At 43.7% G+C, this 72,089-nt stretch overlaps 1 protein-coding gene across 2 annotated transcripts; it reads right to left on the bottom strand.

Moving 5' to 3' along the window:
* Positions 1-21,471: 21,471 nt before the first annotated feature.
* Positions 21,472-43,188, bottom strand: LOC134355132 (leucine-rich repeat-containing protein 52-like). Of its 2 annotated transcripts, XM_063064905.1 has the most exons (3): positions 43,095-43,188; positions 42,295-42,896; positions 21,472-22,036 (listed from the first exon to the last, which is right to left on the bottom strand). In XM_063064905.1, exons 2-3 carry the CDS (start codon positions 42,827-42,829, stop codon positions 21,741-21,743), a joined length of 831 nt encoding a protein of 276 aa, XP_062920975.1. In that variant the 5' UTR covers positions 42,830-42,896; positions 43,095-43,188; the 3' UTR covers positions 21,472-21,740. The 2 variants fall into 2 exon arrangements, with proteins under 2 accessions (XP_062920975.1, XP_062920974.1); XM_063064904.1 differs by having other exon boundaries at positions 42,295-43,153.
* Positions 43,189-72,089: the final 28,901 nt, after the last annotated feature.

Below are 72,089 nucleotides of genomic sequence, written 5' to 3'. Positions count from 1 at the left end.
CTATCTCTTGCAAAAATGCCATCCCCTTCTTGCAATTCCTCCGTCTCTGCCGCATCTGCTCTCAGGATGAGGCTTTTCGTTCCAGGACGAGGGAGATGTCCTCCTTTTTTAAAGAAAGGGGCTTCCCTTCCTCCACCATCAACTCTGCTCTCAAATGCATCTCTCCCATTTCACGCACGTCTGCTCTCACCCCATCCTCCCGCCACCCCACTAGGAATAGGGTTCCCCTTGTCCTCACCTACCACCCCACCAGCCTCCAGGTCCAACATATAATTCTCTGTAACTTCCGCCACCTCCGACGGGATTCCACCACTAAGCACATCTTTCCCTTCCCCCCCCCCCGCTTTCCACAGGGATCGCTCCCTACGCGACTTCTTTGTCCATTCATTCCCCCCATCCCTTCCCACCGATCTCCCTCTCGGCACTTACCCTTGTAAGCGGAACAAGTGCTACACATGCCCTTACACTTCCTCCCTCACCACCATTCAGGGCCCCAGACAGTCCTTCCAGGTGAGGCGACACTTCACCTGTGAGTCGGCTGGGGTGATATACTGCATCCGGTGTTCCTGATGCGGCCTTCTATATGTTGGCGAGAACCAACGCAGACTGGGAGATCGTTTCGCTGAACACCTACGCTCTGTCTGCCAGAGAAAGCAGGATCTCCCAGTGGCCACACATTTTAATTCCACGTCCCATTACCATTCTGATATATCTATCCACGGCCTCCTCTACTGTCAAGATGAAGCCACACTCAGGTTGGAGGAACAACACCTTATATTCCGTCTGGGTAGCCTCCAACCTGATAGCATGAACATTAACTTCTCTAACTTCCGTTAATGCCCCACCTCCCCTACGTACCCCATCCGTTTGTTTATTTATTTAGTTATTATTAATTTTTTTCTCTCTCTCTCTCCTTTTTCTCCCTCTGTCCTTCTCACTATACTCCTTGCCCATCCTCCGGGCATTCCCTCTCCCTCTTTCTTTCTCCCTAGGCCTCCCGTCCCATGATCCTCTCATATCCCCTTTGCCAATCACCTGTCCAGCTCTTGGCTCCATCCCTCCCCCTCCTGTCTTCTCCTATCATTTCGGATCTCCCCCTCCCCCTCCCACTTTCAAATCTTTTACTCACTCTTCTTTCAGTTAGTCCTGACGAAGGGTCTCGGCCTGAAACATCGACTGTACCTCTTCCTAGAGATGCTGCCTGGCCTGCTGTGTTCACCATCAATTTTTATGTGTGTTGCTTGAAATTCTAGCACCTGCAGATTTCCTCATGTTTAGTTGTTCAGTGCTCAGTTGAGTCCTGACTTCAATCCTCACATGAATGCCTAAGTCTTTAATCACTGGACTGCTTTTCAGTAGCAGGTGCCAAGTTGCTGACCTTTAATAATTATCTTCAATTTGATGCTAAAATATCTTTTGTCTCACCAAACTCAAATGGTTTCTCAGTGATCCATAGTTCCAATTTTCAAAATGAGTTTTAAAGATTACTTTTTGAATTGTTCTCAGCATTTTACTAAACCCTTCATTAAATATTTCACTCCAATGCCATGTTGTGGATCTATTACTTTGATCTGTGATATCATTCCAAAGGGTAAACCCAGATTATGTTATTTGCACTTGTGTAATTACCTCATTACTTCCTTATGTTACCATGTGAGGACAACTCATAACTGAATAATAATCTGATTATTTAGCTCTATTTCTATCTTTAATATCTCTTTTTTTTTCCTTTTCGGGGTTCTTTTGAAAACCCTGATCTGGAGTTACACACTAACTTCGGTTCTTTGCGGAAATGGGACCTGTTCTCAGGTCTCGCAACCAGCTGATTTTCAATAAGCCAAGGATGTGGCCTGGAAGACGAGCGTGCTTTCAGGGTGCCGAATTTTCATGGCTTTGGAAGCGGGCAGATTCGAAGTCGATGCTGCCACCTGATGTATCGTGGGAGTACACGGAAGATCATAAGTAGTGAGCCGGCTGCTGGCTGTGTGCCCAGTAACCTGAGTTCTTTGGGCACAGATCTCGGAAAAACCAACGCAACAGACTTTTAACACCATAAATCGGCGAGTTGTCTTTGTTATGTCTCCCCTCTCGCCGTGAAACGGGAACACCTCTTTTTCCCTTGTTAGGGAGAGAAAGAGCCTGTGGTATGTTGAATTACCGGGTGAATGAGTAGTCTTTGGTGGACGGCAAGTCTGTGTCTTTACTGATGCTTTGCTGTATGCTTGAGTGCTCGTTGGAGGGTGCAGATGTTTTTTTGCTGGTGGGGGAGGGGGTTTGTCGCTTTTCTGCTGCTTATATGTTGGGGGGGAGCTGGGGGACCTTTGGGGTTCTAACATTTAACGGTTATTCATTCTTTGGGGTACTCCTCTGTTTTCATGGATCTTTGCAAAGAAAAAGAAATTCAGGATGTATATCATATACGTTTCTCTGACATTAAATGTACCTATTGAAACCTATATCTTATCCACCTTAACCTATCTCCACTCATTCTTTTATTGTACACCACACTCCTTTCCTCAACTTTGCTCTGACACTGTAAACCCTCCATTAATACCCCAGTCCTGATGAAGGGCCACTGACCGAAATGTTGATTTGTTTTCTTTCTGCAGATACTATTTGACTGGCTCAACTTTTACATAGAAACATAGAAAATAGGTGCAGGAGTAGGCCATTCAGCCGTTCGAGCCTGCACCACCATTCAGTATGATCATGGCTGATCATCCAATTCAGAACCCTGTACCAGCCTTCCCTCCACACCCCCTGATCCCTTTAGCCACAAGGGCCATATCTAACTCCCTCTTAAATATAGCCAATGAACTGGCCTCAACTGTTTCCTGTGGCACAGAATTCCACAGATTCACCACTCTCTGTGTGAAGAAATTTTTCCTAATTTCGGTCCTAAAAGGCTTCCCCTTTATCCTCAAACTGTGACCCCTCGTTCTGGACTTCCCCAACATCGGGAACAATCTTCCTACATCTAGCCTATCCAATCCCTTTAGGATTTTATACGTTTCAGTAAGATCCCCCCCCCCTCAATCTTCAAAATTCCAACAAATATAAGCCTAGTCTTCAACATATGAAAGTCCTGCCATCCCAGGAATCAATCTGGTGAACCTTCTTTGTACTCCCTCTATGGCAAGGATGTCTTTCCTCAGATTAGGGGACCAGAACTGCACACAATACTCCAGGTGTGGTCTCACCAAGGCCTTGTACAACTGCAGTAGTACCTCCCTGCTCCTGTACTCGAATCCTCTCGCTATGAATGCCAGCATACCATTCGCCTTTTTCACCGCCTGCTGTACCTGCACGCCCACTTTCAATGACTGGTGTATAATGACACCCAGGTCTCGTTGCACCTCCCCTTTTCCTAATCGGCCACCATTCAGATAATAACCTATTTTCCTGTTTTTGCCACTAAAGGGGATAACTTCACATTTATCCACATTAAATTGCATCTGCCATGAATTTGCCCACTCACCCAACCTATCCAAGTCACCCTGCATCCTCTTAGCATCCTCCTCACTGCTAACACTGCTGCCCAGCTTCGTGTCATCCGCAAACTTGGAGATGCTGCATTTAATTCCCTCATCCAAGTCATTAATATATATTGTAAACAACTGGGGTCCCAGCACTGAGCCTTGCCAATCTGAAAAGGTCCCGTTTATTCCCACTCTTTGCTTCCTGTCTGCCAACCAATTCTCTATCCACATCAATACCTTACCCCCAATACCGTGTGCTTTAAGTTTGCACACTATTCTCCTGTGTGGGACCTTGTCTAAAGCCTTTTGAAGATCCAAATATACCACATCCACTGGTTCTCCCCTATCCACTCTACTAGTTACATCCTCAAAAAATTCTATGAGATTCGTCATACATGATTTTCCTTCCACAAATCCATGCTGACTTTGTCCAATGGTTTCACCTCTTTCCAAATGTGCTGTTATCACATCTTTGATAACTGACTCTAGCATTTTCCCCACCACCGATGTTAGGCTAACCGGTCTATAATTCCCTGGTTTCTCTCTCCCTCCTTTTTTAAAAAGTGGGGTTACATTCGCCACCCTCCAATCCTCAGGAACTAGTCCAGAATCTAAAGAGTTTTGAAAAATTATCACTAATGCATCCATTATTTCTTGGGCTACTTCCTTAAGCACTCTGGGATGCAGACCATCTGGCCCTGGGGATTTATCTGCCTTTAATCCCTTCAATTTACCTAACACCACTTCCCTACTAACATGTATTTCCCTCAGTTCCTCCATCTCACTGGATCCTCTGTCCCCTACTATTTCCGGAAGATTATTTATGTCCTCCTTAGTGAAGACAGAACCAAAGTAGTTATTCAATTGGTCTGCCATGTCCTTGCTCTCCATAATCAATTCACCTCTTTCTGTCTGTAGGGGACCTACATTTGTCTTAACCAATCTTTTTTCTTTTCACTTATCTATAAAAGCTTTTACAGTCAGTTTTTATGTTCCTGCCAGTTTTCTCTCATAATCTTTTTTCTCTTTCCTAATTAAGCCCTTTGCCCTTCTCTGCTGAACTCTGAATTTCTCCCAGTCCTCAGGTGAGCCACTTTTTCTGGATAATTTGTATGCTTCTTTTTTGGAATTGATACTATCCTTAATTTCCCTTGTCAGCCACGGTGCACTACCTTCCTTGATTTTTTTCTTTTGCCAAACTGGGATGTACAATTGTTGTAGTTTATCCATGCGATCTCTAAATGCTTGCCATTGCATGTCCACCGTCAATCCTTTAAGTGTCACTTGCCAGTCTGTCTTAGCTAATTCACGTCTCATACCTTCAAAGTTACCCTTCTTTAAGTTCAGAACCTTTGTTTCTGAATTAACTATGTCACTCTCCATCTTAATGAAGAATTCCACCATATTATGGTCACTCTTACCTAAGGGGCCTCTCAGGACAAGATTGCTAATTAACCCTTCCTCATTGCTCAATACCCAGTCTAGAATAACCTGCTCTCTAGTTGGTTCCTCGACATGTTGGTCCAAAAACCCATCCCGCATACATTCCAAGAAATCCTCTTTCTCAGCACCTTTACCAATTTGGTTCACTCAATCTATATGTAGATTGAAGTCACCCATTATAACTGCTGTTCCTTTATTGCACGCATTTCTAATTTCCTGTTTAATACCATCCCCAACCTCACTACTACCGTTAGGTGGCCTGTACACACCTCGCACCAGCGTTTTCTGCCCCTTAGTGTTATGCAGCTCGACCCATATCAATTCCACATCCTCCCGGCTAATGTCCTTCCTTTCTATTGCGTTAATCTCCTCTCTAACCAGCAATGCTACCCCATGTCCTTTTCTTTCATGTCTATCTCTCCTGAATATTGAATATCCCTGAATGTTGAGCTCCCATCCTGTTTCTGTATCAGCACCAAAAATTTGGTTTTAGGTTCTAAAAGTTTCTACTGTACATTTTACGAAAAAAAAGAATTACACTATTTTTAAAAATTCAGGCCAAGTTTGTATTCAGATCCTGTTTTTAAATAGAGAACTATAACTGTATGAAGAAGGAGAAACTCAAGAGGCTATGTGAAAATTATATTTCTTATAATTTTCCAGAACTAGAGTGCATTCTCATCATTTTTCTACTAGGCAGCCTCCTGTATTCCCTTATGTATTTTGTTGAAGAAGAAAAATAAAACCATTCCAATTAATACTGTGATAATGGAGAGAAAAAATGCACACTGATAAATGAATCTACAAAGAGAACCACAAAGTCAGCAAGTTTTCTATTCTGATTGAGTTGTCTTTTTGTTAGAAAATTAAAGTAACTAATCTGAATTCAAAAACATACAGACTCCCTCTCGGACGGAAATGAATTGGAAAGAGTAAGGAAGGATTGAAATATGTTTAGCGCAAAGAACAATCCAGTGTGATGAAGGTATGAATAGATTGATGATCGTCAAAACAGGAAAGGCAAAAGTACACCACAAGTCAGGCAGCAGGTGTGGAGAGAGAATCAGAGTTTACATTTCAGGTTAATGTCTTTTCATTAGAACTAGTTTCTCAATTTCTCTCTCCACAGATTCTGTCCAACCTGCTCAGTGCTTCCAGCAATTTTTGCTTTCATTTCTTTTCCGAAATGATTTCCACCTGCAAAAAATAGTAAAATTCAAAATGTTTGTATAAATGACAGTTGATGTTACATCAGTTGTTTAATTTTTAATTCAAAACAGTTAGATATTTGTTATCCAGATATTGAAAGGGCTGGGCAAGATAGTGAATGCAGGAGCATACAGGAGTGAGCTAGCTCAGCTGGTTGATTGGTGTCACAACAACAACCTTACACTCAACATCATTAAGACCAAGAAATTGATTGTGGACTTCAGGAAGGGGAAGTTGGGAGAACACACACTATTCACCATGGAAGGGTCAGTGATGGGAAGGGTGAGCTGGGTGCCAACATTTCAGAGGATCTGTCATGGGCCCAACACATTGATGCAATCCTGAAGAAGGCACACAAGTGGCTATACTTCATTTGAACTTTAAGGAGATTTGCTATGTCAGCAAGACTCTTACAAATTTCTACAGTTGTATGGTGGAGAACATTCTGACTGGATGCATTACAGCCAGACATGGAGCCTCCAATGCACAAGGATCACAAAAACTCCAGCACCATCATGGGCACAACCCTCCCTGCCATTGAGGACATCTTCAAGAGGCAGTGCATCAAGAAGGCAGCATCCATTAAATACACTCACCGTAAGGTTCATGCTCTCTTCACATTACTACAATTGGGGTACAGTGTAGAGGAGCCTAAAGACCAACTCTCAACATTTTAAAAACAGCTGCTTCCACTATGCCACCAGATTTCTGCATTTTTCATGAGCACATGAACAACTCGCATGCCCATCCATTGAGGTGTTCCCACAACCAGTGATCTCACTTTAAGGACTCTTTATCTCATCATCTCATGTTCTCGCTATTTATTGCTACTTGTTGATATTTTCATTTGCACAGATTGTTGTGTTCTGCACTTGAGATGAGCTTTCATTGATGGTCACTATTCTACAGAATTGCTGAGTATGCACACAGGAAAATGAATATCAGGGTTGTGTATGGTGACATATATGTAATTTGATAATAAAAATTATTTTGAACTCTGAACCTCCTCATTATTCATCTTTTGCACTACCTATTTATTTTTGTAACTTATGGTAATTTCTATGTCATGCTTTAAACTGCTGCTGCAAAACAACAGATTATATGACATATGCGGCGGGAGGAGAAGATGGCGGCGTGACGCAGCTCGCTGCGGCCACTCCGGCGGTGATGTCTGTTATCTGTCAAGTAGGGTACCGTGCACAATCCTGATTTGATGGAGACAGACGTGAGAGCACGGAGGAACATCTGGTGAAAGTTCTGAAATGCCTGCTTCGCTGCTGCTGCTACTGTGTGATCCAGAATCTCCAGAGGGAAAGGCCCCGAGTCCTCAGCTTTGCTTGTTGCTCGGCGGCTGGGGAAGGGTCGAAGCGTTCGGCAGAGGATGGTGCTCGGTGCTCGGTGTCGGAGGGCTGGTCGGAGGCTCGAAGTTTTCGGACGGACTCAGAGTCCGCTGCGGTCGGTTGCTTCCAATGGTGCTGCATCGGCAAGTTTGCAGCACTTGGAGGTTCATGGCAGAGAGAGTTTCTCCCTTCTGCTGCCTGCGTGAGATGATGAGGCTATCGGGACTTTGAGACTTTTTTTTTACTGTGCCCATGGTCTGCTCTTTATCAAATTACAGTATTGCTTTACACTGTTGTAACTATATGTTATAATTATGTGGCTTTGTCAATTTTAGTCTTGATTTGTCTTGTGTTTCTTGTGATATCATTCTGGAGGAACATTGTATCATTTGTTAATGCATGCATTTCTAAATGACAATAAACGAGGACTGAGTGTCCTCATAATCTAATCTAATATGTCAGTGATAATAAACTGATTCCAATCCCAAACAATCATCGATACACACCTCAATAAACATTTAAAAAAAGGCATCTACTCCAGCCATGCACTACTGTATTGAAACCTGATGTAATCTCCTGTCTTTTGCTGGTGCTCTCCCAGCAGCGATTAAACCTCCTGTCGGCAAGCCCCCTGTGACAGCTGGGGCTGGGTGAGCTACGGGAGCAGTGTATCGACTCAGTCCTAAGATGCAGGGTTTAGAGATGCATCCTGGCTGGTGCAGTATGTGCAGATCATTGCTAAGGACCAGCAGTAGCTGCTGCAGCCACTGAAGACTGTCAGGATTCCACTAACTACCTCACTACCTCCTGTTAGATGGGGGCCACCATCTCTACTGAAAATATTTAAAAATGCGTTCCTTGTTCTCTTCTAATTCAGCAGCGAGGTATCTGCACACAAAGGAGACACTATAAACATATTAAAGGCTATAAGAACTCACTTTATTAGGGCTATATAAATCAAAATACAGACAAAAAAATAATTAATGAAGTATCAAAAGAGACAAAATAATGGTTGTCAACCAATCACTAAGGCACTCCACTCAATTTACTGCCGGAGGGAACTGCAAGTGCTGGACAGTTTTTTCAAGTCTCTCCCTCCCTCTCAATGTCCTTGTCTCTATCTCCAGCATTTAGCTCTAGACCTGACCCAGCCTAAGAGAAGATTCCCACTTGCATAAAGTAATTGTTCCTTTTATATCCTTCAAGATCCCTTCAAAAATCTATTAAAACAATTACCCCAGTACTTTTCAAGCCAAATGTGTTTTTTTTTATCATTATCTACTCACAACGCTGTAGATTGGTACTCATACTAAGTTCTCAAAACATAGTTGTGGACTGGTTCTCATGTTCACTCTCCAAACATTCTCCCCTCCCAGACCTACACCATTTCGTATTACTAGCTTCCATTTTGTGTTACACATTTTAGCATTTAACATAGAAACACAGAAACATAGAAAATAGGTGCAGGAGTAGGCCATTCGGCCCTTCGAGCCTGCACAGCCATTTATTATGATCATGGCTGATCATCCAACTCAGAACTCTGCACCAGCCTTCCCTCCATACCCCCTGATCCCCGTAGCCACAAGGGCCATATCCAACTCCCTCTTAAATATAGCCAATGAACTGGCCTCAACTGTTTCTTGTGGCAGAGAATTCCACAGATTCACCACTCTCTGTGTGAAGAAGTTTTTCCTAATCTTGGTCCTAAAAGGCTTCCCCTTTATCCTCAAACTGTGACCCCTCGTTCTGGACTTCATCAACATCGGGAACAATCTTCCTGCATCTAGCCTGTTCAATCCCTTTAGGATTTTATACGTTTCAATCAGATCCCCCCTCAATCTTCTAAATTCCAACGAGTACAAGCCCAGTTCATCCAGTCTTTCTTCATATGAAAGTCCTGCCATCCCAGGAATCAATCTGGTGAACCTTCTTTGTACTCCCTCTATGGCAAGGATGTCTTTCCTCAGATTAGGGGACCAAAACTGCACACAATACTCCAGGTGTGGTCTCACCAAGGCCTTGTACAACTGCAGAAGTACCTCCCTGCTCCTGTACTCGAATCCTCTCGCTATAAATGCCAGCATACCATTTGCCTTTTTCACCGCCTGCTGTACCTGCATGCCCACTTTAAATGACTGGTGTATAATGACACCCAGGTCTCTTTGCACCTCCCCTTTTCCGAATCGGCAACCATTCAGATAATAATCTGTTTTCCTATTTTTGCCACCAAAGGGGATAACTTCACATTTATCCACATTAAATTGCATCTGCCATGAATTTGCCCACTCACCCAACCTATCCAAGTCACCCTGCATCCTCTTAGCATCCTCCTCACAGCTAACACTGCCGCCCAGTTTCGTGTCATCCGCAAACTTGGAGATGCTGCATTTAATTCCCTCATCCAAGTCATTAATATATATCGTAAACAACTGGGGTCCCAGCACTGAGCCTTGCGGTACCCCACTAGTCACTGCCTGCCAATCTGAAAAGGTCCCGTTTATTCCCACTCTTTGCTTCCTGTCTGCTAACCAATTCTCTATCCACATCAATACCTTACCCCCAATACCATGTGCTTTAAGTTTGCACACTAATCTCCTGTGTGGGACCTTGTCAAAAGCCTTTTGAAAATCCAAATATACCACATCCACTGGTTCTCCCCTATCCACTCTACTAGTTACATCCTCAAAAAATTCTATGAGATTCGTCAGACATGATTTTCCTTTCACAAATCCATGCTGACTTTGTCCGATGATTTCACCGCTTTCCAAATGTGCTGTTATCACATCTTTGATAACTGACTCCAGCAGTTTCCCCACCACCGACATTAATCTAACCAGTCTACAATTCCCCAGTTTCTCTCTCCCTCCTTTATTAAAAAGTGGGGTTACATTAGCCACCCTCCAATCCTCAGGAACTAGTCCAGAATCTAACGAGTTTTGAAAAATTATCACTAATGCATCCACTATTTCTTGGGCTACTTCCTTAAGCACTCCGGGATGCAGACCATCTGGCCCTGGGGATTTATCTGCCTTTAATCCCTTCAATTTACCCAACACCACTTCCCTACTAACATGTATTTCGCTCAGTTCCTCCATCTCATGGACCCTCTGTCCCCTACTATTTCTGGAAGATTATTTATGTCCTCCTTAGTGAAGACAGAACCAAAGTAATTATTCAATTGGTCTGCCATGTCCTTGCTCCCCATAATCAATTCACCTGTTTCTGTCTGTAGGGGACCTACATTTGTCTTTACCAGTCTTTTCCTGTTTACATATCTATAAAAGCTTTTACAGTCAGTTTTTATGTTCCCTGCCAGTTTTCTCTCATAATCTTTTCTCCCCTTCCTAATTAAGCCCTTTGCCCTCCTCTGCTGAACTCTGAATTTCTCCCAGTCCTCAGGTGAGCCACTTTCTCTGGCTAATTTGTATGCTTCTTCTTTGGAATTGATACTATCCCTAATTTCTCTTGTCAGCCACGGGTGCACTACCTTCCTTGATTTATTCTTTTGCCAAACTGGGATGAACAATTGTTGTAGTTCATCCATGCAATCCTTAAATGCTTGCCATTGCATATCCACCGTCAATCCTTTAAGTGTCATTTGCCAGTCTATCTTAGCTAATTCACGTCTCATACCTTCAAAGTTACCCCTCTTTAAGTTCAGAACCTTTGTTTCTGAATTAACTATGTCACTTTCCATCTTAATGAAGAATTCCACCATATTATGGTCACTCTTACCCAAGGGGCCTCTCACGACAAGATTGCTAATTAACCCTTCCTCATTGCTCAAAACCCAGTCTAGAATAGCCTGCTCTCTAGTTGGCTCCCCGACATGTTAGTTCAAAAAACCATCCCACATACATTCCAAGAAATCCTCTTCCTCAGCACCTTTACCAATTTGGTTCACCCAATCTACATGTAGATTGAAGTCACCCATTATAACTGCTGTTCCTTTATTGCACACATTTCTAATTTCCTGTTTAATACCATCTCCGACCTCACTACTACTGTTAGGTGGCCTGTACACAACTCCCACCAGCGTTTTCTGCCCCTTAGTGTTACGCAGCTCTACCCATATCGATTCCACATCTTCCCGGCTTATGTCCTTCCTTTCTATTGCGTTAATCTCTTCTTTAACCAGCAACGCTACCCCACCTCCCCTTCCTTCATGTCTATCCCTCCTGAATATTGAATATCCCTGAACGTTGAGCTCCCATCCTTGGTCACCCTGGAGCCATGTCTCTGTGTTCCCAACTATATCATAATCATTAATAACAATCTGCACTTTCAATTCATCCACCTTGTTACGAATGCTCCTTGCATTGACACACAAAGCCTTCAGGTGCTCTTTTACAACTCTCTTAGCCCTTATACAATTATGTTGAAAAGTGGCCCTTTTTGATGCTTGCCCTGGATTTGTCGGCCTGCCACTTTTACTTTTCTCCTTACTACTTTTTGCTTCTAACAATGAGGAATCAAATATAACTCTTTCCTTACACCATCTCAGTTGATCATATAGAAATCACTAGGATAGAATGAGACATGGAAATAGCAGCTCAGCAGAATGGAATCAGCTTGATCAACCATGGGCGAAGGGAAGGTCAATGCTGCAGCAGTCCGCAAGCATTTCCACTAATCCAGCAAGGCACTGGCTGTAATCATTAAGTTACTGAAATCAGTGAAGAGCAGGTAAATACTGGGGTTGTAGCAGAGACAGCCAAACCATCCTACCCCAAGATTTGGACTTTCTGAAATCAATGCCAGCACTTGTTCAAATAGCAAAACTCTCTCACCTTTAAGTCACAAGGTTATGATTTAAATAATTGAATGCAAAAATCAAATCTAATGTGAAGTCAATTTTATTATCGTTGCATAAGTGCATATGAAAACCTTACTTGCAACAGCATTACAAGCACGTAGCTTCATATAAGTGGCATTCAGAAGAAAAACATTCATGCATAATTTTTACAAGAAAAAAAGCATAATTAGAACAACAGAAAAGTCAGTCTTTGTGCAAAATGATCAAAAGGTTAACGTTACTATACTGAGCTAGTGACTAGGGTTGGAACGGTTGCTTCAAGAACCAAACAACTGAATGGAAGTAGCTGTTCTTGAACATGGTGGTGTGCCACTTCAGGCTTCTGTTCCTTCTGCTTGATGGTGGCATGGCATGGCATGGCATGGCATGGCCTGGAGATCTTTGATGATGGATGTTGCCTCCTTGAGGAAACACCTCTTGTAGATACTATCACTGTCAGAGTAGAACTAAGAAAACAGTGCATTGCTGGAGATTCGGATGTCGGAACATGAGGTTAAACTGTGGCCTCATCTCCCTCCATCCTAAATGGTCACATAAGATCACAAGGTGCTGTCTCAAATGGCAGGGTATGGTATTTCCTGAGATCATGGAATGCACTATTTAAGTGCAAGTTCTCCTTTCTAAATAAAGGTTGTGATATAATAGGAATCTTATGACTTTGAATTATTTACAACCTTCACGATTATCTTGTAAGCTAATCTGTTTATGTGTATTTATCTGCAATTTGAACACACTGACCTACATCTTGTGAGATTGCTTTTTAGAAATAAGTCCAGGAATTTTGTGGTAGTGTTTGCTTCAGGTAATGACGTTAAATCAAGCTGGATATGATTTCAGTCATGGGATTGCTCTATAGAGAACTTAGAGAGAATTGAACTATTTGGTGGACAACTAATATGGTTCAACCTGTTAGTAATCGCCATAATCGTCTGTGGAATCGACCAAAATTGATATTTAAAACACCCAGTCCTTTGATTCTTCTCCCTTCTATCAATAGGAACAGTTTCCTTTCATCTAGCTTTTGTACAACCTTCATAATTTTAAATACCTCTCTTAGATCTCCTCTCTGATGAAGTGCTTATTCCAAAATGTCATTTGCCTCCTCCATAAATGTTGCCTGACCCACAAAGTTCCTCCAATATTTTGTTTTTGTTCCCTCTCAACCTCCTCTGTTCCAAAGAAAACAGCAGTAGCTTTTTATCCCGAGTCACTCCACAACTTTAACCTCCCTTTTTCCTTGAATCATCTCTTCTACAAAGCCTTCACATCTTTTCTAAAGAGTAATGCCCAGATGTAGGACCCAATTTCTATTTGTTTCCAGACCAGGATTATAAAGGTTTATCATGATTTTCTTTCTCAGGTATTCCATGTTTTTATTTGTAAAGCCCAGGATCCCACACATGTTTGAGCTGCTTTCTCAGACTGTGCTACTTCAATCAACAATCGATGCAGTTATAACTGTTCCTAGACACCTTTTAGCATTGTGATATCTAATTCACATTGCCTCTCCCTGCTAGTCCTACATAAGTGCAACACTTAATATCTGCCTGTGTTTAATTTTATCTGTCATGTTCCACCAATTCCACCAGTCTCATGCCATCCTCCTGCTCTTCTCATGGAGGCCGGTGACCAGTGGTGTGCCTCAGGGATCTGTTCTGGGATGCCTGCTCTTTGTAGTTTTTATAAAAGACCTGGATGAGGAAGTGGAGGGATGGGTTAGTAAATTTGCTGATGACACAAAGGTTGGTGGTGTTGTGGATAGTGTGGAGGGCTGTCAGAGGTTACAGCAGGACATTGATAGGATGCAAAACTGGGCTGAGAAGTGGCAGATGGAGTTCAACCCAGATAAGTGTGAGGTGGTTCATTTTGGTAGGTCAAGTATGATGGCAGAATATAGTATTAATGGTAAGACTCTTGGCAGTGTGGAGGATCAGAGGGATCTTGGGGTCCGAGTCCATGGGACAGTCAAAGCTTCTCCGCAGGTTGACTCTGTGGTTAAGAAGGCATACAGTGCATTAGCCTTCATCAATCGTGAGATTGAGTTTAAGAGCTGAGAGGTAAAGTTGTAGCTATATAGGACCCTGGTCAGACCCCACTTGGAGTACTGTGCTCAGTTCTGGTCACCTCACTACAGAAGGACGTGGAAACCATAGAAAGGGTGCAGAGGCGATTTACAAGGGTGTTGCCTGGATTGGGGAGCACGCCTTATGAGAATAGGTTGAATGAACTCAGCCTTTTCCCCTTGAAGCAACGGAGGTTGAGAGGTGACCTGATAAAGGTGTACAAGATAATGAGAGGCATTGATTGTGTGGATAGTCAGAGGCTTTTTCCCAGGGCTGAAGTGGCTAGCATGAGAGGGCATTGTTTTAAGGTGCTTGGAAGTAGGTATAGAGGAGATGTCAGGGGTAAGATTTTTATGCAGAGAGGGGTGAGTGCGTAGAATGGGTTGCCGGTGGCAGTGGTGGAGGTGGAAATGATAGGGTCTTTTAAGAGACTCCTGGATGGGTACATAGAGCTTACAGAGGGCTATGGGTAAAGCCTAGGTAGTTCTAAGGTAAGGACATGTTCGGCACAGCTTTGTGGGCCGAAGGGCCTGTGTTGTGCTGTAGGTTTTCTATGTTTCTGTGTTTCCTCACATTTCACTACACTTCCAAATTTTGGTTCATCTACAGATTTGTAAATTGTGTGCTGCACAAACCAATCTATGTCATTAATACAGGCTAAGAGAATTGCTAGACCTCAATGGAATCCCAGGGTATATCTTCCTCCAGTTTGAAAAGTAAGTGCTGGCTACTACTCCATTTTCTCTCACCTAGCCAATATTTATTTTTGCATAGTAGGGGAATTAAGTGTTATGATGAAAAGGCAGGTAGGTGGAGGTGAGTCCATGGCCAGATCAGCCGTGATCGTATTGAATGGCGGAGCAGGCTCGACGGGCCAGATGGCCTACTCCTGCTCCTATTTCTCGTGCTGTTATGTTCTCTTCTTATTTACTGCTGCTGTCCCTTTTACCCCATGGGCCTCAATCTTGATAACTAATATATTCATAGCAAACTTCTTAACAACTTTTGGAAGTCGGTGCACAGTACATCACATCAGTCATATTTCTCGCACTGGCCCTCGCGATCCCCTCATCGCAAAACTTGATCGGGTGAGTTAAACATGAGCTGCCTTTAACAAACCACATCATCTTCCCCTAATCAATCCATTATTGATTATGTCACTGCAACCAGTCTCAGTAAATGGGAGAGGAATGGGCAGATGGAATATAATGTGGAAAAATATGAAGTCACCCACTTATGTAGAAAATAGAAATAAGGACCTACTTTTATATCACGGAGATTAAGGAGTGTTGCTACTCAGTGGGACCCGGGTGTCCTTGGTAGAACATAAAACATAGAAAACCTACAGCACAATACAGGCACTTTGGCCCACAAAGCTGTGCCGAACATGTCCTTACCATAGAAATTACCTAGGGTTACCCATGGCCCTCTATTTTTCTAAGCTCCATGTACCTATCCAGGAGTCTCTTAAAAGATCCTATTGTATCTGCCTCCACCACCGTCGCCGGCAGCCCATTCCACGCACTCACCACTTTCTGCATAAAAAACTTACCTCTGACATCTCCTCTGTATCTACTTCCAAGCACCTTAAAACTGTGTCTTCTTGTACTAGCCATTTCAGCTCTGGGAAAAAGTCTCTGACTATCCATAGGATCAATGCCTCTCATCATCTTATACACCTCTATCAGGTCACCTCTCCTCCTCCATCGCTCCAAGGAGAAAAGGCCAAGTTCACTCAACCTATTCTCATAAGGCATGCTCCCCAATCCTGGCAGCATCCTTGTAAATCTCCTCTGCATCCTTTCTATGGTTTCCACATCCTTTCTGTAGTGAGGCGTCCAGAACTGAGCACAGTACTTCAAGTGGGGTCTGACCAGGATCCTTATAGCTGCAACATTACCTCTTGGCTCCTAAACTAATTCCACCATTGATGAAGGTTAACCACAGAGTCAACCTGTGCAGCAGCTTTGAGTGTCCTATGGACTCGGACCCAAGATCCCTCTGATACTCTACAATGCCAGGAGTCTTACCATTAATACTATATTCTGCCATCATATTTGACCTACCAGAATGAACCACTTCACACTTATCTGGGTTGAACTCCATCTGCCACTTCTCAGCCCAGTCTACTTCCTCATCCAGGTCATTTATAAATATGGTACTCAAATCATTAGAAATTAACATGCAGTTGCAGCAAATAATTAGGAAGGCAAATAATTGTTTTGGCCTTTGTTGCAAAGGATTTAAATATAGACGTAAAGATTTCTTACTGAAACAATGTAACTCCATGGTAGATGACATTTGGGCTACTACAGTTATGGTCTCTCTAGCTAATTGCAATTGACTGGGTCAAAATAAGTGGCCAGCCATTCCAGACAAAGATAAAAAGAAATTTCTTCAGCCAGAGAGCAGTGAATCTTTGAAATTTTCTACCAAGGAGGATGAAGGAAGCTCAGTTGCCAAGTACATTCAAGACAGAGATTGGTAGCTTTCTTGATAGGAGGGGGATCTTCGTGCAGGAAAGTGGTGCTGGTACAGAAGATCAACAATGATGAACAGGCACAGGGACGCAAATGTTTTCCTCCAATGGTCTTATTTCCAATATTCACCCTGACTATCCCACTTAAATATTTCTGCAACCACAAAGTTTAAACTTAAGGGGGCCTGCACTAATTGAGATTATCCTAAAATAGTTTTTAATAAGGATTTACTATTTATTATCACAGGTCTTCCTCTCCCTGGACAAGAGGGCAGAGTGGTGCAGCCAGTCGAGCTACCTTCTGACCACTCCAGTGACGCAGATTCAGTACCGATGTCCAATGCCGGCTGTACGTATTTACCTCTGGGCATTTCAATTACCTCCCATACGCCAGTGATGTTAACTGGCCACTGTAAATTGCCCCTAATATGCTGATAAGTGGGGAGAAAATGGAATTGGTGTAGGATTAGTACAAATGGCTGTTTGATGATTCGTGCAGTGTTGGTGGGCTGAGGTGCCTGTCCTCTGCTGTATCCAAGATAGTACTAATAGAAGGCAGCGATGAGTAACTAATGGATGACAGGTTACAGGGGCATCAATGCCCCTCATGGAGGGGAGGGTGCTCATTGTTACTTAAGCAGAAATAGGGTACAGTCCATGGATGACTGACCTGATCTCCTGTGTCACATTCCGTATTTTCTTGCGAGCTGATGTTTGTGTGCAACTGTTCCTTCATCCCCACCCCATCACCGGGGTACGAAGCTACACATGCACTCTACTACAGATAATTCGGTGTAAGCTAGACCATCCTGCAGAGAGAGGCTGATGGCTATGCACAGTGCAGTACATGGTGCATGTGGCATTGCTAGACTTGGATAGGCCGTGCCAAGTCCCAGCATGAACGCTGCACGGCCCATCCTTTCCAGGATGGAAGCTCTGAGCTGCACCTTGATCCCACATCAATATGCGGTATCTGCTGGCTGATTACTCAGCATCTATTGGCGCACAACCAGATGTTACTCAACATCTGGGATGATGATTAGCAGAAAGTCACATTTCTGTGGCGCCCACGCAGACTGCTGCTGCAATGGACGCCAGACTCTTACAGACTTACAGGGCGTCTCAGCCCTCCAACGGTCCCGAGTCCCAACAGACACTATTTCAGTTGTGGTGAGAGTGATATTGTGTGGAATGTTGGATAGTGGTGATTGCAAGGAATGACCATCATGAACACATCAGAACCACTTCAGCAACACCCTTGCTGATGTCCATCTCTGCAGTAAGCTCACGTTCAAGCTAATATAATAGTTCAAAATCTAGCCTAGGGCAACTTGGAGTTTCTCTAAGGTCACATGGAGTTTTCACTACTGAAAGACAGCAGCCTTCCAAAGTCATTGAACATAGAACATAGAATAGTACAGCACATTACAGGCCCTTCGGCCCACAATGTTGTGCCGACCCTCAAACCCTGCCTCCCGTATAACCCCCCACCTTAAATTCCTCCATATACCTGTCTAGTAGTCTCTTAAACGTCACTAGTGTATCTGCCTCCACCACTGACTCAGGCAGTGCATTCCATGCACCAACAACTCTCTGAGTAAAAAACCTTCCTCTAGTATCCCCCTTGAACTTCCCACCCCTTACCTTAAAGCCATGTCCTCTTGTATTGAGCAGTGATGTCCTGGGGAAGAGGTGCTGGCTATCCACTCTATCTATTCCTCTTAATATCTTGTACACCTCTATCATGTCTCCTCTCATCCTCCTTCTCTCCAAAGAGTAAAGCCCTAGCTCCCTTAATCCCTGATCATAATCCATACTCTCTAAACCAGGCTGCATCCTGGTAAATCTCCTCTGTACCCTTTCCAGTGCTTCCACATCCTTCCTATAGTGAGGCTAGATCAATCCAAGAGCACTAAAAAAGACATGAATCCATGAAAGGCAGGCACCTAGACACTGAATATAAGTCACTGGCAGAGATTTGTCTATAGTTTTGTTTAGTATGTAGACACTTAGGTGATATGTTGCAACTTTTTAAGACTCTGGTTAGGCCACATCTGCACTATTGCCCCACTGTAAGAAGGATGTTGAGGCTTTCGAGAGAGAGCAGACAAGCTTTACCGGGATCCTGCCCGGTTTAAAGCGCATTTACTATCAAGAAAAGATGGATAAAAGAATTGGTTGTTTTCTCTGGAACTGCAGAGGCTGAGGGGAGACCTGACAGGGTTTATAAGATTACGAGAGGCTTAGACAGAGTAGACAGGGAATGTCTTTTTTCCCAGGATTGAAATGACTAATAGCAGAAGGTATATACTGAAGGTGAGAGGGGGTAGGTTCAAGGGAGATGTGAGGGGTAAGGTTTTACTCAGAGTGGTGGATGTTTGGAATGCACTGCCTGGTATGGTAGTACAGGCAAGTACATCAGAGACTTTTAGGAGACATTTGGATAGGCACATGAATGTAAAGAAGATGGAAGGATATGGACATTGGGGACATAGGATGGATTAGTGTTGGGCATTTTTGAGTTACTTTTTAGCTGGTTCAGCACAGCATTGTAAGCTGAATGGCCTGCTCCTGTGCTGTACTGTTCCAAGTTCTAACAATTTAGAATCTTTATTTGGTGGTGATCTTTGTTCTGGTAGCTTGCCCAGAGTGGATCTTGTGATGGTCAGCAATGGAGGGAAGGGAAGATGTGGGCAGTTGTATTTACAATTGTAATTTTATTTTACCGACCATGCAGTGAGATGCGTTATTCATGGATGTTATACCAATAAATGAGTTTTCAATATCGTTCCTCTATTCCTCTTCTTCTGCTGTTCACCATGTACTTGGAGCAAGTGTAAATCCTGATGACAGAGTTCTTAGTAAACCATATTGCTGAGCACTGCTAGGCTGCTCCAGAGTGGTCCAGACTGCAAAGATGTTACTTAAGTCTAAGCTTGGTCTATATGTTTCATGTAGCAACATATCATCCTATGTCCACACATTTGCAAAATAAGCAGGAGAGTCTAGTGTTATTGTTATGGTGGAAAACACTTGTTAATCTGAATCCATCCTTTTTCATTGTGTCTGTTCAAATGTATATTGCACTTCAGACCATTGCCGAAAGGGGCATTGTTGCTACTGCCAAGATTCTGGAGATTGACCTCATTCAACTTTGTTTATTATCACTTACCACTGAGCATATAGGAAGTGGAAATCCTTTCATTTGCAATAAATCTCGGAGTTGCCACTTGGCATTCCAAAATTCAACACATGGTATTCACAGTCCCCCAAAAATCTGCACACAGAAAAGCCTTACCATGGAATTTCTCCATGGAATTCCTACGTTCGGTGTCTCATTGGTGTTGAGCTAAATGATTTTCATTCTGGTGACAATCGTATTAGCTGCTTCTAGCTTGCACAGAATGAGGGTTTCCACTTCAGAATCAGAATCAGAATTGGGTTTAATATCACTGGCATATGTTGTGAAATTTGTTGTTTTGTGGTAGCAGTATATTACAATACATGATAATAACTATATCACAATAAGAAATATACGTATATATATTTTAATAAATAGTACAAAAAGAGAGCAAAAATAGAAAATACTGAGGTAGTGTTCATAAGTTCATTGTCCATTCAGAAATCTGATGGCAGAGGGGAAGAAGCTGTTCCTGAAACATTGAGTGTGTGTCTTCAGGCTCCTGAACCATCTTCCTGATGGTGGCAGTGAGAAGAGGGCATGTCCTTAATGATGGACGTTGCCTTTTCGAGGCACCGCCTTTCGAAGATGTCCTCAATGCTTGGGACACTAGTGCCCATGATGGAGCTGGCTGGGTTGGGTTTACATCCTTCTGCAGTTTTTTTCAATCCTATGCAGTGGCCCCTCCACACCAGACAGTTAAGCAAACAGTTAGAATGTCCTCCACGGTACATCCATAGAAACTTGAGAGAGTCTTCAGTAACGTAACCAGTCTCCTCAAACTCATAATGAAATATAAGTGCTGTCGTGACTTCTTTGTAATCACATCAATATGTTGGGCCCAGGATAGATCTTCAGAGATATTGACACCCAGAAACTTGAAACTGCTCACCCTTTCCACTGCAGATCCCTTGATGAGGACCGGTGTATGTTCACTCGACTTCCCCTTCCTGACATCTTATCCAATATGCATGTAAGTTTACTGGTAATGATAGAATTAGGTTCGTCTGTACAGATAGGATGTAATCCAGGCAGCATCATGGTAAATCTCCTCTGCATTCTCTGTAAAGTTTCACATTCTTTTTATAATGAGGCGTTAAGAACTGAACACAATACTCCATATGTGGTCTGACCAGAGTCTTACAAGGCTGCAGCATTACCTCATGGCTCTTGAACACCATCTCCATTATTCAAATAGCAACCTTCACTTGCTAACTAGACCCAGGAGTGAGCAATATCCAATGGGGATCAGTGCTTGCTAGGCCCCCGCCATTCATGCAGCTGTATCCAGCTACTTTCTATCTCTGAGAAAATTGTATGGAAAAATAAGATCAGAAATGCCTTGATGTGCTGAACCATATCAGGTGTCAATCTGACTATATCTGTATATCAGCAGGGCAAAGGGGACTTTTGTTCTCAACACACAATACACATTATTCATTCATAAATCAGTAGTCTTGGAAATGTATAATAAATTTTATTGGCATATAGCTTACAAAATAAATGAGTGCTTCCGAAAATATATAAATTGCAAAGAAAGTACTACATAATTGAACCATGATAATTTTGCTGAGAGATGCCCTTGAGTTTTCTACATAGTTCATTATATTGATCCATTGGTTAGCAAATAATTCATTTTAATTTAACTCATAACATGAACCATCCTACCAATGACCTTACTGATAAAATAAAGAGTTCCTTGTGACAGGATATTCCTGAAAAGACCTTTATCATGTTTCGATATTGTTAAATCTCACTGTAGACCCTTCTGCTTGATACAGAGCTATTTCTATCTCATCTTCTTTTTCTGTATTCCTCCGGTGACGCTCCAAGCAGACCATGATTGCACCTGTGATTGAGGCTACAATGATGCCACTGATAAATATTGCAAAACCAACCATTACGAAAAATATATAGTCGAAGTAATCCAGAGGCGTGAGACAGATCTGCAATAACTTGTATAAGGCTCCAGAGACTGGGATCCCAACCATTGATTTTGGACTACGGCAGACAGTGTCTTTATGATCTGTGAATCAAAAGCAAATTATTTCCTTGTGTTTACTTGTTCAAAGAATCACATTGAATCACAACCAACAATAAGAGCATTAGATTAGAACAGGAGTTGGCCATCTGGTCCATTAAGCCTGCTCCACCATTTAATAAGAACATAGTCAATCTGACCAAGGATTTGACTCCACCTACCTGCCTTTTCCTTGTAATCCTTAATTCCCCTGCTATGCAAACATCTATCAACCTGTGTCTTAAATATATTTAATGAAGTAACCTCCACTGCTTCCCTAGGCAGAGAATTCCACAAATTCACAACCCTCTGGGAAAAGCAGTTTCTCCTCATCTCCAATTTAAATCTGTTCTCGCAAATCTTGAGGCTATGTCCTCTAATTCTAGTCTCACTTACCACTGTAAACAATACAAGTAAGAAAAGAAAGTAATTTGCATGCATCTACAATTAGAACTTAAAATTGCACACTTTAGTGTTTCTTGGCAAAATCTTCTGCATAAATGCTGGTGGTTCCACGATAACTTTTAGACAGAAGTTTGGAACTCCTAAAGGTACACAGATGACTCAAACTTCACTGGTGCCCTCCCATCAATCCCTTCACAGAGTCCAACAAGGAGAGCAAACTTCACAGATTTGCCAGCAGTTAGGCTGAAAATTCTGCCCACAAGTTGGCCTCAGACAAGAAGCAGTACTGTGAACAAAAGGATGAATTACAAGATAAATTCCTTTTTCAATTTCATTAAGTTCACTTAAATGTATTTCATTATATTCTTGCCTTTTCAATATATTGATTTTTTATTTCACTGCTACAATAATATTTTAATTACTTTGCTTTTAAATGTTTGTTGAAGTCAGGACATGTGAGAGAGGAATTTGAGCTTATACATGTGAAAGTACAAAACAGGCACAGAATCAGCCTCTCAGCCCATTGAGCACCTCCTACATTCAACAAGATCAAAGCTGATCTGATTGTAACTTCAACTCTGTCTACCCACGTACCCTTTCATTCACACCCGCACCAAACCTTTGAGTGTGTCAAGAAATAACAACTGTTACTTTAAAAATATTCGAAGACTCTGTTTTCGCATGTCTTTGAAGAATAGACTTCTAAGACTCATATACGAAGAGATTCTGCAGATGCTGGTAATCCAGAGCAACACACACAAAATACTCAGTAGGTCAGGCAGCATCTATGGAGATGAATAAATTGCTGATGTTCTGGGCTGAGACTCTTCATCAGTCTTGATAAAGTGCCTCATGGTCCTCTGGGAGAGGGAAAAAATCTCAACTCTGTCCTCAATGGCAATCCTTCATTTTCAGTGTCGTCTCCTCTTCCCCTGTCCCTTGTTCTCTCAAGTGGAGATCTTCTCCATATCTGGGCTATCAAGACCCTTCAGGATTTTATACACTTCCAAAGGCAACTAGTGAGCTTGGGCAGCTCACAGATGGATGCAGGCCATGGATTCTGACCATAGAAAGACTTTCTAATTCTTACAGAAATGGTGCAATGGTGGCACAGCTTCACACATTCAGCTACCTGACTGCAATTCTGCCAGCTGATGCCACATGTGTGCTGCACATCTTGCCCAGATTTCACACATTTTCCTTGTGATCAGACTCCTGCCTGATCCAAGCTTTCCAACTTCTTCCCACATCCCAAAGACATAAGACCAGGAGACACGGAAGCAGCATTAGGCCACTTGGCCATTCAAGTCTGCTCCGCCATTCCATCATGGCTGATTTAAGACAACAAGACCATAGGATATAGGAGAAGAATTAGGCCATTTGGCCCATCAAGTCTGCTCCACAATTTCATCAGACTGTTCCATTTCCCTTTCAGTACCAATCTCCTGCCTTCTCCCTTCATGCCCTGACTAAACAAAAATCGATTAACCATGCCTTAAATATACCCAATGACTTGGCCTCCACAGCAGCCTGTAGCAACGAATTCCATAGATTCGCCACTCTCTGGCTAAAGAAATTCCCCATCTCCATTCTAAAAGGACATCCCTCTATTCTGAGGCTGTACCCCCTGGTCCTAGACTTCCCCCCACCAAACACAGGAAACAGCCTCTCCACATCCACTTTATCAGAGCCTTTCGACATTTGAAAGGCTTCAATGAGATCCCCCTTCATTCTTCTAAACTCCAGAGAGTACAGGCAAGAGCCAGCAATTTGTCTTCCTATGGTAATCCTTTCATTTCCAGAATCATGCTTGTTAACCTCTTCTGAACTCTCTCCAATGTTGACACATCTTTTCTTACATAAGAGGCCCAAAACTGCTCACAATACTCCAAGTGAGGCCCTACCAGTGCCTTATAAATCCTCAAAATTACATCCTTGGTTTTAAATTCCAGTTCTCTCAAAATGAATGCTAACATTTCATTTGCCTTCCTCACCACAGAATCAACCTTCAAATGAATCATTAGGGAATCCTGCACGAGGACTCCCAAGTCCCTTTGCACCTCAGATTTTTGAATTTTCTCTCCATTTAGAAAATAGACTACACTTTTGTTTCTTCTACCAATATGGATGAAAATACACTTCTGACACTGCATTCCATCTGCCACTTCTTTGCCTATTCTCCTAATCTATCTAAGTCCTTCCGCAGCTCTTACTTCTCAAACTTACCAGCCCCTCCATCTTCTTTCATATCATTAACAAAACTTGGTCCCAAAGCCATCAATTCCATCATCCAAATCATTGACATATAACATAAAGAGAAGTGTTCCCAACACAGACCCTGTGGAATACAAGTGGTTACCAACAGCCAATCTGAAAAGGCTCCGTTTTTTCCCACTCTTTGCCTCCTGCCAACCAGCCACTGCTTAATCCATGCTAGGGTCTTTCCTATAATACCATGGACTCTAACTTGTTAAGCAGCCTCATGTGTGGCATCCTGTCAAAGGCCTTCTGAAAATCCAAGTACACAACATCCACCAAGTCTCCTTTGTCTATCCAGCTTGTTTGATCTTCAAAGAATTCCAAGAGATTTGTCAGGTAAGATTTCCCCTTAAGAAAACCATGCTGACTTTGGCCTACTTTATCAACACCTCCAAGTACCATGAAATTTCATCCTTAATAATGGACTCCAACATCTTCCCAACCACTGAAGTCAGGCTAACTGGCCTATAATTTCCTTTCTTCTGCCTCCCTCCCTTCTTAAGGGGAGCGTGTGGAATGGGCTGCCGGCGGTGGTGGAGGCGGAAACGATAGAGTCTTTTAAGAGACTCCTGGACGGCTACATGGAGCTTAGAAAAATAGAGGGCTATGGGTAAGCCTAGGTAGTTCTAAGGTAAGGACATGTTCGACACAGCTTTGTGGGCCGAAGTGCCTATATTGTGCTGTAGATTTTCTATGTTTCTATGTTTCTTAAAGAGTAGAGTGACATTTACAATTTTACAGTCCTCCAGAACTATTCCAGGATCTAGTGACTCTTTAAAAATCATTACAATATCTTCAGCTACCTCTTTGCGAACCTTGGGGAATAGAACATCTAATCCAGATTGACTTATCTACCTTGAGGCTGTTCAGCTTCTCAAGCACCTTCTCCTTCTGAATAGCAACTGGACTCACTCCTGCCCCTGACACTCTCGAATTTTTGGCATACAGCTTGTGTCTTCCACAATGCAGACTGGCACAAAATATTTATTAAGTTCGTTCACCAATTCTTTGTCGCCCAGTTCTACCTCCCCAGCTTCATTATCCAACAGTCTAATATCCACTCTTGACTCTCTTTTACACTTTATATCTGAATAAATCTTTTGGCATCCTCTTTTATATTATTGGCTAGTTTACCATCACATTTAATCTTTTCTCTCATGTTTTTTAGTTGCCTTCTGATGGTTTTTAAAAGCTTCCCAATCCTCTAACTTCCCACTAATTTTTGCTATATTATATGCCCTGTTTTCTTTTATGTTGGCTTTGACTTCCCTTGTCAACCACGGTTTGTCATCCTGCTTTTGGAATACTCCTTCTTTGGGATGTATCTATCCTGCACCTTTCTGAACTGCTCCCAGAAATTTCAGCTGTTGTTGTTCTGCTGTCATGCCTGCTATTGTCCCCTCCGATCAACTTCTCTTCTCCCATGTGTCTGTAATTCCCTTTACTCCACTGTAACACTTTATACTTTATACTTCATTGTGGCCAAACAATTGATACTAGAACGTACAATCATCATTGCGATATTTGATTCTGCGCTTCCCGCGCATCTAACTTTATCTTCTCCCTCTCAACCTGCAGGGTGAATTCTATCATATTATGATCACTCCCTCCTAGGGGTCCCTTTACTTTTAGATCTGTGATCAAATCTGTTTCTTTGCATAGTACCCAATCCAGAATTGTCTTTTCCCTAGTGGGGTCAACCACAGGCCATTCTAACAAACCATCTCCTAGACATTCTACAAATTCCCTCTCTTGGGATCCAGCACCAACCTGATTTTCCAAATCTACCTGCAAATTGAAATCCCCGAAGACCATTGTAACATTGCCTTTATTGCATGCCTTTCCTATTTCCCATTGAAACTTATATCCCACGTCCTGGCTACTATACAAGGGATCTTTATACAACTTCCACCAGGATCTTTTTTCCCTTGCAGTTTCTTAACTGCACCCACAAAGATTTCATTTTTTCCCAGCACAGCCACCCCATCCCTCTGCCTGCCCTTTTGATAAAAGGTGTATTAGATTAGATTAGATTAGATTAGATTATGAGGACACGCAGTCCTCTTTTATTGTCATTTAGTAATGCATGCATTAAGAAATGATACAATATTCCTCCAGAATGATTTCACAGAAACACAAGACAGACCAAGACTGAAAAACTGAGAAAAACCACATAATTACAACATATAGTTTCAACAGTGGAAAGCAATACCATAATTTGATAAATAACAGACCATGGGCACGGGAAAAAAAATCCATTCCTTGAATGTTAACCTCCCAACTATGACCTTCTTTCAGCCATGACTACATGATGCCCACAACATCATACCTGCCAATCTCTAACTACACTACAAGATCATCTGCCTTATTCTGTACACAGCGTACATTCAGATAAACTGGGGACTTCAGAAAGAGTAAGATAAGGGAACATACACCAGACCTCATACAGAGATCAGAAGTGGAGAGAGCGAACAATTTCTAATTCCTGGATGTCAATATTTGAGGACCTAACCTAACCTGGACCCAACAAATCAATGCAGCTATAAAGAAGGCAAGGCAGTGGCTATATTTCATTAGAAATTTGAGGAGTTTTGGTATGTCATCAAAACAACTCACAAATTTCTACAGACGTATCGTTGAGAGCACTCTAACTGGCTGCGTCGTCATTTTGTATGGTGGAGGGCTACTGCACAGGACCAAAGTAAGCTGCAGAGAGTTGTAAACTTAGTCAGCTCCGTCATGGGCACTAGCCTCCATTGTATCCAGGACATCTTCATGGAGCGGTGCCTCAGAATGCCTGCATCCATCATTAAGAACCCCCATCACCTAGGACATGCCCTCTTCTTATTGTGACCATCAGGGAAGAGGTACAGAAGCCTGAAGGTATACATTCAATGATTCAGGAACAGCTTCTTCCCTTCTACCAACTGATTTCTGAATGAACAGTTAACCTATGAACACTACCTCACTACTTTTTTTTTTAATTTTCTAGTTTTGTACTGCTAACTTAACTGATATAGTCACTATATTTCAGTTTTCTTTTTCCCTCTATTATCATGTATTACATTGTACTGCTGCCACAAAGATAACATGTGCTGGTGATATTAAACCTGATTCTGATAACACCTTTATTTCTATATTCATCATCCTTTTTGATTTTGTATTTTGCCCCATGTTACACTTCATCTCATCCCACTGACTGCAATCATCTGCCTGTCCACCCTCACATTTCCACTGCACACCGTATCAACCTGTATACCAACTTCCCCATCCTCGTTGTGTCACCCTGGTTCCCACTTCCCAGCCAAAATAATTTAAACTCTCTCCAACAGCTCTACTAAACTTGCTCATATGGATATTACATCTTGGGTTCGGGTGTAACACGCCCTTTTTGTATAGGTCCTACCTTCCCTAGAAGAGATCCCAATGATCCAAAAATCTGAAACTCTGCCCCTTACACCACTTCATCTGTACTATCATCCTATTCCTGTGCTGACTAGCACATGGCACCAGGAGTATTCCAGAGAGTTCCTCCTGGGAGGCCCTGTTTGCACCGACCTTGTCAGTCAGGAGTTGAACCCAGGTGCACTTCCACTTCCTGCAGATGTAGTTATCGTGGAGACAGTTTGGTACAAAGTTCCACACCTCAGTAGAGGAGCATTCCACTGCCTGAACTACCATTCTGCCTGCACTTGTTATGCCTTTAGCTTCTCAAACTTGAGAACATAGAACAGAATGGTACAGCACAGTACAGGCCCTTCGGCTCACAATGTTGTGCCGACCCTTAAACCCTGCCTCCCATATAACTCCCCCACCTTAAATTCCTCCATATACCTGTCCAGCAGTCTCTTAAATTTCACTAGTGTATCTGCCTCCACCACTGACTCAGGCAGTGCATTCCACACACCAACCACTCTCTGAGTAAAAAACCTTCCTCTAATATCCCCCTTGAATTTCCCACTCCTGCACAGAATGCTCTCACCTTCTCTCCAGAGAGTAAAGCCCTAGCTCCCTTAATCCCTGATCATAGTTAAATGACAACAAACTTGACTTGACTTTATTTCTGCTGTCTCTAAAACTAACCCAAACAATTACTGACACTACTAGTGTGCAAAATATGATTGGACAACTTGAGCTTCCACAGTATTTTACATCAATTTTGAGCATGTTATAAAATTATCAGCCCTATGCACAATGCCCCTACCCATAATGCTAGCTACGCCACTCACCCTCTTTGAGAGAAAAAATAACCCTAATTGTGAAAATCCTGAATCATATTCACCTTTAAACTTTGAATGAGGCATCAAACATCAAGCTGTTTCACTTGGGGGATAAATATTCTAAACATACCTTAAAGAAGATCTAAATGATTTTTTCATAAAAGTAACAAAGAAATGTTGGGACTCCCTCATTGGGAGCTGTGGGAAACAAACTTCACCACATTATCTCTTGGGAATAAAGCAAAAGTTGTTTAAAAGCAAATGAAGTGAAAAGAATATTTCAAAATGTTGTTTAATACTCAAACAACAGGAATTCTGCAGATGCTGGAAATTCAAGCAACATACGTCAAAGTTGCTGGTGAACGCAGCAGGCCAAGCAGCATCTCTAGGAAGAGGTGCAGTCGACGGGTCTCGGCCTGAAACGTCGACTGCACCTCTTCCTAGAGATGCTGCTTGGTCTGCTACGTTCACCAGCAACTTTGATGTATGTTGCTTAATACTGTTGGTTTAGAGCAGTTTTAGTGTTCAGCAAGACAGAAATAAGTTTTAGCAAAAGTTTTGGGGTAAAAAAGAACTCTTCATACTAGGGAAGTAACTGGGTATGTACACAAACTGCAAACTCTCTCCCAGTGACATATCATTAAAAACAACAGGAGCATTCTGTCCCAACAGGAGATTCTTGATGCCTTTGGACAATAGTATTACATGGCTTTCTTTAATACTGACTATTGCTTGGCATTTGTGAGTCATTTGCTACTCATCGCCTCATGGCTAAATATTGTCCAGTACCTGCTGCATGTGAATGTGGACTTTTCCTATCTGAGGTCTTGTAGACCACACTAAAGGCTACACTACAAATAGTGAATGACCCCACTACTAATCTCCTGATGAGAAAAGGTTCAAATATGCAGATACTGTGTTTTCTAATGTGTGTGATTGGGACAGAAACTTTTTGAAGTAAGCCAAGCAAAACCTACTAGTGTCAAGGATTAGACAAGACCAAATATATAAAATCACTCATATTACTAGCAGGTCACCATGGTAGCAGATAGATTGAGTAGTTCAAATCTCCCACATTTCAGTGAGCTGACTAATCTGTTTCGATAGCAACTCCTCAGTGCTGATTAGTTATCCCCCAGTCTAGGAGCAGCAATGCAGTGGCAGTTTCCGCACCCCCATCACTATAATACCTGTGCTGCCCTTGTCAAAACTCATATGCTCTAGTGAAGGCTTTAGCCAGTGCTTGAAATGTTTTTGTGTGGGGAATTTGACTTGTGTTTATTGCTCTATGCAATAGTTGGTTTACCTCCACTCCAGCACTTTCAAAGGACCATCAACCAGTGCATGATCTCACCTTGAGATTAGACAACATATTTTAACGTTGACCTATTATTAAGATGAATTTGAATAATATTTGTGAATGATAAACAAAAATTTTTGACATAGTTTTTACATGTATTCTGGATTAGAGTCATAGGGCCCTTCATCTCACTTAGTCCATGCCGAACTATTATTCTGTCTTGGCCCATCGACTTACTCCTAGACAATAGACCTCCATACCCTTCCTATCCATGTACTAATCCAAACTTCTCCTTAGTATTGAAATTAAACCCGTATCCACCACTTCCACTGGCAGCTTGTTCCACACTTTCACCATACTCTGACTGAAGAAATTCCCCTTAAGCATTTCACCTTTCACTCTTAACCCATGACCTCTGTTCTAGGGTGTAAAAAAGTCTGCTTTCATTTACCATATCTATACCCCCTCGTCATTTTATATACGTCTATCAAATCTCCCCTCATTCTCCTACACTCCAGGGAATGAAGTCCTCATCTATTCAACCTTTCCCTATAACACAGGACCTCAAGAGCTGGCAACATCCTTGTAAATTGTCTCTCTATTCTTTCAATTGTATTGCTATCTTTCCTGTAGGTAGGTGACCAGAGTGCACATAATACTCCAAATTAGGCCTCACCAACACTTTATACAACTTCAACATAGCATCCCAACTCCTGTACTCAATACTTTTGATTTATGAAGGCCAATGTGCCAAAAGTTCTCTTTTTTTAAGATTAGATTATGAGGACACGCAGTCCTCTTTTATTGTCATTTAGTAATGCATGCATTAAGAAATGATACAACGTTCCTCCAGAATGATATCACAGAAACACAAGACAAACCAAGACTAAAGAAACTGACAAAAACCACATAATTATAACATATAGTTACAACAGTGCAAAGCAATACTGTAATTTGAAAAAGAACAAACCATGGGCACGGTAAAAAAAAGTCTCAAAGTCTCTTGAAAGTCCTATCATCTCACGCAAACGGAAGAAGGAAGAGAAACTCTCTTCCTGCCATGAACCTCCAGCGCCGCAAACTTGCCGATGCAGCACCCTGGAAGCACCCAACCACAGCCGACTCGAGTCCGTCCGAAAACTTCGAGCCTCCAACCAGCCCTCCGACACCGAGCACCGAGCACCATCTCTGCCGAGCGCTTCGACCCTGGCCCCGGCAACAGGCAATAGTCTTTATGACACTATCTACTTGTGATGCCATTTATAAGGAATTAGGAATCTGTATTCCCATATCGATCTGTTCTACCGCACTCCTCATTACTGTACTATTCACTTTGTAAGTCCTATTCTGATGTTGTTTTGTCAAGATGCAACAACTCACACCTGTCTACATTAAATTCCATCTGCCATTTTACCTCCCATTTTTCCAGCTAGTCCAGATCCTGCTGCAAGCTTTGATAACCTACCTGCTGTCCACTATACCCCCAACCTCAGCATCATCTGCAAATTTGCTGATCCAGTTTACCACGTTATCATCCAGATTGTTGATATAAATAACGATCTATAACAATGAACCCAGCATCGATCCTTGTGGCATATCTCTGGTCAAAGGCCTCCAGTCAGAGAGGCAACCATCTATAACCACCGTCTGGCTTTTCCCGCTAAACCAATGTTGAATCCAATTTACTACCGCATCCTGAATGCCAAGTGAATGAACCATCTTGACCAGCCTCTCACGTGGGACTTTGTCATCTTCAACATGATTGTTGCAAAGTAAAAAAGGAGTGGTTCAATATACCAAATTTATGTTTGACTCATGTCAAAATGTCAGGATTAGATACACACTAATATACAGGGTCATCAGCTATTCGGCTAATACAGAGAACTTTAAGTTGTCAACCCCTTGACAGACAGTCAGCAATCACATTTTCCATTCCTTTTATATGTTTTATTTTAATATCAAATTCCTGTAAGACCAGGCTCCAACTTAGCAACCTTTTGTTCTTATCCTTCATAGTGGCCAAAAACACTAATGGGTTGTGGTCAGTGTAAATTACCAGTGGTTTCCGTGCCGGACAAATATAAACCTCAAAATGTTGTAATGCTAGTATGATGGCCAGTAACTCCTTTTCCACAGTGGAATAATTTCTCTGATGGATATTAAATTTCTTAGAGAAATAAGCCACTGGGTGGTCAACCCCCTCTTTCTCTGTCTGCAACAGCACCGCCCTGGCTGCTTCGTCGCTAGCATCTGTTGCTAGGGAGAAGGGTTTTGAAAAGTCAGGCGCATTCAGCACAGGATCGTGACACAGAATCGCCTTCAGACTCTCGAAGGCTTGTTGACAAAGGTCGTTCCACACAAACTTCGCATTCTTTGGCAAGAGCTTAGTGAGAGGGAGAGTAATATCCACAAAGTTTTTGCAAAACTTCCGACAGTACTCCAACATCCCCAAGAATCTTCTCAGGGCTCTCTTGTCTGTCAGGGTGGGGACTTCAGAGATAGCCCGCACCTTAGCCTGCATCAGAGCTAGCTGCCCCTGTCCTACCACAAATCTCATATAAGTGACCTTCGTGTGGCCGAATTCACTTTTTGCAAGGTTCACTGTCAGGTTGGCTTCAAACAGCCATTTAAACAGTTCCACAATGTGCTCCTCCCACGTGTCACCCCAGACCACTAAATTGTCAATATACGCTTCTGCATTCTTTAGCCCTTTTGTCACTGAATTAATCATCCTGTGGGGGTGTTGCTTACTAGGCTGACCTGATGTGACAACACCACCATGTACCGGCTCTTTGCATCGCCTCGGGACATCCGGAGATACGTGTGCGTGCCGGTTAATTAGCTTTCTCAGCGGCTCGCTCTGTTCGGGGGTTAAGGGAGAGACCTTATCAGCAAAGCTGGCCAAAACAATAGAGTTCTCCCATCTGGTCGGCACCATACTTAACTGTTCAAAATGGGTTTTCCCCTTATCAGGTGGCACCCTAGCCTCATTAATTTTCGTGATAACACCGACTAGGTCTGCTCTCTTATTGTGGCAAGCTGTTAGCATATCAAGAGTCTGTAACTGTGTCGGCTCACGTCTATAATAGTCAATAGCATCCTTCCTCCTGTGCGGCCAATAAAACTCTTTCATGATTCTACCGACTGTTTTCCTCACCCCAAAATGTCCACCGAGGGGTATCTTGTGGGCCAGCTTAAAAATCTCATCCCCATAAATTTTTGGCACTACCACCTGGTGCACCACCCCCCATTCCCCATCTGCGGGCATGGTACGTGGTCTCCATTTCCTCATTAGTACTCCCTCCTTCACATAATAGCCCACTGGCTCCCTCTTTAATTCTGCTTTGGAGAGGGCTGCCTCCGTCAAAACCATTAGCTCCTCCTCTCGCTCCTGTGCCTGTATAAATTCCTTCCTTGCTAATGATAAGTCTAACTCAACTCCCTTACTTCCTTCCATTTTACTATGCTCCTTCTTTTCACTTTCTAACCCCTCCTGGTACAAGGCTGGTAAAAACATCTCAGCTAAATCTATATTTGCTTCGGCAGCCTTCCGGGACATGCGCCGAATCACTGCGCAAACGGGATAAACCTGTGAGTCCATGGACGGGTCCTCAGTCCTGGCAGGCTGGCTTGTCAATCTTACTGCTGGGTACACCTCTCCGCCGGCGAGGTCATTACCGAGCAAGACCTCCACGTTTTCCATCGGTAGTTCGGGCCTCACCTCGATCATGACTGGTCCGGAGACCAAGTCGCTTTTTAGGTGTATCTGGTGCAAAGGACCTGCTTCAGTCCCTTTCCCAATGCCTTTTATCACACTGACCTCCCCAGTCTCGGTCTCTGAACTAAAGTCTAACACACTCCTTAAGATCAGTGACTGACAAGCTCCAGTGTCTCTCCAGATCCGTACTGGAACCAGGTTTAACCCCTCCTTCACTGACACCAATCCGGCCGAGATAAACCTCGCGCCCTTCCTGAACTTTATCAGACCTCTTCTCCCCTAGCAGTTTGTTTTCCAGCTCAATACAGCCAGTCGGAACCATCGTTTTTCCTTTCCTCGTCTCCTTCTTTGGGGCAAAGCACCTGGATGCAAAGTGACCGGCTTTCCCACAATTATAGCATACGACCCCAGGAGACTTCCTACTAAACTGCTCCCGGTCTTCCTTATCCTTCTCACTAGTGCCTGGCTTACTTTCTGGCTTTTCCGGCGGACTATCTTCGCCCTCTTGACTACCCTTCTGGTATCTTTTACTCGAGGTAAACTTCACTTTGTGCGTTAACACGTATTCATCCGCTAACTTAGCAGTTGCGTCTAAGGTTTCTGCCTCTTACTCATCTAGATAGGGCCTCATACCTTCAGGGACACAACTTTTAAACTGCTCAATCAGTACTAGCTGCAGCAGTCTGTCATAATCCCCATTGACTCCTTTCCAGGCGCACCAACGCTCACAATACATCTGCATCTCATGGGCAAACTCTAAATACGTGCGGCCCCACTGCTTCCTCGCATTCCAGAACCTCTGCCGGTATGCCTCCGGGACCAACTCATAATTCCTAAGTATCGCCTCTTTCACCACATCATACCTCTGGGCATCTTCTGCGGACAATGCTGAGTAAGCTTGCAGGGCTTTTCCTTTAAATACACTCTGAAGCAAAACAGCCCACTTATCCCTCGGCCAGTCCTGACTTGCAGCGACTTTTTCAAAATGTAGAAAGTACCGATCAACATCGGCCTCCTCAAATGGGGGAACCAGCATAACCTCCTGAGTCGCCCTGAACCCTCCACCTTGGTTCGGCATGGGACCCTGCGCTAGCCTCATCCTTAACTTCTCCAGCTCAAATTCCCTTTCCATCTGTTTCTCTCTAGCTTCTCGTTCTAACTGCCTGTCCCTCTCTTCTTGTTCCAGCTGTTTACCCAGAACTCGTGCTCGAGTCTCAATTTTTCCATCTGCAGCTGTACTGCTTCTCCACCAGTTTGCCCATAGATACCACCTCCAGCTCCCCTTGGGGAAACACACCTTTAGATACATAATGCTCTATGATAGCTCTGTGCATCTCCGCTCTCCTCATAGAAACATAGAAACATAGAAAATAGGTGCAGGAGTAGGCCATTCGGCCCTTCAAGCCTGCACAGCCATTTATTATGATCATGGCTGATCATCCAACTCAGAACTCTGCACCAGCCTTCCCTCCATACCCCCTGATCCCCGTAGCCACAAGGGCCATATCCAACTCCCTCTTAAATATAGCCAATGAACTGGCCTCAACTGTTTCCTGTGGCACAGAATTCCACCGATTCACCACTCTCTGTGTGAAGAAGTTGTTCCTAATCTCGGTCCTAAAAGGCTTCCCCTTTATCCTCAAACTGTGACCCCTCGTTCTGGACTTCCCCAACATCGGGAACAATCTTCCTGCATCTAGCCTGTTCAATCCCTTTAGGATTTTATACGTTTCAATCAGATCCCCCCTCAATCTTCTAAATTCCAACGAGTACAAGCCCAGTTCATCCAGTCTTTCTTCATATGAAAGTCCTGCCATCCCAGGAATCAATCTGGTGAACCTTCTTTGTACTCCCTCTATGGCAAGGATGTCTTTCCTCAGATTAGGGGACCAAAACTGCACACAATACTCCAGGTGTGGTCTCACCAAGGCCTTGTACAACTGCAGTGGTACCTCCCTGCTCCTGTACTCGAATCCTCTCGCTATAAATGCCAGCATACAATTTGCCTTTTTCACCGCCTGCTGTACCTGCATGCCCACTTTCAATGACTGGTGTATAATGACACCCAGGTCTTGTTGCACCTCCCCTTTTCCTAATAGGATTCAGATAATTCAGATAATAATCTGTTTTCCTACTTTTGCCACCAAAGTGGATAACTTCACATTTATCTACATTAAATTGCATCTGCCATGAATTTGCCCACTCACCCAACCTATCCAAGTCACCCTGCATCCTCTTAGCATCCTCCTCACAGCTAACACTGCCACACAGCTTCGTGTCATCCGCAAACTTGGAGATGCTGCATTTAATTCCCTCATCCAAGTCATTAATATATATTGTAAACAACTGGGGTCCCAGCACTGAGCCTTGCGGTACCCCACTAGTCACTGCCTGACATTCTGAAAAGGTCCCGTTTATTCCCACTCTTTGCTTCCTGTCTGCTAACCAATTCTCTATCCACATCAATACCTTACCCCCAATACCCTGTGCTTTAAGTTTGCACACTAATCTCCTGTGTGGGACCTTGTCAAAAGCCTTTTGAAAATCCAAATATACCACATCCACTGGTTCTCCCCAATCCACTCTAGTAGTTACATCCTCAAAAAATTCTATGCGATTCGTCAGACATGATTTTCCTTTCACAAATCCATGCTGACTTTGTCCGATGATTTCACCGCTTTCCAAATGTGCTGTTATCACATCTTTGATAACTGACTCCAGCAGTTTCCCCACCACCGACGTTAGGCTAACCGATCTATAATTCCCTGGTTTCTCTCTCCCTCCTTTTTTAAAAAGTGGGGTTACATTAGCCACCCTCCAATCCTCAGGAACCAGTCCAGAATCTAACGAGTTTTGAAAAATTATCACTAATGCATCCACTATTTCTTGGGCTACTTCCTTAAGCACTCTGGGATGCAGACCATCTGGCCCTGGGGATTTATCTGCCTTTAATCCCTTCAATTTACCTAACACCACTTCCCTACTAACATGTATTTCGCTCAGTTCCTCCATCTCACTGGACCCTCTGTCCCCTACTATTTCTGGAAGATTATTTATGTCCTCCTTAGTGAAGACAGAACCAAAGTAATTATTCAACTGGTCTGCCATGTCCTTGCTCCCCATAATCAATTCACCTGTTTCTGTCTGTAGGGGACCTACATTTGTCTTTACCAGTCTTTTCCTTTTTACATATCTATAAAAGCTTTTACAGTCAGTTTTTATGTTCCCTGCCAGTTTTCTCTCATAATCTTTTTTCCCCTTCCTAATTAAGCCCTTTGTCCTCCTCTGCTGAACTCTGAATCTCTCCCAGTCCTCAGGTGAGCCAATTTTCCTGGTTAATTTGTATGCTTCTTCTTTGGAATTGATTTCTCTTGTCAGCCACGGGTGCACTACCTTTCTTGATTTATTCTTTTGCCAAACTGGGATGAACAATTGTTGTAGTTCATCCATGCAATCTTTAAATGCTTGCCATTGCATATCCACCGTCAATCCTTTAAGTGTCATTTGCCAGTCTATCTTAGCTAATTCACGACTCATACCTTCAAAGTTACCCCTCTTTAAGTTCAGAACCTTTGTTTCTGAATTAACTATGCACTCTCCATCTGAATGAAGAATTCCACCATATTATGGTCACTCTTACCCAAGGGGCCTCTCACGACAAGATTGCTAATTAACCCTTCCTCATTGCTCAAAACCCAGTCTAGAATAGCCTGCTCTCTAGTTGGTTCCCCGACATGTTGGTTCAAAAAACCATCCTGCATACATTCCAAGAAATCCTCTTCCTCAGCACCTTTACCAATTTGGTTCACCCAATCTACATGTAGATTGAAATCACCCATCATAACTGCTGTTCCTTTATTGCACACATTTCTAATTTCCTGTTTAATACCATCTCCGACCTCACTACTACTGTTAGGTGGCCTGTACACAACTCCCACCAGCGTTTTCTGCCCCTTAGTGTTACGCAGCTCTACCCATATCGATTCCACATCTTCCCGGCTTATGTCCTTCCTTTCTATTGTGTTAATCTCATCTTTAACCAGCAACGCCACCCCACCTCCTTTTCTTTCATGTCTATCCCTCCTGACTATTGAATATCCCTGAACATTGAGCTCCCATCCTTGGTCACCCTGGAGCCATGTCTCTGTGATCCCAACTATATCATAATCATTAATAACAATCTGCACTTTCAATTCATCCACCTTGTTACGAATGCTCCTTGCATTGACACACAAGCCTTCAGGCGCTCTTTTACAACTCTCTTAGCCCTTACACAATTATGTTGAAAAGTGGCCCCTTTTGATGCTTGCCCTGGATTTGTCGGCCTGCCACTTTTACTTTTCTCCTTACTACTTTTTGCTTCGACCCTCACTTTACACCCCTCTGTCTCTCTGCACTGGTTCCCATCCCCCTATTGTGAACTAACCTCCTCACGTTGATCCTCTTTAATTTGATTCCCACCCCCCAACCATTCTAGTTTAAAGTCACCTCAGTAGCCCTCACTAATCTCCCTGCCAGGATATTGGTCCCCCTAGGATTCAAGTGTAATCCGTCCTTTTTGTACAGGTCACGCCTGCGCCAAAAGAGGTCCCAATGATCCAAAAACTTGAATCCCTGCCTCCTGCTCCAATCCCTCAGCCACGCATTTATCCTCCACCTCATCGCATTCCTACTCTCACTGCCGCATGGCACAGGCAGTAATCCCGAGATTACTACCTTTGCGGTCCTTTTTCTCAACTCCCTTCCTAGCTCCCTATTTTCTCCTTTCAGGACCTCTTCCCTTTTCCTACCTATGTCATTAGTACCTATATGTACCACGACCTCTGGCTCCTCACCCTCCCACTTCAGGATATCTTGAACACGATCAGAAATATTCCGGACCCTGGCACCATTGTCGACTTCCCCTTAAAAAAATTCAACCGTTTGGCCGCAGTTGACAATTTTGATTTCCTGGCATCCTCTAATGCCTCCAAGGTTGGCGCCTTTAGAAATTCCTCAATCTCCATTTCTGCTGTTTGCCCTTTTTTTCTTTCGGGAATTTTAACCCAATCAATTTACTCAGTCCCAAATTTGGCATTCAAAATCCTGGATGAGCCCCCACTTATGTTACGTACTCCGTAACTGGGTTGCCGAACCAGCAGAAATGGACCACTAGTTGGAGTCTGGATTACTGGAAACTAATAAAGTTTTATTGAAGAAATAAGTAATACAGTACTCTAATCGTACGGATATAAATGCAACAGGTTAGCAATGATAAAACACATATGTACACAGAACTAGGGTAATAGGAATCAATCAAGCTCTATCGCAGTCTAGGGGTAAAATGATCAGTCTCAAGTGACGCAGAGTTCAGTTCAGCTTAGTACAGTTCACAGTAATCACTGTTGTGCCGTTGGAGAGAGAGAGAGAGAGAGAGAGATGATTCAGCAGACCTTTGATGTCCACAGGTGGTTTCAGGCGGACCCTTTTATGTCTTCTGTGGTACCATTCCGGATACGACCGTTCTTCCGCGGTGAACCCGGCACCCAGGCAAGGGCGGACACACACACCAGGTTCCCACCGATCGTACCCTTTTTACCCTGTGCGTCTATGGTCGGTTCCCGCGAACCAGACCTCCAACTCCCACCAATTTGTGGGGGGCACACCGCCCTTCCAGGGTCTCATTATGCCGTGATCTTGTGGTGTATGTCATGCCTTCGCGATCCTGTTCTTTTTATCCCCCTGCTGGGGTATCGCCTGTCCATCAAACTTCAAACAGTTCAGGTTCAAAGCAACCATCTGTCAATACTCTGAATTGTGTCTCTTTTCGTTATCTCTCTCCTCTCTCATTAACATTTTGAACGTTTCTCCATTGTCTCACTTATCTCTCTCTCATTAGCATCAATCTTCTGATAACTTGGTTTTTCGTCACAACACAAAGCTTTGACTTGGCACTCAGGAACAGCCGAGCCTTGGACTTGGGATGACAGGAACTTCGGAACCTTGGACTTGGGACGACAGGAACGCAGAACACAGAGCCTTGGCCTAGAGCACGGGAACACGGAGCCTTGGACTTGAGAGACAGGACCATGGAACACAGAGCCAGGACCCCTCCTTGGGAACAGGATGTAGGGCTGGAACTCATACACAGAACACAGAGAGACAGTTCCCAACACAAGGTAGCAGCAAACAGCCGGACCTACCTAGTGAAGGCATGGACACAGAGACAGTGCCAAACAATGATAGACAGTTCCTTATCTAGTCACGGCAAGGCTCCGGTCTTGTTCCGGTGGTAGAACTTGACAGCGATACAGGTGAGGACGCAGGCAGAGGCTGGAGGAGGAGGAGGAAGGGGAAGGGAAGGGAACAGTCCAGCCTCGGGGTAACAGCAAAGACGGCCTGGCTTACCCAACGGAGGCAAGGACGAGATACTGACGAGACGAACCAGCACCCACACTCGAAACCAGGGCCACTTATATTCCCAGCCCCAAGATGAGCATCAGGTGCCTATGATTAAGCCCAAATGAAACCACGGACAGCAGGAAGACCTGGAGTACGGAGTCCATGGACCGGACCGTGAACCACAACGCGGACTTCCCGGACCGGACCATGACAGGTTTACGATCTTTTACATAGGGTGATGGTTATTTTTATTAATTAACCAAGAATATTACTAAATTTTAAAATAGTCTATTTCTGTATGAAGCTTATACCAAACATATATTTGTAAAATTAAAGTTTTTGCATTAAAGTCGAGATTTGAAAATAGACATTTTAATAATTGTCACAAAATTCAATGATACGATAACATAAATCTTAACTTAAATAGAAGGAAATAAGGAAGGTTAAAGTAGAACTTAACAGTGAAGTTTACAATTAAGTTACAAGTCTACCTTTTATAAAGTAAAGCAAGACAGCAAAACTATTGAAACACATAAAAATTGGAAGCTTTTTAAAAATGCTTTTACAATGAAGCAATTCTGCTCAGGTATGCATAGGAAAAGGTTTAGGAAATATCTACATCAACAGTTCCCAAAGCCATATCTGGACCATTATTCTGCAAAGGGACAAAGATGATAAAAGGTGTGCTAATCACCTTAAATAATATTATTATAAATCTTTATAATGCACCAACCATTATTTTCACATGCTCCACCCCCTCTCCAAGCCTACACTACACCACTTTGGCTGAAGAACTTCTCAATATGAGCTATACAATTGATTAGAAATTGCACCTCAAAGTGTTATTTCCTGCCATGTATTTCTCTATACAGCTCTAAAGGTCATTCGGAGATTAGCTTTCTAAGATAGGAAGCCTAATACAGATCTGAAATTGGAAATTATATTGTTACTCTTCTCTGGATGCTTCCATAGCTTGATACAATCTCTTCTTTCTAGCTTTGCATTCAGTACGCAGAACTGGATGCAAGCTAAAACTTCCACAATGCTCTTTGAAGATTCTTTGACATTGATTTACTGTAGTTATCTTGCTTAGCATTTTATTAGCCTTGTGGTTTACTACTCAGTGCCAAAATGCCATATGATGCACCTCACAAAGCACTGGAGAAACTCAGAAGCTCAGGCAGCATCTATGGAGGAAAACGGACCTTTGATCTTAACCTCAAACATCTACTGCCCATTTCCCTCCCATTGAGTTCCTCCAGCATTTTGTGTGTTGCTGCATATTTCAGAATTGCAGTCTCTTGTGAGTCCATATTTTGCACCAGATTGCCCATGCCTATGCATTTCTTCCTAATTCATTCTAACCATTTCTGCCACATTTTTTGTAGAATGCATCTCATATTCCCCCTTCCTATCTGATGAGATCCTAATCTAGCTGAAATTCCATGCAAATTGAAACGCTCATTTATTTTTACAAACTTGTTTAAACCCAGTTTTTTTTGGGGGGGGAGTGTTTGATTTGCTCAGTTCCATTTCTTAATTGTTGTGCAAAATTGGGAAATGTGCAATATTTGCAGCATAAATGTCAGTCTGCATCTGAAAGAGAGAGTACACTTTTTTTCTAAGATTCTTCATCAGAACCAAACAAGCCCATTCTCCATTTCATTGGAAGGATAAAACTTCGGACTTTGCTGCCACTTTTTGTTTACTTCTTTCATGATGAAAACAAATCTGTCAATTCAATCAATTACACTTTGACCTGTTCTAAGGTAAAATCCAGGAAGAACCAGCTTTTTAACTACTTATTTTTACACATTTTGATTCTCTTCATAATTTTAATTCAAGTATTTAGATTTCTCAGTCTCTGCTAATTCAGTCTTGCAACTGTTAACCTTGAAGTCAGCACACAACAGATAACTTACAATCTCTCCAAAATTGTATAAACACAGATAATGATACAGATTTTGAGACTGAACCTCACCTGGAAAAGTAACTTTGCTTTCCTTTAACCACTGACTCAGCAGTTTAATCGTGCATTGACAATCCCAGGGATTACCAGACAAATACACGGATTTCAGTCCTTGAAGACCTCGTATTAACGAAACGTTAAAAAATGTCAGATTATTGTTTCTGAGATCAAGCAGCCGAAGTCCAATGTTTGTTTCAAAGGCGCCCCGCTGCACTTCGCTTATCTTGTTATTACTGACCTTCAGCACGATCAGGTTAGTTAAACTTTCCAATGTCGTCGAGCCGATTTGTTTCAAGGCATTGTAACTGAAATCTAAATAAACTAGCTTTATGCCAGAGAGGAAATCCAGTTTTGAAATCTCCGATATTGCATTGTGGCTACAATCCAGGTGCACCAGATCAACGAGCAGATTGAGTTCCAGAGAATTGATTTCGGAGATACTGTTGTCTGAGAGGTCAAGATGCCTGGTGTTTAATGGAAGGCTTTCTGGAAAAGCATTTAAACCTTTGCCTTTGCAGGTTACCTTGAAAGGTTCGCATATACACATAGATGGACAATCAGCAGCCAATGTCACTCCCACTAACAGCAATTTCCATAGCAGTCCCTGCGGCTCTCTACGATAAAGGAACATGTTGATAAGATGTTATCCAAACCGTAACTCCATTGTTAATATATATATATATATAGGTGCAATATTAAATCTGATATTTTAATATGCATATACATATGTTTAAAAAAGTTTGATTAGGCGGAGACCTCAATCCATTGCAACAATTAACTAGCCATGACTGAAGGCAGAAATTGCTTCGTACCAATATACAGCGCAAGGGCTAACCTGCTGACAGAGATCAACCTGAAAGTTAAGAAGCGTTGGCCAATGAGCCGCTAACCGCGATGAAGCCTTTGATCTAATATCAACGCAGTTGCCAGTCAACGCATTTGTGACGTCCTAAATGTAACGACCGTCTTAAAGGAGAAGTCCAGCAACTACGTCTCTCAGCAAGGTAGATGTCGCACTGACTTATACCTTGCTGCGGGCAGGCAGCAACTCTCGGACACCTCCTCTGAAGAAGACACCCCCCTCCCCGGACCATCACAAGACTGTCTCCGACATCATCAACTCTGGAGAACTCACATAGTCACCAAGCTCATAGTTCCCTTATCCCGTACTGCTCGCTTCTACTTGCAGTGCAAGATCCACAAGCCGGGCTGACCGGTAGGCCTATTATCTCTGCCAGCTCCTGCTCCATTGAACTCGTGTCCTATACCTCCATTCCATTCTATCACCCTTCGTTAAGTCCCTTCACACCTTCATCCGGGACAGGATCTCCTCAGTAACTTTCAATTCCCTGCCCCTAACCGCCTGATTTTCTTCATGGATATTCAGTCCCTATACTCTTCAATCCCTCATCAAGAAGGCCTTAAAGCGCTCCGCTTCTTTCCTAACAAAAGAACCAACCAATTCCCCTCCACCACCGCCCTCCTCTGTCTGGCAGAACTGGTTCTCGCACTCAACAGTTTTTTCTTCAGCTCCTCCCACTTTCTCCAGACTTGAGGGGTAGTCATGGCACCCGCATGGGCCCAGCTATGCCTGCCTTTTGGCTGGCTAGTAGAACAGTCCATGTTCGAAGTCCTCCCCAGGAGTACTCCCCATCTGTTTCTCTGATACTGACGACCGCATTGGGGCTGCATATGCACTCAGGCTGAGCACGGCAATTTCGTCAACTTTGCCTCTAACTTCCACCCTGCCCTTAAATTCACTTGGACAATTTCTGACATCTCCCTCCCCTTTCTTGATCGCTCTGTCTCCATCTCCAGAGGCAAACTGTGAAGCGACATCGTTCATAAACCTACCAATGCCCACGGTAATCTTGACTATACAGCACCGCTTCCCACCCTGCCTCCTGTAAAAATGCTACTTCCTTTTCTCAGTTCCTTCGTCTCCGCCGCATCATTTCCCAGAATGCGGCTTTCCCTTCCAGGATTTCAGAGTGGTCTTTCCTCTCTAACGAATGGGGTTTCCCTTCCTCCACCATTGATGCTGCCCTCGCCCACAACTCCTCAATTTCCCGAATGCCCGCAGCCGCCCACCCCCCAGCTTTCCGCGGGGATCGCTTCCTCCATAAGACCAGAAGATATTGGAGCAGAATTAGGCCTTTTGGCCCATCGAGTCTGCTCCGCTATTTCACCATGGCTGATCCAATTTTTCTCTCAGCCCCAGTCTCCTGTCTTCTCCCTGTATTCCGTCATGCCCTGACCAATCGAGAATCTGTCAAACTCTGCCTTAAATATACATAAAGTGTTGGCCTCCACAGCCGCCGGTGGTGAGGAATTCCACAGATTCACCACTCTCTGGCTAAACAAATTCCACCTCATCTCCGTTCTAAAAGGACACTCCTCTATTCTGAGGTGGGGTCCTCTGGTCTTAGACTCTCCAACCAAAGGAAATGTCCTCTCCACATCCACTCTATCAAGGACTTTCACCATTTGATAAGTTTCAATGAGGTCACACCTCATTCTTCTGAATTATGGTGAATACAGGCCTGGAGCCATCAAACGCTCTTCATATGACAAGCCATTCAATCCTGGAATCATTTTCGTGAGCCTCTTTTGAACTTTCTCTTGTTTCAGCACATCCTTTCTAAGATAAGAGTCCCAAACCCACCCACAATACTCCAAATGAGGCTTCACCAGTGCTTAATAAAGTCTCAACATCACATCAACACACACACGACCCGAAACTTCGACTGTACCTCTTCCTATAGATGCTACCTGGCCTGCTGCGTTCACCAGCATTCTGTGTGTGTGTTGCTTGAATTTCCAGCATCTGCAGAGTTCCTCGTCTCAACATTACATCCTTGCTTTTATGTTCCACTCCTCTTGAAATGAATGCTAACGTTGTACATCGTTTGTATTTACCTTCCTCACCACAGACTCAATCTGCAAATTAACCTTTAGGGAGTCCTGCACAAGGACTCCCAGGTCCCGTTGCACATTAGTTTTTTGTATTTTCTCTCCATTTAGAAAATAGTCAATCCTTTCACTTTTTTCTACCAAAGTGCATGACCATACACTTCCTGACGCTGTATTCCATCTGCCATTTCTTTGCCCATTCTCGAATTCGTCTGTCCTTCTGTAGCCTCTCTACTTCCTTAAAACTACCTGCCCCTCCACCTCTTTATATCATCTGCAAACTTTGCAACAAAGCAATCAATTCCATCGTCCAAATCATTGACATATAATGTAAAAGGAGTCATTCCCAACACAGATCCTTGTGGAACACCACTAGTCACTTACAGCCAGCCAGAAAAGGCTCCTGTTATTCCCACACTTTGCCTGCTGCCAATCAGCCACCGCTTTATCCATGCTAGAATCTTTCTTGTAATACCTTGGGCTTGTAGCTTGTTAAGCAGCCTCATGTATGGCACCTTGACAAAGGCCTTCTGAAAATACAAATATATAGCATCAACTGATTCTCCTTGGTCTATCCTGCTTGTTATTTCTTCAAAGAATTCCAACAGATTTGTCAGGCAAGATATTCCCAAAGAAACCAAGCTGACTACGGCCTATTTTATCATGTACCTCCAAGTACCAAGACCTCATCCTTAATAATTGACTCCAACATCTTCCCAACCACTGAGGTCGGACTAAATGGCCTACAGTTTCCTTTCTTTTGCCTCTCTCCCTTCTTGAAGAGTGGAGTGACATTTACAATTTTCCAGTCTTCCAGAGCCATTCCAGATTCAAGTGATGCTCGAAAATTCACTACTAATGCCTCCACAATCTCTTCAGCCACCCCCTTCAGAACTCTGAGGTGTTCACCATCTGGTCCAAGTGACCTTTCAGTTTCCCAAGAATCTTCTTTCTAGTTATGGCAACTTCACACACTTCATGGCCTCTGACACCTGGAACTTTCACCATACTTCTAGAGTCTTTCACAGTGAACACTGATGCAAAATACTTACTCAGTTTGTCCGCTGCTTCATTGTGCCCCACTATTACCTCTCCAGCAATGTTTTCCAGCAGTCCAATATCCACTCTTGCCTTTCTTTTACATTTTATGTATCTGAAGAAACTTTTGGTATCCTCTTTAATATTATCAGCTAACTTAATTTCTAATTCCATCTTTACCTTCTTAATGATTTTTGGTGCCTCCTGTTGATTTTTAAATGCTTCCCAATCCTCTAACTCCCCACTAATCTTTGCTGTATTATATGTCCTCTCTTTGGCTTTTATGTTGGCTTTGATTTTTCTTGTTAGCCATGGTTGTGTCATCTTTCCTTTAGAATACTTCTCCCTCTTTGGGATGTATATATCCTGTGCCTTCTGAATTGGTTCCAGAAATTCCAGCCATTGCTGCTCTGCCGTCATCCCTGCCAGTGTTCTTTTCCAATTAATTCTGGCCAACTCCTCTCTCATGCCTCTGTAACTCTCTTTATCCACTGTAACACTGATACATCTGACTTCAGCTTCTAAAATTTAAGGGTGAATTCGATAATATTATGATCACTTTCCCCTGAGGGCTTTTTTACCTTGAGCTCTCAAATCAATTCTGTTTAATTGCACAACACCCAATCCAGAATAGCTGATCCTCCAGTGGCTTAACCATGTGCTCCTCTAAAAAGCCATCTCATAGGCACTCTGGAACACTCCACCTCTTAGAATCTGGGACCAACCTGATTTTCCCAATCTACCTGCATATTGAAGTCCCCCGTGACTCTTGTTACGTTGCCCTTTTGACATGCATTTTCTATCTCCCATTGTAATTTGTAGGCAGCATCCTTACTTCTGCTTGGTAGCCTGTATACAACTCCCATCAGTTACCCTTGCAGTTCCTTAGCTCTCTCCACAATGATTCAACACCTTCCGACCCTATGTCATCTCTCTCTAATGATTTGATTTAATTTTTTTACCAACAGAGCAACGCCACCCCCTCTGCCTTCCTCCCTATCCTTTCAATACAATGTGCATCCTTGGACATTAAGTTCTCAGCTATAACCTTTTAGGCGTGATCCCATGATGCCTATAACATCGTACCTGCCAATCTGCAACTGTGCTGCAAATTCATCTACCTTATTCTGTATACTACGTGCATTCAGATACAGCACTTTAAGTCCTGTATTCACCCTTTTCGATTTAGTCACATCACGCTCAACCTTTTGATTCCTGACTTTGTCTGTTACCAACATCTGCCTCCACAACCTCCCTACTAACTGTTCGAGCACTCTGGTTCCCATCCCCCTGCAACTCTAGTTTAAACCCCTCTGGACAGCATTAACAAACCTTCATGCTAGGATATTAGTCTCCCTCCAGTTCAGAGGCAAGTCATCCCTTCTGTATAGGTCCCACTTTCCCTGGAAGAGAAAGCAATGATCCAAAAATGTTATGCTCTGCCTGCTACACCAGCTCCTTAGTCACATGTTAAGTGGTATAATCTTTCTAGTTCTGACCTCACTAGCATGTGGCACGTGTAGTAATCCTGAGATCACAACCCTGGAAGTCCTGTCCTTAAACTTAGCACCTAACTACCTGAACTCCTTATGCAGAACCTCGTCACTCATCCTACCCAAGTCATTGACCACGATTTCTGGCTGTTCATCCTCCCACTTAAAAATATTGAGGATTCTATTTGAGATTTCTCGGGCCCTGGTGCCCAGGAGGCAACATATCATCCGGGAATCTTGTTCTCGCCCACAGAACCTGTCCATTCCCCTAACAAATCCCATATCACTGCAGCGTGCCTTTTATTCCCCCTTCCTGTCTGAGTCACAGAGGCAGTATCAGTGCCAGAGACCCAACCACTGTGACTTCCCTCTGTTAGGTCATTCCCCCCCCCCCACCCGACAGTATCCAAACTGATATACCTGCTGCTGAGGTGGATGGTTATGAGGGTACTCTGCACTGGCTCCTTAACCCCTTTCCTCTTCCTTCCCTGTCCATTCATCCCTCCCCCAGGTACTTATACCTGCAAATAGCCAAGTCCTACACCTGCCCCTTCACCTCCTTCCTCACTTCCATTCAGAGCCTAAACTGTCCTTCCAGTGAAGGCAACACTTCAGCTGCAAATCTTTTGGGATCATCTATTGTCCGATGCTCCCGATGCAACCTCCACTACAATGGTGAGACTCATCAAAAATAGGGGAATTGCTTCATACAGCACCTCCACTCCATCCACCAAAAGTGGAACTTCCCAGCGGCCAAACGTTTCCCATTCTGGTTTCAACATGTCGGTCCACGGCCTCCTCTTGTGCCAAGATGAGGCCACCCTCAGCGTGGAGGAGCAACACCCTATATTCCATCTGGGTAGCCTCTAACCTGATGGCATGAATATTGATTTCTCCTTCAATTAAAAAAACGTCCTTCCCTCTCCCCTCTTCTTCTGTTTCTCACTCTGGCCTTTTATCTCTTCTTACCTGCCCATCAGTTACCCCTGCGTCCTCTCCTCCTTCCCTTTCTCCCATGATCCACCCTCCTCTCCTATCAGATTCCTTCATCTTCAGCTCTTTACCTTTCACACCCACCTGGTTTCACCTATCACCTTCTCAGCTATTCCCCTTTCCCCTCCTCCCACCTTTCTATTCTGGCCTTTTCCCCTTCCTTTCCAGTCCTGAAGAAGAACATCGACTGTTTATTCATTTCCGTAGATGCTGCCTGACATGCTGAGCTCCTTCAGCATTTTGTATGTGTTGCTTTGGATTTCAGACATCTGCAGACTTTCTCATGTTAATGATTTACTGCATATTGATGTTTACACTCATCAGCCAAGGATTCCAAATGAAATGTTACCAACCTTATCTCTGCTTCTTCCTCCATGTAACCATATAACCATATAACAGTTACAGCACGGAAACAGGCTATCTTGGCCCTTCTAGTCCGTGCCAAACTCTTACTCTCACCTAGTCCCACCGACCTGCACTCAGCCCCTAACCCTCCATTCCTTTCCTGTCCGTATATCTATCCAATTTAACTTTAAACAACAACATTGAACCTGCCTCAACCACTTCTGCTGGAAGCTCGTTCCACACAGCTACCACTCTCTGAGTAAAGAAGCTCCCCATCATATTACCCCTGAACTGTGCTGTATGATCTGTAGAAAATGTCCAGCATTTCTAATTTTATTTCAGATTTACATCATCTACAGTATTTTAATTTGCTTTCAGAATTATATACGTATATGTATGAATACTCATAAATATTACCTCACTACTTCTTTCTGTCTCTCTAATATAGAGAGAGAAAGGGGGGGGGAGAGAGAGAGAGAGAAATAATGAGGTAATATTCATGAATTTGTGGATTGGACTGTTCAGAAATCTGATGGCAGAGGGAAGGAAGCTGTTCCTGAAATGCTGAGTGTGTCGACAGGTTCCTGTACCTGCTCCCTAATGGTAGTAATGAGAAGAGGGTATGTCTTGGATGATGAATGCTTCTTTCTTGAGGCACTGCCTTTTGCAGATGTCCTCAATGGCGGGAAAGTTAGTGCCCACAGTGAAGCTCACTGAGTTTACAACCCTCTATTCGACCCTGTGCATTGGAGCCTCCAAACCAGATGGTGATGCAACCACTCAGAATGCTGTCCACGGTACACCTATAGAAATTTGCTGGGCTTGTTGGTGACCTACCTCCTTAATTTCCTAATGAAGTATAGTTGCTGATGTGCCGCCTTCCTGACTGCATCATGATGTTGGGCCCTGGATAGATCCCCTGAGAGGTTGATGTCCAGGAACTTGAATCGGCTCACAGTGTCCACAGCTGCCCCCCCGATGAGAAGTGGTGTGTCCCATTTCTTGTTCATGATCCTCTTTGTCCATACTTACCTGAAGATCTTTACAGCGATTTATGACCTCCTGATTTCCTACTTATACCATGATTTAGAGTCATCAAAGGTAACAATAAGGTCATCGATCAAAGATGACTGTGTGGCCTTGTGATGAGGCAGACCGTCCCCTTTTTGATCACCCCTCCTTCTGACTGACCTCCCAATATTGTTAAATTTGAGAGTCTGACCTGTGTACCTAGGTTCACTCCTTTGAATAGCAGGTCATAGGTCCTAGGTTCACTCCTATAACTAGCAGAACCAGTTTCCTCTCTCTCCCTCTCCACTGTTGGTAATTGTTTTTTTCACAAAATATCTACTTCTGATGCCATTTGCTACGATACTGTGGAGGTATAGTTACCATATTTAGAATTCTTAGAACGCTGCAAAGATTCAACATGACATCAAAACGCTTGACGAACTTCTGTAGATGTGTGGTCGAAAGTGTACTGACTGGCTGCATTTCACCCTGGTGTGGGAACACCAATGCCTTTGAACAGAAAATCCTACAAAATGTAGTGGATTTGACCCAGTATATTATGGGTAAAGCCCTCCCAATCATTGAGCACATCTACATGAAACACTGTTGTAGAAAACCAGCATCTTTCATCAAAGGTCCTCAGCACCCAGGCCATGCTCTTTTCTCAGTCCTACCATCAGGCAGAAGGTACAAGAGCCTCAGGACTTGCACCACCAGCTTCAAGAACCGTTACTACCCCTCAACCAGCAGGCTCTTGAACAAAAGAGGATAATTGCACACATCTATTGAAATGTTCCCAAAACCAATGATCTCACTTTAAGGATTCTTTATCTTGTTATTTCAAGCTCTTATTATTTATTGCTATTTATTTATAGTTGCATCTCAACAGCTTGTTGTCTTCTGTGCTCTTGCTCTTTCATTGATCCTGTTTACGGTTACTGTTCTATAGATTTGCTGAGTATGCCCTCAGGGAAAAGAGTCTCAGGGTTCTACATATTCAGTGACATGTATGTACTCTGATAATAAATTTAACTTTGAACTTTAAGCTTTGATATTGTGTTTTCTGACATATGGACAATAACAACTTTTAGACACCTGAAAACTTGGAACGTTAGAACATTAGAAAGTTTTTGACAAGAACAGGCCATTCTGCCCAACAAATCTTGCCAAAATCCTGTTCACATAGTGTGTTGACATAACTATCAGATTTAGATTTGAAAGTCTCTAAGGTACTACTCTCAGCTACATAACTAGGTAATTTGTTCCATGTGTCCACAACTCACTGTGTTAAAGAAATGCTTCATGATGTTAGTACACAATCTCCTTTAACCAGTCTCCACCTATAGCCCCATGTCCTTGAAGATAGATTAATTTTGAAGTAGCATATGGCATCCACCTTACCTATGCCCTTAATGATTTTGAACAATTCTATCATTTCTCCGCTCATCCTACGTCTGCTTAGGTTAAAATATGTAATTATTTCAATCTTTCTTCATAGCTGCAGACCTGGAATGAGTCTAGTCACCCTTCTCTGAACTCTCTCCAGTGCCTTTGCATCACTCACACAATATGGAGACCAAAATTGTACACAGTACTCAAGGTGTGGCCTCACAAGTGTGTTATACAGCTTAAGGAGAACATCTCTCGACTTAAGCTCCACTGAGCGCATTATATAGTACAACATTCTAAAGATCTTCCTAATCACTTCTGTGCATTGTCTAGATGTTGATAGTGATAAGTCTATCAGGATCCCCAAATCCTCCTCATACAGTACACTTCCTAACTCAAAACCCCCCATTGTATATTTATATCTAATATTTCTACTTCCTATATGTAATACATTACATTTACTTATATTAAATTTCATCTGCCATTTATCTGCCCACATCTGGATTTTGTTTAGAACTAACTATATTGATTCTGCTGTGTGAATGTTATCAGCTAGTCCCCCTAATATTGTATCATTGACAAACTTTACTAGTTTATTTGTTCTGTGCTTATCCAAATCATTAATGTAAATTAAGAACTGCAGCATCCCCAAAACTGATCTCTGTGGAACCCCACTTTTAGCAACTTTTGGGTGTGAAAATGCTCCTCTCAGCATAACTCGTTTTCTGTTTTTGAGTCAATTCTGCACCCATTCGCACACCCTACCCTGAATTCCTACCTCCGGTAATTTGATTATTAACTCTCGTGGGCTACCTTGTCAAAGGCCTTCTGAAAGTCCAAGTAAGTTATATCAACCGCCATATTGTTATCATAAATTTTAGTTGCCTCGTCATAGAACTCCAGCATACTAGTAAAACATGATTTCCCCTTTCTGAACTATGCTGGCTTTCTGCTAACATGCCTGTTCTTATCAACTGTTTTCCCATCTCATTCTTTATTATTGTTTCCATTATCTTGCCTAGGATACACGTTAAGCTTACTGATCTATAGTTACCAGAGTCAGTGCGGTTACCCTTCTTATAGAGCAGGACAATGTTAGCCCATTTTCAGTCCTTAGGGAATTCACCAGTCTTCAATGACTTTTGAAAAATACACATTAGGGATTTGTATATATAATCACAGACCTCTTTAAATACCCTTGGATATATGTTGTCTGGCCTTGGAGATTTATTAACTTTCAGCTGAAGCAGGACTTCACTTTCTAAGATCTCTATGACACTTAAAACAACCTTATTTTTCTCCACACTCACAGGCTTGTTGTTAACATCTTCGCAGGTGAATTCATTAGCAAAATATGAGTTAAGAGTATCCACTATGTCCTTCTCTGCATAATTTAACACCCCACTATTATTCCTAATACACTTAACTTCCTCCTTGACTTATTTTACAACTAAAGTATTGAAAAAATCTCTTGGGGTCAATCTTGGCATTAGCAGCAATATCCTTCTCAACCTGCCTTTTGGCAATCTTGACTATAGCTCTTATATTTTCGTATGTCCTATGGTTATCATCATTGCTATTTATTCTGTATTCCTTATTCTGTCTTTCTTCAACAATTTTTTATGTTTGTCTTCATTCATTCATGTTTGTTACCTAGGAGGGCCTTTAATTACAAAGCAGATGGTGATGCCTGTATTGTACAAGGTATATTTAAAGATAAGATTAGCTTAATTTGTCACACGTACTTCAGAACATACAGTGCAGTGCACCATTTGTGTCAAATCAAATTAGCTGGAATTTTGCAGAGTAGCCCACTAGTGTCGCTATGCTTCTGGCACCAACGTAGCATAACATAGGAAACTAGAGTATCTGGAGGAAACCCACACAGTCATGGGGAGAATATACAAGCTCCTTACAGACAGCTGCAGGAATTGAACCCTGATCTTATAGCTAGTGTTGTAAAGTGTTGCACTGACTGGACGCTACTGTGCCAAACCTAATGAAGGCCAATGCACTATTCATAAATACCCAACAAAAGGCAGAAAGGAATTGGTTTATTGCTGATCAACAGACCAGCAGATTGTTTGCCATCAATGAACAGAATTAAATTGATTTTAGAGAGATCCTAAAATATCTAGGATTAGATCGTGGTTCCCAATTAATGGTATGGGTCCATGGAATAAAAAAGGTTGGGATCACCTGGTTTAGACTGAAAATGCAGTGTCCTAAACTTTTTAATGGAGAGAACTCTATCTCATCCAGTCTGATCCCCACAGCTGGATGAAATTGTATAAAATCGATTACAGATTAAAGGAAGTTTAAACTCAAAAAAACAATGTGAAGAACCATGTGAATGTCAAGGGATTTAGGTAACTCTGCTGTAGTAATGAACTCATACCAGATTTGGCAATGATATTCTTTTTGCCCCCAGGAGGATACTGTGAGTGAGGTGGCAAAAGGATTGAAGGAATTTCATAATCTGATGTTTAGTAATTTTACAGATTTCTGATATGAAATGTCCAATAATAGCACGTCATTTAGTAGAGTCATTACACAAAAAATGCTTTATTATCTTAGCCATTTTCTTACCTGCATGATGATTGCCCATGTATTCTGATTTTGCTGAAGTTTATGGTGTGTTATTTTACTAAAGAGCTTCAAAAATTTAAACCACATAAGTGTGGCAGTTAGCCTAATGTTTTACAGAGTCAGCTATGAGATCAGGTTCAATTCCCACTGCTGTTTGTAAAGAGTCTGTGTCCTTGGGACTGCCTGTGTTTCCTTTGGGTGCTCCGGGACTGCCCGTGTTTCCGTTGGGTGATCCGGGACTGCCCATGTTTCCGTTGAGTGCTCCGGGACTGCCTGTGTTTCCTTTGGGTGATCCGGGACTGCCTGTGTTTCCTTTGGGTGCTCCAGGACTGCCCGTGTTTCCTTTGGGTGATCCGGGACTTCCTGTGTTTCTATTGGGTGATCCGGGACTGCCTGTGTTTCCATTGGGTGCTCCGGGACTGCCTGTGTTTCCTTTGGGTGATCCGGGACTGCCCGTGTTTCCTTTGGGTGCTCCGGACTGCCCGTGTTTCCATTGGGTGATCCGGGACTGCCCGTGTTTCTGTTGGGTGCTCAGGGACTGCCTGTGTTTCTATTGGGTGCTCCGGGACTGCCCGTGTTTCCATTGGGTGATCCGGGACTGCCCGTGTTTCTGTTGGGTGCTCCGGGACTTCCTGTGTTTCCTTTGGGTGCTCCGGGACTGCTTGTGTTTCCTTTGGGTGCTCCGGGACTGCCCGTGTTTCCTTTGGGTGCTCCGGGACTGCCCGTGTTTCCGTTGGGTGCTCAGGGACTGCCTGTGTTTCTATTGGGTGCTCCGGGACTGCCCGTGTTTCCATTGGGTGATCCGGGACTGCCCGTGTTTCCGTTGGGTGCACAGGGACTGCCTGTGTTTCTGCTGGGTGCTCCGGGACTGCCTGTGTTTCCTTTGGGTGCTCCAGGACTGCCCGTGTTTCCGTTGGGTGCTCCGGGACTGCCTGTGTTTCCTTTGGGTGCTCCGGGACTTCCTGTGTTTCCGTTGGGTGCTCAGGGACTGCCCGTGTTTCCATTGGGTGCTCAGGGACTGCCTGTGTTTCTATTGGGTGCTCCGGGACTGCCTGTGTTTCCTTTGGGTGCTCCGGGACTGCTTGTGTTTCCTTTGGGTGCTCCGGGACTGCCCATGTTTCCTTTGGGTGATCCGGGACTGCCTGTGTTTCCTTTGGGTGCTCCGGGACTGCCCGTGTTTCCATTGGGTGCTCAGGGACTGCCTGTGTTTCTATTGGGTGCTCCGGGACTGCCTGTGTTTCCTTTGGGTGCTCCGGGACTGCTTGTGTTTCCTTTGGGTGCTCCGGGACTGCCCATGTTTCCTTTGGGTGATCCGGGACTGCCTGTGTTTCCTTTGGGTGCTCCGGGACTGCCCGTGTTTCCTTTGGGTGATCCGGGACTGCCCGTGTTTCCTTTGGGTGCTCCGGGACTGCCCGTGTTTCCATTGGGTGCTCCGGGACTGCCTGTGTTTCCTTTGGGTGCTCCAGGACTGCCCGTGTTTCCGTTGGGTGCTCCAGGACTGCCTGTGTTTCCTTTGGGCGCTCCGGGACTGCTTGTGTTTCCTTTGGGTGCTCCGGGACTGCCTGTGTTTCCTTTGGGTGCTCCAGGACTGCCCGTGTTTCCTTTGGGTGATCCGGGACTGCCTGTGTTTCCTTTGGGTGATCCGGGACTGCCTGTGTTTCCTTTGGGTGCTCCAGGACTTCCTGTGTTTCCGTTGGGTGCTCCAAGACTGCCCGTGTTTCCTTTGGGTGCTCCGGGACTGCCCGTGTTTCCTTTGGGTGCTCCGGGACTGCCTGTGTTTCCTTTGGGTGATCCGGGACTGCCCGTGTTTCCGTTGGGTGCTCCGGGACTGCCCGTGTTTCCTTTGGGTGCTCCGGGACTGCCCATGTTTCCTTTAGGTGCTCCGGGACTGCCCGTGTTTCCGTTGGGTGCTCCGGGACTGCCCGTGTTTCCGTTGGGTGCTCCAGGACTGCCTGTGTTTCTATTGGGTGCTCCGGGACTGCCTGTGTTTCCTTTGGGTGCTCCAGGACTGCCCGTGTTTCCGTTGGGTGCTCCGGGACTGCCTGTGTTTCCTTTGGGTGCTCCGGGACTGCTTGTGTTTCCTTTGGGTGCTCCGGGACTGCCTGTGTTTCCTTTGGGTGCTCCGGGACTGCCCGTGTTTCCTTTGGGTGATCCGGGACTGCCTGTGTTTCCTTTGGGTGATCCGGGACTGCCTGTGTTTCCTTTGGGTGCTCCGGGACTTCCTGGGTTTCCGTTGGGTGCTCCAAGACTGCCCGTGTTTCCTTTGGGTGCTCCGGGACTGCCCGTGTTTCCTTTGGGTGCTCCGGTTTCCTCGCACTTTCCAAAGATGAACAGTTAGCGTCACTGCGTGGTGGGTATGCTATGTTGGTGCCAAGAGCTTGTCAAAACTTGTGGGCTGCTCAGTACAATCCTCACTGATTTGTTTCGACATAAACAACGCATTTCACTGTAGGTCTCGACGTACATAAGACATATAAACATACTGCTCTTGTCAGTTCTCTCAATTACTTCAGCAAAGAATGGTTAGCCAAGTGTAATTTGGCTTAAAGAAACTGCACTCTCTCGTATTTATTTCCATTCTGATTTTAAAAAAATGTCCCTCCCTCTCCCCTCAGGATGGGGCAGTTGGTAAACAAGTAGATGCAGTGTGTAGTTTACAAAGGGATAGGAATTTAACTTCTGGTAACATGGGGGCAAAATTGAAAAGGGTGATGAATACACAACTGAGGGTGTTATAGTTGAATGCACACAGCGCATAGAATAAAGTAGATGATCTAGTATAGCGCAGTTAGAGATTAGCAGGTATGATGTGAGCATCACTGGGTCGTGGCTGAAAGAAGATAACTGTTGGGAGATCTGAAAAAACTTTTGGTATCTCGTGGGCTTGCTACAAATCCCTTTTCCTGGGATTCGGCACCAACTTGATTTTCAAGTCAAGTCAACAACCAAGGGTGCACATTGTATTGAATGGACATATAGGTAGGCAGACGGGGTGAGGTGGCTCTATTAGTTAAAAAATGAAATCAAATCCTTAGAAAGAGGTGACATAGAATCAGAAGATGTAGAAACTCTGTGGGTAGAGTTAAGAAACTGCAAAGGTAGAGACACTGATAGGAGTTATATAGAGGCCTCCAACCAGTAGCCAGGATGTGGGCTACAAATAGGAGAGAAGAGGTGTGTAAAAAGGGCAATGTTACAATAGTCTTTGGGGATTTCAATATGCAGGACACTTGAGAAACTGACAAGTTGCATTTCTCTCTGGTATGGGTGAAGTCGAGCATCGGACCAGAAGTCCCTACAAAGGACTGTGAGAACAGCTGAGAGGATCATGTGGGTCTCCCTACAATCCATCAGGGACATTTATCAAGACTGCTGTGTACACAGGGCCCTTAGTATTATTAAAGACCCCACCCATCCATCCAGCATCCTCTCTGACTTTCTACCACCAGGCAGGAGACTATGATGCATAAAATCAAGAATGGTCAGGATGAGAAACAACTTCTTCCCCCAGGCCATTAGGCTCCTGAACTCCCTGCCGTATCGTATTCGAAGTGTCACTGGTTAACTTGTTCCATACCTTACAATATTTAATATTAATGCATTTTAGTTTGTTATTTATGTGTGATTCATCTGTAGATTTTATCCTTACCTTCATAAGTTATTGTGTGTTATGTGTACTAGTGTGCTTTGCACCTGGGTTTGGAGAAACATTGTCTTGTTTCTATATATATTCTGTGGTTATGTACTTTATATATGTGTATGTAGTTAAATGACAATAGACTTGACTTGAAAATCAACTTAGTGCTGGATCCCAGGAGAAGGGATTTGTAGAATGCCCATGAGATACCAGTTTTTCCCACGGATATATAAACAGTAAAACAGAGCTGAGAGTGGATATTTCACTGCTGGAAAACGATGCTGGAGAGGCTGTAATAGTGACAAAGACATGGCAGATGAATTCAGTAATCTTGCGTCAGTCTTCACTATGAGAGACACCAGCAATATGCCAGAAATTCAAGCATGTCACGGTCCAGTATTGTGTGTAGTTGCTATTACTAGGGATAAGGTGCTTGGATTGTGAGGTATTTGTAGTGAAGAATCACAAGATTCTGGTAGGCTCCAGAGGACTGGAAAATTGCAAATGTCTCTCCACTCTTTACAAAGGGAGAGAGGCAGAAGAAAAGACATTATAGGCCAGTTAGCCTGACTTCAATGGTTTGGTAGATGTTGGAGACCATTATTAGGGGTGAGATTTCGGGGTACTTGGAGACACATGATAAAATAGGCCAAAGTTAGCATGGTTTCCTTAAGGAAAAATTTTGCCTAACAATTCTGTTGGAATTCTTTGAGTGAACATCAGGCAGGATAGACAAAGGAAAGTCAGTGGAAACTCCAGGCCGGGTCTTTATGTGCTGCTATTGTGACTCCCGTCTCCCCTTCCCCCACCAATACTCTGCAATCCCGTCTCCTTCAGATCCCATCGTCAGCTCCTCGGTCCTCAGAGGCTCCATCTTCCTCTCACCCCAACCCTCCCCTCTCCATTGACACCCCCAGCCTCTCCCCTCCCCCCTCTGATCCCAGCTCTCATCCGTGCCGGGTTTTTACCATCTCCTCAGACCTTTAACTGTTGGAGGCAGAATGCTCTGTCCTCAGTAAGGGCCTCACCTTTGTCCCCCTTCGCCCACACCTCAGCGAGTTCCGTGTTTTCCACGATGCGGAACTCTTCTTCTGCCGTCTCCGTCTCCGAGCCTACTTCTTCGGCAAGGACTCTTCCACCCCCACCGATGACCCCTTCTCCCGTCTTCAACCCTCCTCTTCTTCATGGACACCCCGCTCTGGTCTTCTGCCTGCTCTGGATCTCTTTATCGCTAACTGCCAATGGGATATCAACCGTCTCAACTTCACCGCACCTTGTCCCCATTCCAACCTCACTCCTTGGAACGCTCTGCTCTCCACTCCCTCCGCACTAATCCTAACCTTATTATTAAACCCGCCGATAAGGGGGGTGCTGTTGTAGTCTGGCGTACTGACCTCTACCTTGCCGAGGCACAGCGACAACTCGTGGATACCTCCTCTTATTTACCCCTCGATCGTGACCCCACTAAGGAGCACCAGGCCATTGTCTCCCACACCATCACCGACTTTATCCGCTCAGGGGATCTCCCATCCACTGCTACCAACCTTATAGCTCCCCCACCTCGCACTTCCCGTTTCTACCTCCTACCCAAGATCCACACGCCTGCCTGTCCTGGCAGACCTATTGTCTCAGCTTGCTCCTGCCCTACCGAACTCGTTTCTGCATACCTCGACACGATTTTATCCCCCCTTGTTCAATCCCTTCCGACCTATGTTCGTGACACTTCTCACACTCTTAAACTTTTCGATGATTTTAAGTTCCCTGGCCCCCACCGCTTTATTTTCACCATGGATGTCCAGTCCCTATATACTTCCATTTCCCATCAGGAAGGTCTCAAAGCTCTCCGCTTCTTTTTGGATTCCAGACCTAATCAGTCCCCCTCTACCACCACTCTGCTCCGTCTAGCGGAATTAGTCCTTACTCTTAATAATTTCTCCTTTGGCTCCTCCCACTTCCTCCAAACTAGAGGTGTAGCTATGGGCACCCGTATGGGTCCTAGCTATGCCTGCCTTTTTGTTGGCTTTGTGGAACAATCCATGTTCCAAGCCTATTCTGGTATCTGTCCCCCACTTTTTCTTCGCTACATCGACGACTGCATTGGCGCTGCTTCCTGCACGCATGCAGAACTCGTTGACTTTATTAACTTTGCCTCCAACTTTCACCCTGCCCTCAAGTTTACCTGGTCCATTTCCGACACCTCCCTCCCCTTTCTAGATCTTTCTGTCTCTGTCTCTGGAGACAACTTATCCACTGATGTCTACTATAAGCCTACTGACTCTCACAGCTATCTGGACTATTCCTCTTCTCACCCTGTCTCTTGCAAAAATGCCATCCCCTTCTCGCAATTCCTCCGTCTCCGCCGCATCTGCTCTCAGGATGAGGCTTTTCATTCCAGGACGAGGGAAGAAAGGGGCTTCCCTTCCTCCACTATCAACTCTGCTCTCAAATGCATCTCCCCCATTTCACGTACATCTGCTCTCACTCCATCCTCCCGCCACCCCACCAGGAATAGGGTTCCCCTGATCCTCACCTACCACCCCACCAGCCTCCAGGTCCAACATATTATTCTCCGTAACTTCCGCCACCTCCAACGGGATCCCACCACTAAGCACATCTTTCCCTCCCCCCTCTCTCTGCTTTCCGCAGGGATCGCTCCCTACGCGACTCCCTTGTCCATTCGTCCCCCTCATCCCTCCCCACTGATCTCCCTCCTGGCACTTATCCTTGTAAGCGGAACAAGTGCTACACATGCCCTTACACTTCCTTCCTTACCACCATTCAGGGCCCCAAACAGTCCTTCCAGGTGAGGCGACACTTCACCTGTGAGTCGGCTGGAGTGATATACTGCGTCCGGTGCTCCCGATGTGGCCTTCTATATATTGGCGAGACCCGACGCAGACTGGGAGACTGCTTTGCTGAACACCTACACTCTGTCCGCCAGAGAAAGCAGGATCTCCCAGTGGCCACACATTTTAATTTCACATCCCATTCCCTTTCTGACATGTCTATCCACGGCCTCCTCTACTGTAAAGATGAAGCCACACTCAGGTTGGGGGAACAACACCTTATATTCCGTCTGGGTAGCCTCCAACCTGATGGCATGAACATCGACTTCTCTAACTTCCGCTAATGCCCCACCTCCCCCTCGTAACCCATCTGTTATTTATTTTTATACACACATTCTTTCTCTTACTCTCCTTTTTCTCCCTCTGTCCCTCTGACTATACCCCTTGCCCATCCTCTGGGTTCCCCCCCCCACTGTCTTTCTCCCCAGACCTCCTGTCCCATGATCCTCTCATATCCCCTTTGCCAATCACCTGTCCAGCTCTTGGCTCCATCCCTCCCCCTCCTGTCTTCTCCTATCATTTTTGATCTCCCCCTCCCCCTCCCACTTTCAAATCTCTTACTAGCTCTTCCTTCAGTTAGTCCTGACGAAGGGTCTCGGCCTGAAACGTCGACTGCACCTCTTCCTAGAGATGCTGCCTGGCCTGCTGCGTTCACCAGCAACTTTGATGTGTGTTGCTTGAATTTCCAGCATCTGCAGAATTCCTGTTGTTTTCAGTGGTTGTTGTTTACATGGATTTTCAGAAGGCTTTTGACAAGGTGCTGCAGATGAGGCTGCTAAACTAGAGCCCATGGTATTACAGAGCAGAAACTAGCATGGATAGAAGATTGGCTGACTGGCAGGTGGCAAAGAGTGAATAAAGGGGGCCTTTTCTGGTTGGCTACCAGTGACTAGTGATGTTCCTCAGGGTTTGGTGTAGGGACTGCTTGTTTTCACATCATATGTCAATTATTTGGAGGACAGAATGGATGGCTTTGTGACCAAGTTTACAGACAATATAAAGATATGTGGAGGGGCAGGTAGTGTTGAGGAAGCAGGATGTTTGCAGAAGGGCTTAGAAAGATTAGGAGAATGGGCAAAGAAGTGGTAGATGGAAAATAGTGTAGGGAAGTATATGATCATGCACTTTGATAGAAGGAGTAAAGGCATAGACTATTTTATAATTGGGCAGAAAATCCTTGAGACTAGACGTTGAAAGGGACTTGGGAGTCTTTGTGCAGGATTCTCTCAAGTTTAATTTACAGGTTACCTCGATAGTAATGAGGGCAAATGCAATGTTGACATTCATTTCAGGATGCAGAGAATGTAAAACAAGGAGTAATGCTGAGACTTTATAAGGCATTGGTCAGACCCTACTTGTAGTATTGTGAGCAATTCTGGGCCCTTTTTCTAAGAAAGGATGTGCTAGCACTGGAGAGGGTCCGGAGAGGTTCACAGGTATGATCTAGGAATGAAAAGGTTAATGTAAGAGGAGTATTTGATGGCTCTGATCCTGTACTTATTGGAGTTTAGTAGAATGAAGGAGGATCTCTTTGAAGCCTATTGAACATTGAAAGGCCTAGGTAGAGTGGACATGCAGAGGATGTTCCCTATAGTGGGGGAAGCTAGGACCAGAGGGCATAGCCTGAGAATAGAAGGATGTGTTTTAGAACAGAGATGAGAAGGAACTTCTTTAGCCAGAAGGTGATGAACCTGTGGATTCATTGCTCTGGAGACAAGTTATTAGGAATATTTAAAGTGGAGTTTAATAGGTTCTTGATTAGTAGGGCATCAAAAGCTTATGGGGCAAAGGTGGGAGAATAAGGTTGAGAGGGATAATAAATCAGACATGATTGGATGTTGGAGCAGACTTGATATACCATGTTTTGATGTTTAAACTTCTGTTTTTTTTATATAAATTACTCACATCCCCTGAGAGTGGCAATGCAGGATTTGCATGCTACCTTTTTGCTTGGTCGTTCATTCTCACATGAACAATTAATCTCCTCATTCCAGAAGCACCTCTCCCATTGCACCTCAAGAAATGTAGGCATCTCCCATTCCTCATCTCTTTATACCAATGATCTATGTTTCTGTGATTGGGCTAACTGCCTCCTGCAATGTAGGACCCAGGAAATTTTGTGTCTTTCTGGCCTGCAGTGCTCCAGCCACTCTAAATTGAAAAACCTTTTTGAGCAGCCTGCACCAAAGTGATCACAATTCTCCATGTACTTACTTTGAACTTTGAACTACAGCTCTCTGCAAAACTACACCTCTTCACGGATTCGGATTTCAAAGGCAATCTTCGACTGGAGGACAGATCGCTGAACAGATGAATTCCTGGCTCATCATCCAAAAAATAAATTGGCCAAGTGAAATCTTCTGAGGAACAAGAATATATTGGTGGCACATGATAAGTCGTTAAAAGTGTTAAAACCTTTCTATTTCAGAACTACAGGCTAGATTGATTACTAATCTGGGGTAGCACGATAGAATAGAGTTTAGTGCAATTGCTTTACAGCACCGGTGATCATTGATAAGAGTTTGATTCCCACCCCTGTCTGTAAGGAGTCTATACATACTCCCCACTATCTCATTGACATGGTCCGGTCTGTGAAGTCCGTATTCCGGTTCACGGTTCGGTCCATTGACCCTTGCTCCAGGTTTTCCTGTCTACCCTGTTTCTGTTCCTGTTTGAGCACTAATTGAGGCAGCTGCTTCTCGTTGGGGCTGGCCGCATAAAATATCTCCAGAAACCAGGGTGTGGCTGCTGAATTGTTCTTGTCCTTACTCCTTGTATCCCTTCCCCTGTCTTCTGTTTCCTCACCTGAAGCCTTGCCTTGCCTTGTCTTGCCGGTAACTCTCGCCTCACCTGAAGTTCTTGTCTCACCTTGCATTGCCTGAAGCCTTGCCTTGTCTTGCTGGTAACTCTCGCCTCGTCTCGCCTGCAGTCTTGTCCTGGAGCCACCCTGTACCCAGCTCCCTTCCTGTCCTTTGCCTCTGCCAGGTAAGCCAGGCCATCTTGCCGTTACCTACAGTTGGTTCTGTCCCTTCCTGTCCGTTGCCTCTGTCGGGTAAGCGAGGCCGTATTGCCATTACCCTGCAGTCGGTTCTGTCCCTTGCCTCCATTGGGTGGAGTACCGTGCCCTGCCCAACAGGATCTTCAAGACCCCAAGCCTCGAGTCTCTGGTCTCCAGCCTCACCTCGAGTCTCTGGTCTCCAGCCTCACCTCGAGTCTCTGGTCTCCAGCCTCGCCTCGAGTCTCTGGTCTCCAGACTCGCCTTGAGTCTCTGATCTCCAGCCTCGTCCTGCCTGCCAGCCAAGTCACGTCCTTGTCTAGTTCTGGGGTCTGAGCCAGAGGCAAGACCCAGGTTCTGGGTCCTTGTCCAGTCTCTGGCTCGGAGTCCAAGCCCGGGCTCCTAGCTCTCTTGTCCAGTCCTGTTCCGGGTTCCTGGTTTTCGTGTCCATGTCCTAACCCTCACCCTGTATCCTAGTCCTGTCCCTAGTACTTCAGTGTCTGTGTCTTGCACTTGTGTCCGTTCCCAGCCACTCCCTTATGACACTCATAGGTTTCCTCCAGGTGCTTCATTACCCTCCCACAGTCCTGAGATGTACCGATAGGGTTAGTGAGTTGTGGGCATGCTATGTTGATGCTGGAAGTGTGGTGGATCTAGCAGGCTAGGCCCAGAGTAATCGTCAGACTGTGTTCGTCATTGACACAGAACAGCCCTGTATCTTCCATTGTAAATATGTATAGGTACATATATCAGAATCAGGTCTATCATCACTGGCATGTGTCATGAAATTTGTTAACTTAGCAGCAGCAGTTCAATGCAATACATAATATAGAAGAAGAAGAAAAAGAAGACGAGGAAGAGAAAAAATATAATAATAGTAAATAAATAAGTAAATCAATTTACTGTATATGTATATTGAATAGATTAAAATCATGCAAAAAACAGAAATAAATTGTATATTAAAAAAGTGAGGTAATGTTCACGGGTTCAATGTCCATTTAGGAAACGGATGGCAGAGGGGAAGAAGCTGTTCCTGAGTCGCTGAGTGTGTGCCTTCAGGCTTCTGTACCTCCTACCTGATGATAACAGTGAGAAAAGGGCATGTCCTGGGTGCTGGAGGTCCTTAATAATGGACACTGCCTTCCTGAGACACTGCTTCCTGAAGATGTCCTGGGTAATTTGTAGGCTAGTACCCCAGATGGAGCCGATGACTAAACTTGCAACCCTCTGCAGCTTATTTCAGTCCTGTGCAGTAGCCCCTCCATACCAGACAGTAATGCAGCCTGTCAGAATGCTCTCCATGGTACATCTATAGAAATTTTTGATTATATTTGTTGACATACCAAATCTCTTCAAACTCCTAATGAATTATAGTCGCTGTCTTGCCTTTATTACTGCATCGATATATTGGGATCAGGTTAGGTCCTCAGAAATCTTGACACCTAGGAAATTGAAACTACTCACTTTCTCCACTTCTGATCCCTCTATGAGGATTGGTATGGTTCCTTCCTCTTACCCTTCCTGAAGTCCACAATCAGCTCTTTCGTCTTACTGACGTTGAGTGCCAGCTTGTTGCTGTGGCATCACTCCATCATTTGGTATATCTCGCTCCTGTACGCCCTCTCGTCTCCATCTGAGATTCTACCAACAATGGTTGCATCATCAGTAAATCTATAGATGATATTTGAACTATGCCTAGCCACACAGTCATGTGTATACAGAGAGCAGAACAGTGGGCAAAGCACACACCCGAGTTGCACCAGTGATGATCGTCAGCGAGGAGGATATGTTATCACCAATCCACACAGATTGTGTTTGTCCGGTTATGAAGTCGAGGATACAATTGCAGAGGGAGATACGGAGGCCCAGATTCTGTAACTTCTCAATCAGGATTGTGTGAATGATAGTGTTAAATGCTGAACTATAGGCGATGAACAGCATCCTGACATACAAGGGGTGATTGATAAGTTCGTGGCCTAAGGTAGAAAGAGTTAATTTTAGAAAACCTAGCACATTTATTTTTCAACATAGTCCTCTCCTACATTTACACACTTAGTCCAGCAGTCGTGGAACATACAGATCTTGGACCTCCAGAAAGTGTCCACAGATAGGTGGTTGATAAGTTTGTGGCCTATGGTAGAAGGAAATGAGTTATACAGCTCTCGTTACACGCACATGCAGTTCAACTCTTTCAGTGATTATGCAGAAAGTTTGAAGTTAATAATTCATCTCCTTCTACCTTAGGCCACGAACTTATCAATCACCGCTGTGGGCATTTTCTGGAGGTCCAAGATCCGTATGCTCCACGACCGCTGGACTAAGTGTGTTAATGTAGGAGGGGACTATGTTGAAAAATAAATGTGCTACGTTTTCTAAAATTGACTCCTTCTACCTTAGGCCACAAACTTATCAATCATCTCTCGTAAGTGTTTATGTGGTCTAAGACCATGTGAAGAGCCTTTGAGATTGCATTTGCCATCTATATGGCTTTGTGGCTAAGTTCGCTGACGTGGAATAGATGGCTTTGTGGCTAAGTTTGCTGACTATACGAAGATAGGTGGAGGGGCCGGTAGTGCTGAGGAAACAGAGAGTCTGTAGAGAGACGGATAGATTGGAAGAGTGGGCAGAGAAGTGGCAAATGAAGTACAATGTTGGAAAGTGTATGGTTATGCACTTTGGCAGAAAAAATAAATGGGCAGACTATTATTTAAATGGGGAAAGAATTCAAAGTTCTGAGATACAACGGGACTTGGGAGTCCTCGTGCAGGATACCCTTAAAGATAACTTCCAGGTTGAGTCAGTAGTGAAGAAGACGAATGCAATGTTGGCATTCATTTCTAGAGGAATAGAGTATAGAAGCAGGGATGTGATGTTGAGGCTCTATAAGGCGCTGGTGAGACCTCACTTGGAGTACTGTGGGCAGTTTTGGTCTCCTTATTTAAGAAAAGATGTGCTGACGTTGGAGAGGGTACAGAGAAGATTCACTAGAATGATTCCGGGAATGAGAGGGTTAACATATGAGGAACGTTTGTCCACTCTTGGACTGTATTCCTTGGAGTTTAGAAGAATGAGGGGAGACCTCATAGAAACATTTCGAATGTTGAAAGGCATGGACAGAGTGGATGTGGCAAAGATGTTTCCCATGATGGGGGAATTCTAGTGCGAGAGGGCATGACTTAAGGATTGAAGGGCACCCATTCAGAACAGAAATGCGAAGAAATTTTTTTTGTCAGAGGGTGGTGAATCTTTGGAATTTGTTGCCACAGGCAGCAGTGGAGGCCAAGTCATTGGGTGTATTTAAGGCAGAGATTGATAGGTATCTGAGTAGCCAGGGCATCAAAGGTTATGGTGAGAAGGGGAGTGGGACTAAATGGGAGAATGGATCATCTCATGATAAAATGGCAGAGCAGACTCGATGGGCTGAATGGCCGACTTCTGCTCCTTTGTCTTATGGTCTTATGGTCTATATATATAGAGAGAGAGAGAGCAACGGTGCATAAGACTTCTGCACAGTGCTGTATTTGTGAGCGTGTTTGTAAATCTGGTGGGAACAAAGGATGTTAGGAATGGCGAAGGTGGAGTGCCATGGGAGGGGTGTGGGACAGATGGCAAAGAAGAAGTGCCAGGGTCAGGGGGGTTATCATCACTCGCCTATGTCATGAAGTTTATTTTGATTTTTTTTGCAGCAGCAGTACAGTGCAATACATAAAATTACTACTGTATGGTGCAAAAGTATTGGGCACTCTACTGTATATGTGACAATTAAAGCTAATCTTATAAACCTAACCTTCATTTCATGTCATTTTGTCCCATTGTGAAATTCCAGCCTCCAATGTGACATTCCAGTTTGTACACGAAAAGCGCAGTAAGATTTTTGGCACTAAAATGTCTCTTTGAGTGAACTAAAATTGTTTCAGATCAAATTAACCAGCAAATCACTTGAGTTAGTAAATGTCAGGAAGTAAAATTGTGGCATCAAGGCTGACCCATGGAGTTATAACTGAGTAAGTAACTTGGGCTTAGACCTTTGGACATGTTGGTTTTCTAACCTGTTTGGTCCATTCAAGTCCCGTTCCCCCTTGAAGTATCCCCTATAGCTCAGTGGTGTCACTCTCTCACTCCTTGGCTTGGAGGTCTTGGGCTTCTGATCTGCTTGAACACAAATATCCACACTGCTCTACCGTGCAGTACCAAAGGAATTGTGCATTTGTGGAAGTTACAAATTTTGGGTAGTAAATTACATCAAGGTCTTCTTGTCTGTTCTCTCAGCTGGACACAAATACAGCAAATTATTTGAAAAAAATTGTGGTGAAGAATTATCCCAGGCATTGTGCTCAACATTTAACCTTCAATGAGCCACAGACAAGGATAACACATTGGTGCTGCTTCCTTCATCATGCCAACCTCGTCAATTTCATTAGTTTCGTCTCCAACTTCCACCCTACCCTTAAGTTCACTTGGTCCATTTCAGACACTTTCCTTGATATCTGGGGACAAACTGTCTACTGGTATCTTTTATGAACCTACTGACTCTCACAGCAATCTTTGCTATACCTTTTCCCACCCTGTCTCCTGTGAAAATACCATTCCCTTTTCTCAGTTCCTTCACCTCCACCACATTCGTTCCCAGAATAAGGTTTTCTCCTATTTCTGGTCATCTTCACCCTCCTTTTCCCTCTTCTTTAATCCTGCACTCTGGTTCCCCTCTTACCTCATCTCCTCACCTGTCTATCACCTCCATGGTGCTCCTCCTCTTTCCTTTCTCCCATGCTCCACTCTCTTTCTTCTCCAGCCCTTTATCTTTTCCACCTATCACCTCCAAGCTTCTTACTTCAACCTCTCTTCCCCCACCCACCTGTCTTCACCTATCACCCTCTAGCTTGCCCTCCTTCCCCCTCCCCCTCCCCCCCAACATTCTTATTTTGGCTTCTTCCCCCTTCCTTTCCAGTCCTGATGAAGGGTTTCAGCCCAAATCATCGACAGTTTATTCCTTCTCATCGATGCTTCTTCCAGCATTTCGTGTGTGTTGTTCATAGTCAGGAATATCTTTTTGAATGAAAAGAATCTTGAGAGAGATGAAGAATTGTCAGCAAGTTTAGAACTGGCAAACATTGATTAAAGTAACTTCAACGTATTTAAATGCTTTGAGGAATAAAATTATTTCAACAGAAATATCTTAAAAATTCTGCTGTTGTGCTGAATGCTGTGTATTTGCCATAAATCATACCCTTCAAGCTTTATTGCAAGACTATGAGTAATTTAACAATAATAAATGAAATGACAGATAGTGACATTTATTAACAAATTACTTCTTCTCGGGATGAGAAATAGGTTTCAGGGTCAATATTACATAACAGAAGGTAGGTGTACCAAACCATTTACTAGGTGGCGGAATCTGAAGCAATCAGGATTGTATCATTTGGCTGCTTGCCGTTTTGCATCAAGTGCGGTGTGACAGTGCAGTCTGGTGGCTTCACTGCCCAGGTCAGCTGGTTCATGTAAGTTAAGAGGAAGTGGGCTATCCTGGTGGAAGTTGTGAAGGCAAGGGAGGGGTAAAGAGACTGAACTCTGTGTGGCTAGGTGCTCCTTCCAACTTCCTCATGATAGTTATACTCAGGTATCCAGTTACCTGTTACCCACTTAGCCCCTGTTAAGGCAAGATCCTTGTCAGTGTTGATGAGCAAAGGGATCTTGTCCTCTGAGATCATCGCTCCCTGAAAGTGGCTGCACAGGTTGGTAGTCCGGTTAAGAAGGCATATGGCACACTGGCCTTTATTAGTCAAGGCATTCAGTTCAAAAGTCAGGAAGTTATGTTGCAGCTTTATTAAACCCTAATTGGGCAGCAAGCAGGGTTCAGCACACAGTTCTGGTCGCTCCATTTTAGTGAAGATGTCAAAGCTTTGGACAAGGTGCAGAAGTGGTTTACCAGGATGCTGGCTGTATTAGAGGGCACGTGCTATAACGAGAGAGTGGACAAACTTGGGTGGTTTTCTTTGGAGTGGCAGAAGCTGAGGTGAGATCTGAAAAAGGTTTATAAGATTATGAGATGCATAGATAGGGTGGATAGAGAGTGTCTGTTCCCCAGGGTTGAAATGTCAAATACCAGAGGGCATGCGTTGAAGGTAAGAGGGAGTAAGTTCAAAGGAGATGTGAGGGGCAAGTCTTTTACAGAGTGTGGTTGCTGCCTGGATTGCACTGCCTGCAGAGGTGGTATGGGCACATACGTTAGTGATTTTTAAGAGACAGTTGGATGGGCATATGAAGGTGAGGGGAATGGAAGGATTTGCACATTGTGTAGGCAGAAGCATTAGCTTAGTTGGTCATTTGCTTGCCAATTTAATTGGTTTGGCACAACATAGTGGGCCGAAGGGCCTGTGCGTATGCTGTACTATTCTGTGTTCAATGTTTTATGTACCTTGGAGAATTGTGTTTGATGTAAGTAAATGTGGTTGTAAGAATATTTAAGTCGCTGATGTATGATGCACAGGTTATAATACTAAGAAACACCGGGGAGAAAAACATCTTTAGTGCTACCACTAAGTGGGGATTTTTGTAGCCCTTTCCAAAATTCTTCTTAATTGATGGCATTTTTGCACTCATTTAATGTCACAAACCCAGGGGATGTTTCTACCCCAGAGAACTTACACTGTACAGTTAATGAGAATGCCAAATATAGCATTTCTTAACCTGGAAAATACAAACTGGATAGGCTGACAGCTGTGTAGAAATCATTAATTTATAATTAATCCTGGGCCAGATTGAAAAGATTGGGTACAAACTGAATCCAGGCACTGGGCTCTGGGCCCAAGTGTGAGGAACCAGCCGATGTTTGCCCAATTTAGGTACCGGGCCGGATTGAAAAGGTTGGGGTGTTGGGGCTGGAGATGAGGGGTGGGCCAGTGTTCATCTCACTGCTTTGCAAGGATTATTCATCTCTGCACTGAGCTGAATCTGTGACCTGTAACCAGCGGGCTCCTGGACCGGCTGCAGTGATGAACTGGCTTTGTGACTGTGGACTCTCTTTAGTTCTGCATGTTATTTAAACAAATAAACACCTTTTCTTGTTTGCACGATTTGTTCTTTTTTTTGCACATTGGGTGCTTGTCGGTCTTTTTTAATGGGTTCTGGTGGGTGTCTTTGTTTTTGTGGCTGCCCGCAAGAAGATGAATCTCAAGGTTGTGTATAATATACATACTTTGATCAACTTCAAGCTTTTCAGTTGATAAAAGGAGACAAGATTGAATTGTGAAGAGCAGGTCGTGTCCAGCAGGATCAACAGAAATATATGAAGAGCTGGCTAAAGTGATGGACAGGGGACGCTTCATATGGACTTCTTGAAGTGATTTGAAAAAGTCGCTCCTAAGAAGTCAGTACCTGAGACCATGGAAATGAAGGCAACCTAATTGGTCCAGACAGAAAATTTGCTGAAATGCAAGAGACAGAGAGGAGGGGTTTACTGGCAACAACACAAACTGCTAGAGTGTGACTAGTGGAATCTGAGAATTAACTGTGTTGACAGTGTACTTTGAAGTGATTGGGATGATAGTCTGGAAGTTGCGGGAAGGCAAAGGTGAACATAATATTCAGGCAAGGATAGGTTGCAGAAAAAGTTGGACAACACAAGCAAGAAAAGTCTTTGAAGAGTGTAGCTTCCCTTTATATACTAGGTTACCAGAGGCATTTCGCTCACCCTAGATGAGATAAGAATGTAGAAGAAAGATGCAAAATACACACACACCAACTAAGGGACAATTGCTGTACCAATTTCAAAGTATAATCGGTTATCATCTTGTAGTTTCTATTGACTTTTAACACCTGTATTGTGAATGTTGACAGATCTTGCAAGTAAGGAATTCAAAGATACATAGTTTACCAATTGATCAATTCTGTATAAAAATGGCATTTATTTCTCTGTTCAGACTTGAGAACAGTGTGGGTGACAGGGACCATGCTGTTCTCCTCATGCACAAGTAAAATAAAGTGTGGTGAGGAATGAGCGGGAGTTTACAGAGTCCAGGTAATTGATGTCAACAATAGGAAGAAGAGTTGTATCTCCAGGTTTGCCAGAGATGCAAAGATAAGCCAGCATTTTTAGCAGTGTTGATTGAAGTAATAAATTACAGTTATAGCCATGAACTGAGTGAATGGGAGAAACCATCTTGGAAGGCTTTTGACTTGGGCATATGTGAGGTCATCTACTTCGTGCCTGAAATGTTTAGAACAAAATACTTTCTATATACTGAACTTTTAGTAGTATTCAAGGCTAAAAAAAATTAGGTTTCATAGACATAGATAATTAAATTGTTAGGTGGGTGCTTCAGATTAAGTAATAATTCAAAATATAAACTAAATCAATAAACAAGCAAATTATTTGTTTCTTCAAACTGAGATGAGGAGTAATTTCTTCAGCCAGAGGGTGGTGAAGTTGAGGAATTCATTGCAACAAAAAAACTATGGAGAACAGACATTGGGTTTATGTAAGCCAGATTGGCAGGGAAGTGGGGGTGGGGGTTAAAGATTATGGGGAAGAGACAGGAGATTGGGGTTTTTAAAAAGCA

The sequence above is a fragment of the Mobula hypostoma genome, chromosome 12 (genome assembly GCF_963921235.1).
Source record: "Mobula hypostoma chromosome 12, sMobHyp1.1, whole genome shotgun sequence".
In the NCBI taxonomy this organism is placed as follows: Eukaryota; Metazoa; Chordata; class Chondrichthyes; order Myliobatiformes; family Myliobatidae; genus Mobula; species Mobula hypostoma.
This window is presented reverse-complemented; position numbering and strand designations above follow the sequence as displayed.

Coding starts and splice junctions, on each gene's coding strand:
- LOC134355132 (XM_063064904.1), bottom strand. CDS start 42,913: ATGTTCCTTTATCGTAGAGAGCCGCAGGGACTGCTATGGAAATTGCTG. Junction 22,037..42,294: donor AAGCAAAGTTACTTTTCCAG/GTGAGGTTCAGT, acceptor TTTGATTCACAG/ATCATAAAGACACTGTCTGC.